The 72,089-nt window shown below is 40.7% G+C and overlaps 2 pseudogenes; one reads left to right on the plus strand and one right to left on the minus strand.

Annotated features, from left to right (window-relative positions):
• Window positions 1-19,980: 19,980 nt before the first annotated feature.
• On the plus strand, window positions 19,981-53,230 carry LOC129410145 (zinc finger BED domain-containing protein 4-like; annotated as a pseudogene).
• On the minus strand, window positions 42,623-42,740 carry LOC129410181 (5S ribosomal RNA; annotated as a pseudogene).
• Window positions 53,231-72,089: the final 18,859 nt, after the last annotated feature.

Genomic DNA, 72,089 nt, shown 5'->3' on the forward strand with positions numbered 1-72,089 from the left:
TACAGCGCCCCCCAGCTGCTGGGATGAGCTGGAGCCTGTTGACCATCTGACCACAGACGCTGCTCCAGTCAAACCTCTGAAGCGGTCTTTTTTCCGGAGGGTCGGTCGAGTCCTCCGCAGAGTCAGAGATGCTTTGTGTTGCTGTGTGTGACCACAAGAAGAGCACTGAGTCTTCCTCCATTCTGATGATGAATACATGTAATATCATCACACCATTCACTCGTTCTTTGACAGATGTCACCGACTTAATAAATAAGTCAGTCTGTCTCCATGAAGTAGAATCACAAGTGGGAAAAATGCTACTAGTACTCGAGTAAAGGATAGAATGGTAAATATGTATTTTTAAAAGAGAGAGGGAGGGAGATGAGAGGATGAGGGGAGAGAGAGGAAAGAGGCAGGGGTATGTGCACTATTTTAATCCAGAGTGAATCACATTATTATGGAGGGAATGAGAGAAAGAGAGAAGGACAGAGAGAGAGGGGCTGCGAGAGTGAGAGAGATGGAGAGATAGATAGAGTGAGGGAAAGAGAGCAGGATGCATAGAGAGAGGGAGAGAAAGAGGAGGGGTTGTTCCCGGAGACTCAATTTTCCCATTTTGTGTGTAATGTGCTCAGTTTATTACAGATAGAGTGAAAACCCATCATGTTTTACTGATGTCTCGATTAAGTTAAAGGCGCAGTACGTCACTTTTTGCAGTAATATAACAGTGTAAAGAGACAAGACAGGATTAAAAAGAGGTTTCTATTTGTTCCACTGTTTCTTACACATTTATTGATTATTGTTTTATACTTTTGATGGTGATTATGTGAGATTATTGTGTCCTTTGATTTTAGAAAAGTATACTGTACTGAATATCAAGAGGAAATGAAATGTACTTTGTACTCTCTCTGCCTCTCTCCCTCTGTCTCTCTCTCCTCTACCTCTCTCTGTCTGTTTCTCTCCCTCTGTCTCTCTCTTTCCTCTCCCTCTGAACTCCCCTCTCTCTGTCTTACCTCTCTCTGTCTCTCTCTCCTCTCTCTGTCTCTCCTTTCTCTCCCTCTGTCTCTCATCTCTCTCTCTGTGTGTCTCTCTGTCTCTCATCTCTCTGTCTCTCTCCCTCTCTCTCTGTCTCTCTGCTCTCTCTCTCTCTCTCCCCCCTCTCCTCTCCCTGTCTCTCCTCTCCTCTGTCTCTCTCCCTGTCTCTCTCCTGTCTCTCCTCTCCCTCTGTCTCTCTCCCTCTGTCTCTCTCCTGTCTCTCTCCTCTCTCTCTGTCTCTCTCCCTGTCTCTCCTCTTCTCTGTCTGCCTCTCTCTTCTCTGTCTCTCTCTGCTCTCTCTCTCTCTCTCTCTGTCTCTCTCTGTCTCTCTCTCTCTGTCTCTCTCCCTCTCTCTCTGTCTCTCTCTCTCTCTCTCTCTGTCTCTCCTCTCTCTCTGTCTCTCCCTGTCTCTCCTCTTTCTGTCTGCCTCTCTTTCTCTGTCTGCTTCTCTCTCTCTGTCTCTCCTCTCTCTCTGTCTCTCCTCTCTCTCTGTCTCTCCCTGTCTCTCCTCTTTCTGTCTGCCTCTCTTTCTCTGTCTGCTTCTCTCTCTCTGTCTCTCCTCTCTGTCGCTCTCAGTCTGTCTCTCTCTTTTTGTCTCTGAAATGTTCTGGAATAAAAGGATGTGCTGATATCCAAATATCTCGATACAATATTTTCTTGATGTGCATCTCACAGTTCGATATTTATTGTGATATTTAAAAAAACAGTAAATATGCTACTACTTCTGTCAGAATCCAAATAATTCTGATTCTCTCTTTGTCTCTCCTTTCTCTCTCTCTTCCCCTCTCTCTCCCTCTTTCTCTCTCCTCTGTCTCTCTCTTCTCTCTGTCTCTCTCCTGTCTGCCTCTCTCTGTCTGTCTGACTGTCTGCCTCTCTCTCTCTCTCTCTCCTGTCTACCTCTCTCTGTCGCTCCTCTCTCTCTGTCTCTCTCCTCTCTATCTGTCTTTCTTTCTGTGTCTCTCTCTCTTTGCCTCTCTGTCTTCCTCTCTTTCTGTCTCTCTCTCTGTGTCTTCTCTCTTTCTTCCTCTTCTCTCTCTCTGTCTACCTCTCTCCCTCTCTCTCTTCTCTCTCACCCCCCTCTCTCTGTCTTTCGTTATCTGTCTCTCCTCTCTCTGTCTTTCTTTCAGTGTCTCTCGCTCTCCATGTCTTCTCACTTTCTGCCTCTCCTCTCTCTCTGTCTCTCTCCTCTCTCTGTCTTTCTTTCTCTGTCCATTTGCCTCTCTCTCTGTCTCTCCTCTCTCTTTGTCTCTATCTGGCTGCCTCTCCTCTCTGTCTCTTTTTCTCTGTTTCTCTCTCGCTGTGTGTCTCTCTTCCTACCTCTCCTCTCTCTCTGTCTATCTCTGTCTCTCTGTCTACCTCTCTCCTTCTCTCTCTCTCTCTCTGTCTATCTCTGTCTCTCTGTCTATCTCTCTCCTCTCTCTCTCTCTCTGTCTATCTCTGTCTCTCTGTCTACCTCTCTCCTTCTCTCTCTCTCTCTCTCTGTCTATCTCTGTCTCTCTGTGTTTGCCTCTCTCCCTCTGTCACTCTCTCTCTTCTCTCTCTCTGAGCCTGTTTGTCTCTCTCGCTCTCCCTTCTTTCTCTCTTGGACACATCTCTTCCTTTCTTTCATTTCCACTCCTTCATCCCCTTTCTCTCTCTTCCCCTTCTCTGCTCTCTCTCTTTTACCATCCTTCTCCACCCATCCCTCCCTCATTTTTTGCACGTCTCCTTTCTTTTATTTAACATTTTTCTGTGATAATCTTTACTTCACATTTACTCAATTACTCAAGTCTTTCAGAAACACTAATAGGCCAAAAATACTCAGATTAAAACCATAGAATCATGTATAAAACATTTCCTTTACCACACTGCTGCACTTACCATAACCACATTTCCATTTGACCATAACTCTTTGCATTTTATTCACTGGGAAATTCATATTTAATTAAATCCATTGGAAATATTGACCCAGGACCCCTGTTTTACATTTATAATAGGACCTGTGCTCAGCCTATTTAAATCCCTGTAATCCCGTAGGCTTAAACAGAGCCCCTCTTCCTCTTAACACACCGATAGCATCACTGTAATTACTCGTCTTTTACACCGACTCAAAGCCTTAAGCCGCCGTCCGCACCAAAGCACGTTTTCTAAGAGGAATTTTGCAAAGCGTTTCTGGTGGAAAACAGTGAAGCGTAATTGAAAAGCGCCCGAAAATGACTCCTGATCCGCGGCCTGAAACAGCGGTTCATCCCCCGCTCGGGTTTAATGAAATCTGGTGAGGTGGAGTGAGAATTCGCCGTGGTGCCGAACAGTCACTAAGAATTTGGTTGAACATCTGTAGCGATGGGAAATGAATTGGATTACGGTGACGCTGTACCTGATTTTTTTTCTACTGTTTTGAAATTGTGAAAAACACATCTAGGTCTTATATTACGCAATGAGATTATGAGCTTCAACGTTTTTCAGGCCACGGATCCTCAAACTGATGGAGAGCTGGAGCAGGGACCTTCTACTATATATATGACATACAATTGTGTTTTCTATTAAATTGGGCCTAGTGTCGTGTATAAACAGCTACTCTGTTATTGCACATTCAATACCACGGGAGTATTTCATCAAAGTCGCTTAACAAGTCCAGACTTATCCTGAAATCCTGAGCTGAAACCATCTCCACGTCCATCACAGAAAATTGGCTCAAAGTGGAGAAGGGAGAGGAGCCACAGCGCACGGACAAGAGTTTGATTTGGAACACAGAATTTTTCTGGTTATTCTGTTCTGAGGAGCGGGAGGAAAGACACGACTCACCCTCCTCTCCTGGTTGCTCCATGGACAGAGAGGAGGAGGCTGTGTGGAGCCTGGTTAATGTGGGCTGGGGAATGAAGTTGCCTGACCCATTCTCGATGCGCAGTAGTACATGAGGAGCTTAAGTTCCGTTGTATGTAAAAGTGAAGCTGTAACAGAACTCTTCACGTGTCCATACTGACTTGTAAAAGCCTGATCCTGTCAGATCTCAGAAGCTCAGCAGGGCCGGGTCTGGTCAGTACTTGGATGGGAGACACTGGAAAAATCAGGTGCTACAGTGGGATGTCAGTCATAAAAACTGTTGTTGTGTCCTTAGGCAAGACACTTCACCCACATTGCCTAGTATGAAAGTGATGTGTGTGTGAGTGATGGTGGTGGTTGGAGCCCCGCTTCCATCAGTCTGCCCCAGGACAACTGTGGCTACAATTTATTCATTTATTTATTTATTTATTTATTTCATAAAGCATAAAAAGACATCGACAGTGTCACAACATCAAACACACAAGAAATGAATGAAAAGGAGCAGAAAGAAGAAAAAATCTTATGTTATCTGTCCCCCTTTCCTTTTTCAAGACAAAACATCAACACCAATGTCACTACACATTCATATCAGTTCAGGCACAATTACTGATCAATTGCAAACAGTAAATCTTCACTATTATACACAACAACTTAGTTTTCTTTTTCATACAGACACACTGCATTTGATTTTATATGTTTTTTAAATGTCATCATTGTACTTGATTCTTTTATTTCTTTGTCAAGACTCTTCCATAAGTGAACTCCTTTCACAGTGACACTTCGCTCCATAACCTTGGTTCTGAATCTGGGTTTTTTAAACATGTAGTTCCTTTTAAATTGCAGTGGTTTGTTCTCATCTCAAACCGACTTTGAATATTTACAGGTAACACTCTGCACTTTGCTTTATACACGACTTTGAGGAGACTTAAGTCAACAATATCCTGCATTTTCAACACTTTCTGTTGAACAAATATTGGGTTGGAGGCTCTCTACAATGACTGTGATAATTCTTAAGGCCATTTTTTGTCAAATAAATAAAGGTTGTAGGTAAGTTTTACATGTTGAACCCCAAATTTCCACACAGTACATCAGATATGGTACAATTATAGAGTTATACAAAGTTAATAATTCTGTACTATTTAGTAGTTTACCACTACTGCGTCTGGAGTGAATGAATAATGCTCTGTAAATCTAGCCAGGCTGGTGCCACCTAGTGCCTCCCCTCAATGTCATTTCTCTCCAGAAATGTAGACAGTTCACAAAAACCCCGGAAGTGCACGTTCAGGCACCAGCCGATCAGTGAAAAGTGATATATTCAGTTTTGTCAACGATTCCCGAGATCGAAGATTTAAAGCCAGAATAAAGAGAATGTTTGGTGAATTTTATCAAGGGGAAAGATGTTATTGTCCTTCTCCCTATGGAATTTGGGAAAAGCTTAATATACCAGTTAACCCCGTTAGCGGCTCATTACATATAACAGCGACTGGTTAAATGATAAAAAGTACACGCCTACTGTTGAGTGAATGAATTCTAACACTGCACGGTCAGACAGTTTGTACATGTGTGAAGTGAAACAAAGTAAAACTGGCTGATGAGGCTAGTGTAAAGCATCTTTGAGTGTCCAAAAAAGCACTATATAAAACTGATGCATTACATGTAGCCTAGAAGAAACGATACACGATATTATAACTTATAAATTATTGTTATTAAAAAAATATGGATTAATTTGTATGATGATGATATGAACTTGAAAAACTTATATATATAAAAAAAAAAAGTATAATGTGTTGTCAATGCGGCAAATGTTTTAATTTGGTAAACCCAATGTGTTTTATTGTGAAGGAACTGGACAGGATGCAAATGTTTTTTAATCACCATTTTGACTATTCTAAAACTACTGTGTATTTGTACTAATGCTCTGTTCAATAAAAAATGTGAACACTGATGTTCCAATGAAGAAATCCACCTTTGTCATCTATTTGGAAAGTTTTCACTACATAATACCACCTTGTGATGTCATGAAGTGTCAGTTTTCAAGTTAGCATTTACCTTTTACTTTTGTTCAGTAGAGATTAGATGTCAAGTCAAAAAGCCCAGCCCCTGCACCAAGTCTTCACCTCCACTCCTGAGCCCTGTCTCCTCTCACCTCTGCTCCCTCCCCTTTTTTATGAGTTGATGAGGTTATTTTGAGTCTGGCCAGTAGATGGCAGCAAGAAAAACAATCAGGTAACCAGGTGTGTCTCTGGAATCATTTCATTAGGCCCAAGTGCAAACAAATCAAACCAAACAAAGGAACGTGAAGGAAACACAGAGACACTGGTGAGGAAATGTACCTTTAAAATTTGTTTTAAGTTTAGTTAAACTAAATAGTAAATAAATTCAATTTAAGTTTGAGAATGCCAAAATAGAGCTTAGTTGAATAACTAAATAGTTAGATTATTTATAAAATAGTAAATGTGATTTAAAGTAAATGATGTAAATTCTAAGTTAAAGTAGCTGTGTTATTTAGCAATTTAAAAAAGCAATGTATTTATTGTATCAAAATTTGTCTTTAAATAATAAAATTGACTGCATAAAAATGACTACATTTCATGTAGTCATTTACAACTGTATAAAAAGTTATATTTAGGATTAAAAATGTATTGGTAAAATGATTGGTTAAAATTGTAGCTATTTAAGTTCATGTATAAAATGTATACTAAATATTATAAATAAATACAATAAATATATACATATATAAATATTATAATACATATTGTATATAAATAATAAATATTATAATTGAAGTGTATAATTAAAATAAAAATAGATTATATAACTGGTGAAATTGTAAAATGTAAATTTAATTTCATTACACATTTGTTTACTTTAAAGGTTTTCAACCTACTACGACTCCTACTACGACTCCTACTACGACTCCTACTACGACTCCTACTACTACTACGACTCCTACTACGACTCCTGCTACGACTCCTACTACGACTCCTACTACGACTCCTACTACGACTCCTACTACGACTCCTACTACAACTCCTGCTACTACTACGACTACTACTACTACTGTGTCTCAAATGCCATCACCGCACAAGTGATTTTAATTCCTGGGGTCTAGTCAGTAATAGAAATGATCAGTTAAACTATTAAATAAAAATGATCTATTACCTTTCTTCAGAGTTTTGATTATGAAAATTTAAAAGATCATAATCTATATATTTTGATACTAAACTTGGTGATACAGTATCGTTATCGTGAGCAGATGTATCGATATATCACCAAGAGGATTTTTTTTTTTTTTTCAGCCATGTTTTTGTGATCATTTTGTTGCTTATTTCGTGGTACAGTCTAAGAAATCAAACACCAAACTACATTTCAAACTATATCACAAATTTGTTTTGGATGTAATTAAAAATATTCTTTTTCAAGTTTAATTAAGTGTGTTTCATTGTACGGTATTTTCCGGGCTATTAGACGCGCTCTTAAGCCTGCAACCACATCAAAAAACGGCCGCGCGCCACAATTCAGAACACCCCATACACGAATCCACTCTGGTGTCCCGGCACGACTTCAGTAAACTACAAAGCCGCACAACCCGCAGAACACACAAACACACACGGAGCAGACAGCGACCGCACAGCGAAAAACACCCACAGACACACTCATCACTCCACGCCGACGAGGAAAAAGCGAGTGCAATGTGCCACTTCTAGACACAACTGAACAACTGAGTCACTGCGAACACGCCGACAATCCGTTGGTCCCAGACAGCACCCTCCCTACACGCCACAACTGAACAAAGCCCAGAGTCACCGTGAACGAACAAACAAACAAAACCACTCACACATCACACTGTTGTGTTTCCTTTAAAGTCCAGTGCGGTTTATTTGAGAAAAAAGTTTGAAAATAGACTATTCAATGAGTGCGCCTTGTAATCCAGAGTGCCTAATAGTGCAGAAAATACGGTATGTAAATAATAGATTAACGTTCTAAAGTAATGTGTTCGGGCAAATAACCAGGCTTAGGTGGTGTATAAACACTTCTATGATGTAACTGATGTGCTGCTATACAGTTATTGATGTACTGCTATATTTTATTATTGTGCTATTATAATTCACTATACAATGGTCCAGAAAACAGGGACTAGATTACAGGTAAGGGATGCAGAGATAGGTTCAGTATATGTACAAGATATTCTATTTCTATCTATATGTCTGATCAGTTAACTAAATAGGGCAAGGACTTATTGATAGGGATATGCTGACTCACGACTCATCACCCTGATCAGAGCAGCAAGACGCTCCCGTAAGGAGAGTGAGATGAATCCGGGGGATCCTTGTCACAATCCAATAAGATCGTGCAACGTGTCAAAAGACCTGGCTGACTGTGCACCAACAAAGAGGCGCTAAGTTTAAACTATTTCCACTATAGTTTGTGTATAAAAGTCATTGTATAGGTGTAAAATGTTGAGTCTCTGCATGGGAATGTCAGCACAGACTCCTTGTACACCTATGACTTTCTAATGTTGGAAATTTTCAAGTGTAATTTTTTTTTTTTTTTTATCTAAGCAGAAACTAACAAACACGAGAGGAAAAGGTGGTTTTCCTCAACAAATGTAACACTGTAATATATATGTAACTAACAGTGTTAATAAATGAACATACGTGAGTTAAATGACTGTTAAATAAAGAAAACCTGCACACATACAACCTGCACATGTACCATCTGCACTCGTAAGACCTGCACAGGTATGATCTCTCAAAAGTTTTTACATGAACCATCTCCAATTTGATACACACACAGAACAGACTCACCAACAGCAGCACATCCTCTGTCTGAACACTCATATTCCACTGACTCATGTCCTTTAGTCTGAACCACATCAGCACACAAGGAGCGAGCAGTTTTTTTAGCGCTTATATTTATGCAAACGAGCCATGTGGTTTCAAGTTTTGTTTCTGTAAAATGTAAACAAATGTGGGAAAGCTGAATTCTATTATCAAAGGGGCTGATGTAGCTCGTTGTGCCCCGACTTAAAAGACGGCAACAAAGGAAGAGGAGACGACAACGATGACAGTTTTTAGCCCTTGTGTGGGTGTTTATTGTAAAACCAAGACAGTAGTGATAGTAGTGATAGTAGTGATAGTAGTGATAGTAGTAGCGTGGCAGCACATCAGGCTCTGGTGATTGGAGTGGAGTAGGAGAGACCAAGGCAGACACAGGCTTCATACTCCCACGGCGTCACGTGGGTGGAGCAGCAGACAGGCTCACCTGGAGGGAGAGAGCAGCAGGGAGGGCACAGGGCGCAGAGCCTGGGTTGTGACAGGCTCTATATAGTGCTTATGGTTTATATGTTGTAAAGTTGAGTTTATTTATGCAGATTTGTATTAAGAATCTGCTGTAGTGTAGAACTTGTACAATAGTGTTTGAAAACATTTGGTTTGTGGATTGTGGGTATTCTGCTTCCACTAACGTTTAAGAACTAGCTCTGCAGATCGCAGTTTCTCCAGTGAACTCTCAGGAACCTTCTTCCTGTTTTGGGCATTTACTGAAGAGCTGATTGTAAAACTGTACCATACAAAAAATAAATAAAAAATGCATATTACAATTATGTTTTCACATTTAAACAAACAAAGATTAAGTTAGAGCAACATAAAACAATGTACAGCAGCTTAATAATCTAATTCAACAATAACAATAACATTAGTTGGACTTCAAGAAAACATCTATAAAACAAGCAATTAGCATCTTGCTAACATCAATGGAAATTTCCATAGACATGCTAACGCTATTAGCGTCTTATATTTTAGCAGGAATTTCAAACTATAAAACAACTTAAAGTGCCCCACTGAGTGAGTTAACGTGTTACAACATTACAGCTACTTAAACACAGATATTGTCATGGAGCCAAAAGACAAGCAAACACTGACAAGAACAGCTGAAAAAAACACTGACAAGAACAGCTGAAAAGTCTAGAACTATATGGCGGCTAAGGTAGCTCAGAGTGGACAAAATAGATAAACTCAAAACAGAAATATTCTTTATCCACTGGGGCAGAACAGTGGGATACCTCATGACTCCTTACAGCTGGTGAGGAAGCTCTGCCAAAGGAGCTCATGGTTGTTTGTATTTTTTCCTGGTTAATTAAATATATCATTTTTGCTCTTGCACATTTGTAAAATTATGTCAAGAAACTGGGATACTACATTTGATCATGTACACAGGGATGTAAGTATCTCAGTTTCTCAGCGCGCATGTATACGTAATATCCCAAATACTGCCATAACCTGGTTACTGATGTGCATGTAAACGCACTCATTGTTAGACTTTTTAAAATCATCACTCAGGTTGTTCCACTTACTAACTCCTCTAACAGAAATACAATCACTTATCTTCATTTTGTTTTGAGATTTTTGAGACTACGGTGGTACTCAGGTCAACAAGATAAAAAAAACTTGCAACATTTATCTTAACAAAAAAAGGATTTGTTGGTGCGTAGTAATTTGAATGATTAATAATCCTGATAACCTTCTTTTGGAGTAGAAACATTTTATTAATATTTGATTTACAAGTATTCATAAGTACCCCGCATATAGTAGCCCCATTTCTATGTGGCTTCCATAGGTTTTGTGCACCGTAAAAAGCCAGGCATCCTTCAAACCCTATGACCCCGACCGCTCCATCCCCCATAACCTCATAACCTCACACCCTACACCACACAATTGAGTACAGTTCAATAGGAGCTGTCCAGGATGTACACAGATTGAATGACCTCAAAGTGTGAAAGAACATCACTCACAGACACGCTCCACGCTGCTCTAAACTACATTACCCACAATCCCGTGCTCCGTCACTGTCATCCCCCTCCGCTGCTCACGATGGTGCCTGTCCAGAGCGGATGGATGGGCCGAGTAGTAGATGGTTTTGTACTTTAAAATGATTACTTCCCGTGTTCCTGTGTGTCAGATGCCCTCCCATCGCCCCGGCTGACAGCAACATTTAACAGAAGGGTTTTTCCACACACTTAAGCTGGGTGTATACTGTGGGATCTTTGACCCTTTTTGAGCAGATTTTTCATTTGTGCGACTGTTTTGGGGATCGGGCCCAGTTTTGGCTTCATCATGTGTCGTGCTTCGTGTAGTAAACATGGGGTGAAGAAAACCAATTAATACCTCATGACCAGCTCCCGATCGGCATTCGTAGGTTGCAAGAATATCAAACCTATTTGAAATCCAGCCGCCTTTCGTTTCGTTCGTTCCTTTTCGTTGCCAGACTAGCAAAGTAGAAATGTAGTTAATCCATTGCTGTTGTTGGTTTGTGCGTGATAGAAAGAGACAGAGGAGTGAGAGCAATTTTGTGTAATATATTGGCTCCAATAATTCAGATATCACTACACTACCAAGCTAGAATTAACCTGCACTGTGTGGATATGAGTGAATGAAACCAATAAGCAGTACTTGCTAGTAGCAAATAAACAACATAAAGAATATGTTAATTGTATTTTTCAATGAATGAGATGAAAACCCACATGACATCACAGCACACGCAGTACAGGAAACTTTTGAAACCCAAACACAAAAACCTCTGATCTCCAAACAGAAGGTCCATGTCACACACAGGCAAACCGAGTCCAAACTCAGAGTAAGTTCATAACCAGAATGTTGGAATAATTAAATAAATATATAAATTATACATTTTATATATATGAAAATGAAATGCCACAGATAATAATCGTACTCATTTTTTAGAGCAGCCCTGAATTCTAGTCTAGACCTCGTGATAATTGAGTGTGAAATCAAAATCTGACCTAAACAACACTGATAACAACTTTTGTATCATCACTTTGTCCCTGTCTGCTTCCTGTGCTGTTTTTCTTACAGCTTGCTAGAGTCAGAGGACACAGGCCCAGTGAAAGAGGGAGATGAGGATCAGTCCACTCTGGAAACTGAATCAGATGTCTTTACTTCTTCAGACACAGCCAGTCCGGTTTCACTGAGGCAGGAAGAAGAAAAGGCCTCTAACAGTTCACCAGTCATACCGTCCACAGATCAGCCTGTCAAAAGACCCAGAGTGCAGAAAGTGAAGCCAAAATCAGCAAAACACAGCACTGAGATGGCCAAACTGTCCTTGCTTCAGCAGGTCCAGAACACACTTTCAGGATCTAATGCAGATTCCGAGGAGGTATTTGGCCAACAAGTAGCCTCAGAGTTGAGAAACATTAAGGACAGAGCTCTACAGCTGAGGCTCAGAAGAAACATATTGAACATTATTTATGACACACAGGAGGCAGAGCAGCCGACCTTTCTCATTTTGCAGGTCCACATCCTACACCAGGTCCACATCCTAGGCCTTACACAACTACACCCTTGGATCCCATGCATCCTTATCAGGCCCAGCCACCCTCCCAAGACTACCAGGCCCCATCAACCCAGCCAATGTCCTTTCTGAAAATGATCAACTCTGAGTAGCTGAGTATCTTAAAACCAAAATGTCCAACATCAGTATTTGGTTGGCTATTTTTCAGTTAACTTGTTCCTGCTGTTTTGTGTAATTTTGTGTGACACAATGTGTATGTTCAAGTGACTTTGCCACTTACCTCAATGCTGCAAGGTGGAACAGAACTGTTAGAACATTCTGTCAATAGAAATATGTTTTTTTTTTTTTTCACAAAACAACTGGTTGTGATGTCCCACAGAGGTAGATTTATTTTTGTTAGTAATTTCAAATGGAGTTATTTGTGTCATTTATTACCCACTTTAGTTTTTATTAGGGTTGGGCAAAAATAATAAATCTTAATCATGATTAATCGCATGAGTTCTTGTGATTAATCGCGATTAATCGGATGTTATATGGAAAACCCAATAATGAATTCAAAAGTAGTGTATAGTGCACTTTTATTGGAAGTGTAAATGAAAGTACATTTACTGTGCAAACAGCATTTCTTCAAACAGGAGGGCACTAGTTTGTAAACTTTGGAAAATCTCACTCAAAAAAAGAACCACTTTCAGTGCAATTTGTCAATTTAACTTAATGAACTGAATTCAAAAGTAAAGTGCATGTGATCAGTATTTAAAAAAAAAAAAAAAGTACAACAACAGGAGGAGTAAAATAAATATTTAGTGTAAATTTCAAATGAAATGTACTGCCACTGTCAGGACATTAATGTTATTCTGTTTTGATATAAAAATGAGAATCAATGAGAAGTCAAAAACAGTAACAGTAAGACAGAAACACTGTCAGTGCAGTCAATTTATAGAACTTTTTTTTTTTCTTTTTTAATCCTCTGTATGAAGCTAAACCATACTAGATTATTCACATTTTCAGATGACAAAGAAGCTCTCTTCTTCTGTACAATATGACCAGCAAGAGAAAACAACCTTTCACAGGGTACGGATGCTGAAGGTGTACCTGAGTATGTCTGTGCATAGGGGGCTGGTGTGTGTGTGCGTGCGTGTGCGCGTGTGTGTGTGTGTGTGTGTGTGTGTGTGCGCATGTTTAGACCACCACTTTAATGGACAGGAATCTGAATTTATGGTGGGCTCTGCTCTGTATTGACGCACACTGCTCTCACTTGAGTCGTCTTCCTGTTCATAATCTGACTCAGATGAATCAGTCAATAGGGTTAACTTTTTCTCTGGTGGCCATGATGTATTTTCTTTCACAGGTTCTTCTGCAACAGCCATCTGTTCCTTAAGTAAGTTGGTGACCAAGGCCCACACCTCACTCCTCTCAGCTCTGGGTACACACTCGAGGTCCTTCAATCTAGGGTCCAGTGCAGTTGCAATCTTCAGATATGGAATGCTGGCATTTTCCTTGCATGTCTCCAGGTCTTTTCTGAATGTAGACTTGAACTGCATCACATATACAGGGTCCTCATCTGAGTTCTCCATCACATTCATCCAGGCAGAGCCACAGAGCATGAGACATACTTTTCTCCTCCCAAAAGTTCTGTCACATACCTGCAACACAAAATAAACTCAAAACTAAGCATTTATTTATACACACAACTTGTACACAAATATCCTCTAATTCATGTGCATTTACATATTTCTTTACACACACCAACTCACACACACACACACACACACACGCACACACACAATGTAAGACATACCTGCCAGGCTCAAGTAGCATTTCCAACCTATGCAGTTTGTCCATTTCGGCTGTAGTTAGCATGGCAGTCTGTGTGTGTATACAGTCCCTGACAAAAGTCTTGTCGCTTATCCATTTTGTAGAAACAAAAGCTTATAACCTGACTTTAAATTAATCGATTGGTTTTAAAAATGTCTCATATGAAGCTAAAACCCTCCCAAATTATGCTCAATAAACTAAAATAAATTTGCGTCACTGAAGAAAGATTGATCATTTAATGAACACAGAAAGGTCAGATTTTGGCAAGACAAAAGTCTTGTGGCCTTGTCATATGATGCACCCAATCCTAGATTACAGCCTCACCTGTGATCAGTTACTGATCAATCAATTAGTGGGTGTGTATAAAAAGAACCCCAGCACACCAGACCTTCACATCAACTGCAACTTGACCTCTGACAACATGCCTAAGATCCACCCTGAGACCAAAGTGTTAATTATCAAGAGGCTGAAGACCAGATCCACTGCTGAGGTGGTGACACCTTCAATGTGTCTCAGCGTCAAGTACAAAGAATAAGAAAAAGATCTGAAATGACTGGAGATGTTTTTGACAAGCCCAGGTCCAGCAGACCCCGCAAGACAACTGCTCGGGAGGACCGTTTGTTGATTCAAAAATCCAAGGCCCCTTTTCCACTGCAGCAGACTCCACCAGGCCTGGTCACCTCAAGTCCCTGTGTCAACCTGAACAGTTTGTAGAATTCTGTCTCGAAATGGCCTCCATGGTCGAATCAGTGCACAGAAACCAGCACTAAACAAAAGGCAATTAAAAAACTGTGTGGCATTTGCCAAGGCCCACAGCCTGCTAAAAGGATGGACACTGGAAAAGTGGCAGAAGGTGGATTTCTCAGATGAATCCTCGGTTGAATTACATCACAGCCGCCACAAATATTGCAGGAGACCTACTGGAGCCGCATGGATCCAAGATTCACCCAGAAAACAGTTAAGTTTGGTGGCGGAAAAATCATGGTCTGGGGTTCCATCCAGTCTGGGGGTGTGCGAGACATTTGCAGGGTGGAAGGTAAATATCAATAGTCTAAAATATCAAGAAGTATTAGCTCCTCTTACATTCCCAACCATAAAAGGGGTCAAACTTTGCAGCAGGATGGTGCTCCATCGCATACTTCTATCTCTACATCAAAGTTTCTCAAGGTGAAGAAGATCAAGGTGCTCCAGGACTGGCCAGCCCAGTCACCAGACATGAACATCATTGAGCATGTCTGGGGTAGAATGAAAGAGGAAGCATGGAAGGCAAAACCAAAGAATCTTGATGAACTCTGGGAGGCATGTAAGACGCTTTCTTTGCTATTCCTGATGACTTCATCAACAAATTGTATGAATCATTGTTGAACCGCATGGATGCGTCCTTCAAGCTCATGGAAGTCATACAAGATATTAAATATGGATCTCACAGCACCACTACTTAATTCACTGACGTTATGCAACATATTTTTGTATTTGAAGTAAATTATTTGTTAAATTTTCTGTAAGCGACAAAACTTTTGTCTTGCCAAAATCTGACCTTTCTGTGTTCATTAAATGATCAATCTTTCTTCAGTGAAGAACATTTATTTTAGTATATTGAGCATAATTTGGGAGGGTTTTAGCTTTCATATGAGACATTTCTAAAACCAATCGATTAATTTAAAGTCAGGTTATAAGCTTTTGTTTCTACAAAATGGATAAGTGACAAGACTTTTGTCAGGGACTGTAGAGAGGACATCTCTCAGTGGCTGTTTGTTTCTGCAGATGCTTTGTATCATGGCCAGAGTGAAATTCCATCTGGTTGGAACATCTTGCACAAGGGATTCCTTCTTTTGTCCACGTTCAATTTGTTTCTAATTCTGCAGCATTTGCAGGACTGTGTTTAAAGTGCCCTACAACGTTTCTGCACTTGGCCAGGACATTGTCAAATGGACTGTTCTGCAGTGACACTGTGATGGAACGCTGGAGACTGTGCGTGAATCATGGGATATGTTCAAAGGGCAGATGTCTCGCAGCAGTGATCATGTTTCTTGCACTATCTGTGGTAAAAGAAGCAACTTTATTTGACACATTCCACTGCTGTGAAACTTGAATAAAGTGTTCGGCGCACGTTTCGGCACAATGTCTCTCCGATGTTTTCATTATTGTTAAAGCATGTGACTGCAGCTCCCACTGTTCATTAATATAATGCACTGTAACGCTGAGGTAATTGTGGTTACCCAGTGATGTCCAGTAGTCCCCCAGTTGCTTTTGCAGTCTTCTCCTTCTCATACAACTCGTGGTGCCTCTTGAGGGAAGCTCTTACCCACCGTCATTTGTCGCGATTCTGAGAACGTTTCTCAGACCAGCAACTTCCACAACACTAATGGGCCTGCAGGCTGTAGCTATCCACTTTGATATTGCATCTGTTATCTATTTTTCTACCACTCAGTGCATCTAACGTGGTCTGCTGAAACCTCGCTCCACTTGTTTGATTAAACGATTTGGGGGCCTCAACAGAGTGTAATGCATTTAAGTGATATTTTAGACTCGTAAAACTCCGGTGATACGACAATTCAGCATTGCGGTGGTTACAAATTACTATTGCTCTGTGGACTGCGCCGTCTGGAAGGACTTTAAAATTAAAATGACCACGTAAAAGTTGCGTACCCTTCTCCTTCTCCATGTTTTTAACCTGCCTTCTTCTGTTTTCCGGTGAGCGGCGCAGCAGTAAGCAACATCCTAGACTCGCTCGCAACTGACTTTTCAAAATAAAAGCCAGTGACGTTTAGAGTAAAAACAGAAATAATAAAAACTGCGTTAACAGCGTTAAAATAATTGTGGAATTGAATAATTAATTCATTAGTTAAAGCAAAATTAACACGTTAATGTGCCCAGCCCTAGTTTTTATACAAAAATAAAAATGTTACTGTTACAGTGTATCCAAAAATAAAGAAAAAAAAAGAACCTTTCTTTACATTTTGTCAAATTTCATTTCAAAATTCTCACACAAAAAAACAACTTAACAGTAGGGGGGTGAGGTGAGGGAGGTGTCAACAGGGGTGTGACCCCCCCCCCACACACACACACTAACACACCCCAAAAGGACAAATGATGTATGAATCAATCCATAGCCTCGTTGTTGGAAGTCAAAGAGTCCACACACAGTCCTCTGTGATCTCAAACAACAGGGCTACAGAGGGCCATGACCATGTGTTCTCTCCAAGACACACTCCCTGCAGGTGACACAAAGTACTGGCAAAGGACGTCCCGTTGTTTCTTTGCTTCTTCGATGGGTTCCAGGCTTGGCCCATGGAAACAGACTGAAGCCCTTCCCTGTGTCCCAGCGCTGGCATACAAGAACTTGTAGTTGGCATCAACTACAGCCATAAGAATGATGGAAAACCAAGATTTATAGTTATGAAACATGCTTCCACTCTTGGCCGGGGGTTGAATGAAGATGTGTTTCCTCCTAAGCAGTGTGGAAAGTGCCACTTGTCCGCGAAGTCTTTGGCAGTGGCCTTCCACTCAGAGTTAGTCGATGGTGTCTTTGGAACACATGCAAAAGTGATACACAAAATGAATCTCTGGTGAATTGATGGTTTTCATTGCTTAACCACCCACTCAAACTGTCACAGTTCACTTTACTTTTTGATTACACATTTCACAAAGACTGAATGAATACATCCAGAAATCAGAGAAATGTTTCTATTGAAAATGTATTGTTTAATTAACTGATGGGACATTTTAATAATGTGTGAGATAACAGCTACCACCGTGGCTTTGATCTGTTTGACCTGTTGCCCTCAGGGAGGTGTTACAGGGGCATCAGAACAAAGAGAAACAGGCCATGAAGTGAAATTTACCTTCAAGTAATCTTCCCGCAGTACAGAGGTTAGGGCTGTGCATATTTCCATCACAATCCTGCTCACTGTGGTGCTTCCAGTTCTGTAATGGAAACTTAAAGAGTTGAAGATTTCATCTGTCAAAGTGAAGAAAGTGTTAAAGATGTTCATTTTGTCTTAGATACTTTAACTTCTTAGGTTCTTTTTAAAGACAATACAGTAAAGTGTATTTACCTTACTGACATGTTTCGGCTGCTAGCTGCACCTCATCTTCAGAACTGTCCTAAGACAGGTTTTGTTAGACAAGCGTTTTCTGTGTGCATATGGTGACGCAAAAGTGTGTGGAATCAGGTGACGCTAGGTGGTGATGTATGTGACGTAAACATGTATGTGACCTGAGCGGATTTGACCAGAGTTCTGAGTCTTGGGCAGTGTAGACGGAAACACTACGGTGGACCATATTCAACTTTTCCACTCTGGAGGGTGGTTTCAGATTTTTGTGTTTTTAAGCCCCAAAAATGACATCACCATCTAAACGAAAGGCACTTCCGACAAAATGTTTTGTTGTTTTACCCGCAAGTGTTCTCGTGTAAACTCGTGTGTGTGGCCTCATGTGTGTCGTGTCTGTGTGACTCTGAGCTGCTCTGTCAGATTGTAACCACCAAACATCAGCAACACTACAGCAACATCCTATAAAACAGACAGATCAGGGACAGACAGAGTAACGGACACAGAGACGCAAGATACTCAGGAAATAGCGCAATAATAATTAAATATAATTATAACTCACCTTTCGTAAAGTGGTAAAGTGCAGCATCTCATCCACATTATCTATAGAATTTGTCCTCGGCAAATAATGACTCCAGTCCACAAAGCAGCTCTGTGAATCCAGTTTGAGGCATTCTTTAAAAGTCAAAAGGCGAGAGTATTTCCTCACGTGTGTTTGTTTAAATCCACACAGCGCACGGATCGAGGTGAAGCTGCAGATTAGCGACAGTGACTCTACCTCTTGTGGACTTTATCACCAACTTTCTATGCATTAAAAATCATTTATCTGAAGTTTTGAACCACATTTCAGAAATAATAATAACACAGTTTCAGATATATATAAAAAATAACTCATATAAAATAGCTACAACTTAAATGTCAAACCGGAGCAACTGGCAATAGAGAAAACAAACTGTATAGGCTCATGATATCTGCACTACTGTCCTATAGTGACCTGGACCAGGACTGAACCAGGACTGGACCAGGACTGGACCTGGACTGGTGCGCCCGTGTAGAACGTCAGGTGACTGCAGGTGAAAGAACCGGCACAGAGCTCCGCGCCCCACGGGGTTAAGAACAGCCGTCGCGCAATTGCACTTGGCGGACACCCTGTTCCACGGGCTCGGGGTTCTTGCATTCTCTCAAGGCCAATTTTAATCCTGGTTTAGTCCTAGTTTAGTCCTGTTTAAGTCCTGTGTTAGTCCTGGTTTAGTCCTATTTTAGTCCTGGTTCAGTTATGGTTTAGTCCTGGTTTAGTCCTATTTTAGTCCTGGTTCAGTTATGGTTTAGTCCTGTTTTAGTTATGGTTTAGTCCTGGTTTAGACCTGGTTTTAGGCCTGATTTAGACCTAGTTTAGTCCTGTTTTATTCATGGTTTAGACCTGGTTTAGTCCTGGTTTATTCCTCTTTTAGTCCTGGTTTAGACCTGGTTCACTTTTGGTTTAGTCCTGTTTTAGTCCTAGATTAGTCCTGTTTTAGTCCTGTTTTTAATCTCAGAGCGAGACTTGGTGGTCGCAGTTATGACCCGCTGCAGTCTTTGAGATCGGAGACTTTAAGTCTCATAAGATTCTCCTCGTGTCTGTGGCGTACACTTTTAGTTGCACGTTTAAAAATTATTTAAGTGTGCGGCAAGTTTTAGTCAGTTCTTTGTGGTCAGGTTGTGTTCAAATACACTCCAACAAAGCTTCAGCCAGAGCAGCGCCGACAGTTCACTTCACACCAAGAGTTATGCAGCATTGAACCTGTAGAAAGTTGTGACGCCATCTTAAACCCAGCAGCAACAGGAACAACAGTTAGAGAGAGTCTTCGTGGTTGGTTTTGGTTTGAAAGTGAAAATAAAGACGTGTTTGAAAAGAGAATATTTGGTTTGTGTGTCCCTGCCACTCGCGGGCGTTTGGAGAGGCGCTCGTGCACATCTCCACACTGCATTTGAATGAAGAGCTGTGATAATGGGCCCGGCGTCTCCTCTCAGCTCCACTCTCACACACGCGCGCTCGTCATTAAGCAGCACGCCGCGGCCGTTTAAAAGCCCAGTGCGGGACTTTACCCCCGACAAAAGCACCATCCATCCAGGTACTCACCCGACAAGGGCTAAACTGTCACCGGAAAAGAGGAGAGAGAGGATGGAGAGTGAAGAGAAGAGCGGGGGGGAGGAGAGAGAGAGAGAGGATGGAGAGAGGAGAGGAGAGAGGAGGAGAGAAAACAGAGGACAGAGGATGGAGAGAGTGGAGTGGAGAGAGAAGAGGAGAGAGAGAGGAGAGGAGAAGAGGGGATGCAGAAGAGAGGAGAAGAAGAGACAGGTAGAGAGATGAGAAGGGAGGATGCAGAGGAGAGGAGAGAGAAGGCGTGGAGAGAAAGAAGAGGAGAGAACGAGAGGAGAGACGAAGAGGGGATGCAGAAGAGAGGAGGAGAGGAGAGAGGTAGAGAGATGAGAAGGGAGGATGCAGAGGAGAGGAAGAGAGAGAGGATGGAGAGGAGAGAGAGGATGGAAAGTGAAGAGAAGAGTAGAGGAGAGCAGAAGAGAAAGGAAGAGAGGAGGAGAGAGAGATGAGACAGGATGGAGAGTGAAGAGAAGAGCAGAGGAGAGAGAGGATGCAGACTAGAGGAGAGGAGAAGACAGGATGCAGAGGAGAGGAGAAGAGAAAGGAGGAGAGAGAGGATGGAGAGTGAAGAGAGGAGCAGAGGAGAGGAGAGATCGAGGATACAGAGGAGAGGTGAAGAGAGGGAAGGAGAGGAGAAGAGAGAGGAAGAGAGGATGCAGAGGAGAGGAGAGAGGATGGACAGGCAGAGGAGGAGAGAGAAGAAGAGAGCAAGGAAGAGGAGAGGAGAGCGAGGATGGAGAGAGAGGAGAAGAGCAGGAGGGAGGAGGGGACAAGTGAGGATGCAGAGGAGAGGAGAAAAGAGAAGAGGTGGAGAGAGAGGAGGAGAGATGATGCAGAGGAGAGGAGCTTAGGTCGAGGAGGAAAGGGAGAGAGAAGAACAAGGAGAATAGGAGAGGGGGAGAGGAGGATGAGGAGAGGAGGAGAGAGAGAGAAGAAGAGGAGAACCAGGGCGCCACGGCAGTTTAAAAGCCCAGAGTGGGAATTTACCCTGAACAAAAGCACCATCCACCCAGATACTCCACTGACAAGAGATAAACTGTTACAGGAAAGGAGGAGAGAGGAGGAGAGGAGAGAGAGGACAAGAGGAGAGAGGGGATAGAAAGAGAGGAAAAGCGCAGGAGGGAGGAGAGGAGAGCGGATGAAGAGAAGAGAGAGGAGAGGAGAGAGAGGATGGACAGAGAGATTAGGAGAGGAGAGAGAGGAGAAGAGCAAGAGGGAGGAGAGGAGAAGAGGATGCAGAGGAGAGAGGAGGCGAGATGGAGAGAGGAGAAGAGCAGCGGGGAGGAGGAGAGGAGAGAGAGATGATGTAGAGGACAAGAGAGAGGAGGCGAAGGGCAGGAGGGCGAAGAGGAGAAAAGGGGATGGAGAGGTAGAGAGAGGAGAAGAGAGAGCAGGAGAGGATGCAGAGGAGAGGAGAAGAGAGTAGGAAAAGAGAGAGGGAGATTTTTCAGTCTCAGTTTGGACGCTCTTGTTCCTGACACTGATGTTCCTCATCCTCATAGCAGCATGGAAGAATTTTGCGAAACATCTTGGGTTCACCAGCTATAATCAACACTAGTTCAATCAGCACAGCGCTACAAGTTCATTCTACTCCAAGTCTTAATGCAGAGATAAACTATTTGTTTTGACCAGACAGAAATGCTGCTAATGGTACAACCATGTCACCAACAAACCTGCAGACTCCCGGGTTTCAGGACAGGTGTTGGAATTCAAGAAGAAAATGTAAAAAAAAGGTAAGACAGTCATGCAACAGGATTGTAAGTCAGCCTTTTAACGCAAGGGAGCTCATTCTAACGCCAGGGTTATCTGTTCTAGTCTGACGAGCAGAGTTAGCCATGCTGAAGACGTTACACTTCACATTGTTAGCTATCAAACCACACACCATATTAACAGTTAGTATCCATATGTTTGCTGCTAAGCACACTTTAATGTTTGTTTTTGTCATGCTGTCTGTATGTTTACATTCTGTTCTATATGTTTTTTGTTTGTTTTTTTTTGTTAAGAACAATGATGCCAATGAATAAGACTATTCTGCTTCCACTAGTGTTTCGGGACTCGCTTTACAGATATCAAACAGCATCTCCAATAAACACGCAGGAAGCTTCTTGCTGTTTTGGACATTTATTGAAGAGTTTATTGTAAAACTGTAACATAAAAAAATTAATGCATTTTACAATTATGTATTCACATTTAAACAAACAAAGAATAAGTAGAACTACATAAAACAATGTCTAGCTGTTTAATAATTCAGTATATATGCATAACAATAACAATAGTATTTGTTGGACTTCATCAAAACGTCTGTAAAACAAACAATTAGCATCATGCTAACAGTAATGTAAATTTACATAGGCATGCTAACGCTATTAGCATCTTCAATTTTACCAGGAATCTGAAACTATAAAACAACCCAAAGTGCCCCATAGAGTGAGTTAACAGGTCATAACATTACAGTACTCACAGACAGATATTTTTCATGGGCCAAAAGACAGTTTACAGGAACTAAACACACAAGAATAGCTGAAAAGTCTAGAACAATAGAGCGGCTACGGTAGCTCAGAGTGGACAAAATAGACAAACTCAAAACAGAAAAATTCTCCACTGGGGGCAGAACAAAGACCTTCAACAAGGATGTTATTTTGCTGCCATCTGCTGATGACAGCTGCGTTGTGAGACAAGGCACGGAAATAAAACTTCACCAGAAGGGATTCATATAAAAATATTTATTCCTGATGATGTGAGGTAAGTATTGTAATGGATAAGAGTCCACGGTCTTGTGTTGAAAGAAGTTAAAATAAACGATCATGGCCATGTTTCCCAAAAGCATCGTAGGCGTCTAAGTAGTACGTAACTTCACACATAGCAACACTTTGGAGTTTACAGACCATTTCCCGAAAGCTTTGTTGATTAAGGGACCGTCATTGTGTCATGAATTTTCATATAGCCTAGGCCAGAAAACATTTTAGATGTGTCTAACAATTCTTGAACACGTCTTTATTTAAATCTCCAATATGTATGGCTATAGCATCAGACCCACTCTTGTGTCCACGGACCACTGCGTTGCAAGAAACCACTTTACAACAATTACTCTGGACCACATGTAGATTAACAAGTGATCTCATGTAAGCAATGAAGGTTTCGGGAAATGGTCCATAAACTTGTAAGATGTTGCCATGTGTGAAGTTACGTGAGCATCTTCGATGCTTTCGGGAAACGCTGCCCAGTACATTTACATACACTTAGAGAAATTCGACTTGTTTTAGTCCAGTACCTCAGCCGAACTGGAGTTTTTGTACTCGGACTATTCGTGCCAACATAAACGCTCCTAATACTCTGATTGGATGACTGTGACAAGTTTTATGCTGATAATTGAAGTTCCCCTGGTAAATATGTGTGGCCTAACATCAGTAGGAAAGTGCCCATACAGCATCTGATAGTAAAGTTGCCTGACAATATTGCTCAAAAAGTTGTTTAGTGTATGATTACCTTAAGTCGAGATTAGTGTGCAAGTAAATGTAGTGACAGTCATTCGTTGTTCTCCTTCATGTTAATTACATGTTGTATCACAAAACCTTCTTTATCTACTCCAGCTTACACATCCTCATGGCCTGTGGGAATAGGCTGGTTGCCCCATCACTGTCTGATGCCCAGAAGATGGATGCAAACCTCATTCAGAAAGTTTTCAAAAAGGCAACTTTATATCTGAGGCCATCTGTATCAGGTGAAGTAAGTGTGCTGTCCTAGACTCATTTTTGGTTCTGTTTTTTTATAATCCTCTTGTTTGTCTTTATGATTTCAAACTAAATTAATTATTGTTTGTCGTAGTAGTAGTGAGAGCTCAGAGGCAGAAGAGGACACTGCGATGGATACTAGTGTCACTAAGACCCCGTCCTGCACTGTTACTGCGGACCATTCTGCTAGCAGCCATCATGAAGCACCATCTGAACAACCATCGACAAGTGGCCAGGCTAGACTCCGCCCAGAAAGTGACTGTGGGACACATAAATATAACTGAAGATTCTGAGGAAGAGGATGATTTGTTTAGTGCTATTGTAGCCAGCATTGAAGACCAGACGTGGTTACACCCTTATCATCAGAAGGCCCCCTAGTCAGGATTTCACTGGTTTGTATACATTCTGTGCTAATGTAGAAAAAATTTAACTGTTTAAGCTACTGCTAGAATGGCCATACTTTGTAAGTGATCTACTGTACTTGCTTTTCTTCTCTTAACTGTACATCTAAAGGTCAAGTTAGTTCTTATGTACATTAACATACAGTCCATGGTGTTTAATAGTAAGGTTATGCTTTTATTTTGGTGACTTCCTGTGTGAGCGGAAGTGAAGGTAAAAATGTTAGCTTGGTATACAGAAAACACGCAAAGTAAACACAGCAACATTAGCAGTGAAAAATAAAAACAACGGTAAAAGCTTATATAAAAAAAACTAAAAATATCAACAGTCAACAGGGGAACAAGGTTTGTTTTATTTGTGAATGTACATATGAGCTTTTTCTTATTACCTCCGCCAAGGAGGTTATGTTTTTGCCGGCGTTTGTCTGTTTGTCTGTTTGTTTGTTTGTTTGTTTGTCTGTTAGCAACATAACTCAAAACGTTATGGACCGATTTTGATGAAATTTTCAGGATTTGTTGGAAATGTGAAAAGGAAGAACTGATTTCATTTTGGGGGTGATCCGGAAGAAATCCTGGATTCTGGATCACTTTGAAATTTTAGTCAACATTGTGGTAAATGGGGCCAAAAATTTTGTTTCTCAATATCTCGGTTAATTATTGACCAAACCCCATGAAATTTGACTCAGGGATGGACAATGGGATCCTCTTTCATATTCCAAAGGCTGATCTGGATCTGATTCAGAAGATTGATTTTATCGCAATTTATATAAAAAATGGGGATAGTCCTTGGCGGAGGTCTGCGCTCTCTGGGTGCTTTTCTAGTTTGTATTGAATTAATGTTAAAATGGATAATGGTTAAACAATGTAATGAGCTGGTGATGCAGCGATCTTATGGTAATGTATGTTATTTTGTTGTTGTCTAGCTCTTATGTTGGTTCTCTGACACGGCATGGAAAAGATTAAAAGTCATTTAACCATCAGTTCTGGCCTCAATTTGACTGGATGCTACAGTACGTGAGGACAAATACTTCTATGCTGGTACAGCTATTGCTGTCAGTTTGGTACATGGAGGCCCACCACCTTGTTTCCTATCAAATACACTCTTCACGTGCATTGCAGAGGGACCAGACATGTGCAAACCTAAGCTTGATGACATTACAGATGGTGATCTGTGTGAAAAGCTGAGACAAGTCTGTGGTTCTATCAGTTACTGCACACACTATACTATTCTCACACTCTACTTTCCCAAGTGGTTCACCGTGTCCAGGGACCTTTTGAAAGGTAATTTTGTTGCATATGGTAATAACACAGGGTGGGAAAGTGAAGGCCAATTATATTTCTTCACCTTTTCAGCCCCTGCTGGTTGCAAGTACTTTGCTGAGAGTAAAAGAAAGTACAAGAAATGGGGCAAAGGAACTTCTTTAGTATTAAAGTTGGGTTTTTTTTGGTTTGTTTTGTTTGTTGTTTTTTTCTGCAAAATCTTGTGTTGAGGTTCAGAGATCGGCTGAAAACTATTGGTGTCCTCCAGAAGATTCAGCCATATCCAGAAGCTTTTCCTTCGTTTGTTCCCTGCTCTGTTACACTCTCATTCATCTCACAGCTGACTCTCTGGACGAACTGTTTGAAATTCACTGTTCAGAGACCAGAAGCAACAACAGATCTGATGAGAACAGGATTGTGGAGTTCTGGGGGGATTTTCTCCAGGATGCGGAAGGTGAGTGAAATTTAGTTATCAATGGTTTTGAAGGCACCGTCCCCTAAAGCATCAATTGTGTGACGTATCTCTTCCATAGTAGTGTCATTCACATGAAAATCATTATCAAGGAACTTCTATGACACTCTTGAATTGAAGTTCAGGAGGTGTTTCACGGTAGGCAGTACCTTGGGATTTGAGAGATGCAAAGACACAGTTGACCCCTGTGATGTCCTGGCTTACTTGTCTGATAACACCTGTGAACCACAGCTGGAGCAATGTCCTGTACCTTTCAGTCGACAAAGCGTGATTATTCCATTGATTACGGAACTCCTCGCTGCCCGTTGTATTTGTGGTACATAAATGTAGTGTAGTGAAAACATATCTAACTTTGACAATGAGTCAATTTAGTTTTGTTTCTCTATAAAAGTGAAAAGTTCTACATAAAAATAAGAGACAACACAATTCAGTTCAGCCCAAAGTCGTTTTATTCTTTGGTTATACACGCTGCGGCCAGCAGTGACACTGCTCCAATGTAACCCTCTTCTGTTCAGGACGAAACGTGCAACCTCGAAGTTTTCAGTTCCACGGTCACACCAGACTCTTGATGGAAGCTCAAAGTTCCGCACTTCCTCTTCAAATAGCGTCAGCACACTAGAACCCCTATTGTTTATTAAGCACTGTAGGTACATAATAGTGCAGCTATACCCGTCCACACATCCGTGAAACACCATTCTCCAATGAATTAACTTGTGGTTTGAATCTATGTGCCTGCAAATAAAGACAGCAAGAAAAACAAAGTCGTCAGTTTAACTCATGGGGGAAATACCTTAGGTAGCCTACAATGGGCACATTAATACACTTAATAATGGCATTATCAAAGTAAAAACACCATAACTCATTTGGATCACGAACATCGTAGGTCCTGCGGTGAATGGCCTGTTGATGACGCACACATTGTCCAGTTGGGTCAATTGCTTGTAGAGCTTTTCGACCTCTCCTGCACTGGATATGAATTCCCATGTGGCGCAGACTGGTCCATACATAGGTCTCACCAGCATTCGGCATATTTTCCAATATCTGTCTTATGTCTGACAGTAGGTTCTCCCAAGACAGTTGAGTGTGTTGAAGTGGTGGTACACCCAGGCGGTGTTAATGGCGGTACAAAGTCCGTTGCCTGATGGCAAATAGTGAGGCTATTCCTTGCCCATTAAGCCCAAGTCCCAAACATAATTCTATCTGTTCTGCTGTCAGATCGTAGCGTGGGCGACCAGTTCTGCTTCTGGTGGTTAGTGGGGAGATGGCAGCTCTTTCTCTAGGAAGTTGTTCGTCAAACTGTTGCAGAACAGCAAATATCCACTGATGTAATTGTTTGAGAAAAAATTGTGCACTGTCTTGCCTCCAAGGCGCCACATTGTCCTACAATGTTTGTGATGTGAAGTATAGTTCTAGCATGGGCTTCAAGTTGACCTGCATTCCTTCTAGACAGTGTAAAATGCGCAGTTTGAAATAACTGCTGATTGGTGACATGTGATGAAAATGAATGAATTAGCAGTTTGTGCATGTTATTAAACACAAAATTGAACTGAATAAAAATAATCGTTATCCCTTTATTGTTGTTGTTGTTGTTTGTTTGTTTGTTTGTTTGTTTTTTATTTTGGTTTTGGAGACAAATAATGAAGAAAATTGTTGATTTTTCTTTTAATTATTTTGGTTTTACTTTGAAAAACGAATGAACGAATGATACATGGATTGAGGGGGAGAGGAGATCAGGTGAGGATGACAGGTGGAGAGGAGAAGAGAAGAAGAAAGAGGAGTACGAGAAAAAGAGAGAGGGAAGTGGGGGAGACGAGGGGAGGAGAAGATAAGGAGAGGTAGGAGAGGAGAGCGGGAAGCAAGGGAGGAAAAGAGGAAGAGAAAAGAAGTGTAGGAGGCATAAATAATAAAACCTGGTTGTGTCCCTGATTAGAAATGTGTCAGTGCAATTATTTTATGTTTATTTTTAATTAAGAACCAAGCGAGTGATTTAACAAACAAATATCACTGCATAATGCGCCCGTCAAAGAGAACGTGAGGTTGGCAGTTCAAATGTGCTGCGGTTTGTCCTTGAGCAAGACACTTTGTACACAGCGTCTACTCCATTTGACAGACAGGACACCGAGTTTACTGTTTATATTTGTATTACACTGTTTTCTCATCTATGTTATAATGTTGTTTCCTCATCACAAACAACAAATCTGGAGTTGTTTTTTGTTTCATTCACACATTTAACACACACACCTTGCAGATTTAGGTTTAGTTCTTGTCTCAAACAGGAAATACCTTGTGATGTCATGTGGTAATACAGGAAGCGTACGAAGCTGTGTTTTTAAACTCCATACACCACAGGTGTCAAACATGCGGCCTGGGGGCCAGATCCGGCCCTCCAAGACCTTTAATGTGGCCCTTGGGTGATTTTCTACTAAAATATTGTAATCATATTTTCTATTAAAATATTGTTAATTTTCTGTGGTGTTTATCACAGCAGTGTCTCCAGTGTCTCTGTACGTGGCCCCTCCCACCAGAGTTTTGACTGTTGACCGTGACACCCTCATCAGCAAAATGTCCAAAATGAGAAAAGTGGAGCCGAGTGCAGGATTTTACAACAAAAACTGAGTTATTCCTATTTGCAAACAAGTTCATGTTAAAATATTGTGTTGAAATTGCATTTTTCTTAAAGTTTCAGGTTGTTCATAATATTATAATATTTTGTAAAAGAAAGAGTTCATCAATTAAAAAAAAATTCTGTAATAGATTTGCGTTTCTCTGCACAAATATTTGAACTTATTGTTATTTTTGGGGTTTATATGACATGAGTTTTCTGATCCAGCCCCTTTGGGATCAAAGTAGGTTGGATACGGCCCCCGGACCAAAATGAGTTTGACACCCCTGCCGTACACCTTCACTAGAATCATTTGGATCATTTCAGACATGGAATTGCAAATCCTTACTGACCAAAATGTAAAAGTGAAATCTCACGATGTGTGTGAAATCCCTCAGTCATCCAGGTAGAATCTGATGAACCAGAGTAGGTTGACATTAGCCTGATTCATCAGCCGATTTCACTTTGTGGAAACTGTCTGACCTCGCAGCATTAGGATTTGTTCGCTCAAAGGTAGGCGGGTACTATTTTTATTTAATCGATCGCTGCTATTTGGTCATGACGTATGTAATGCTCAAAATCCCGTAGGAAGAAGGACAATAACGTCTTTACCCTTGATAAAATTCACCAAACATTCTCTTTGTTCCGGCTTTAAATCCTCGATCTCAGGAATCGTTGCCAGCACAGCATATATGGCTCTTCACTGATTGGCTGGTGCCTTCCATGATTTTTGCACACCGTCTAGTGTATTCTGATTCCTGACCAAGTCGCTGGAGAGAAATAAAATTGAGTGGAGGCACTAGGTGCCGCCAGCCTGGCTTAAGCTGCCTCTTCAATTCTGGTCAAAATGCTGGTGGACACTAGTCAGGCTCGTGCCACCTAGTGCCTCCGCTCAGTTTTATTTCTCTCCAGCAACTTGGTCAGGAATCAGAATACACTAGACGATTTGCAAGAACCCCAGAAGTTGTAGACCGCTCACCAGCCAATCAGCAAAGAGCTGTGAAGCCACGACGTCAAACTCAAGCACCTGTCTGGGTCTATTTTGTGGCACATCACAACCAAATAGCAGCGATTGATTAAATAAAAAAGTACCCACCTACTGTCAAGTGAATAAATCCTAATGCTGCGAGGTCAGACGATTTCCACAAAGTGAAACCAGCTGATGAATCAGACTAGATGGACACTGCCACTGTCCCTAAAAGTGAGACGTTAACTTGAAAACTACTGCTTCATGACATCACAAGGTGGACCAGAGCTTTGGAGATGTTGAAAAACTAATAATCAAACCTGAGAATGAAACAAAACACGACTCCAGGTCTGTTTTTGAGGAGGTAACAACATTATAACATGACTTAAAGCTCAGAAGAGTCAGTTTTACTTACACAGAGATGTTCTTGTTTTGTCTATTATGTTCCACAGTATGGCATTAGAATGATCTGGTATTCACTTATCGTTTATTGCTAAAAAATGAACTGATAAACTTCTATTTCCTAAGCTGGGTCACCTTTTCACAGATCTGACCTGGTATAACTTGCACTGGTCATTTAATGCTGTACTGTGGAACACATTTGGCCCGATGCAGTATTCGCACAAATACGTGAGACGCAGTACTGCTCCTGTGTAATTATCTCCTCCTCTGTTCACACCTGTCTTTTGTCTTCTATTTGTGTCTCTGAAAAACTCTCATTAACTTTTTCACATCCCACCACCAGACAGCTCCCTCTGCACACGCTCATCTAAACCTGAATTATGAACCACACCGGCCTTTTTTTATACTTTCCAACACTTTAGTCTGGGTATTGCAGTATTATTACCACGTTGAGGTCCTATATTATGCAAAACTGAGAGATACAGGGGAGGTTGTGTAGCTTGATTCATCAGCTGGTTTCACTTTGTGGAAACCGTCTGACCTCGCAGCGTTAGGATTTGTTCACTCAACGGTAAGCGGGTGCTTTTTTATTTAACCAATTGCTGCTATTTGGTAGTCACATATGTAATGCGCCGCTAACGGGGCTAACTGGTATATTAAGCTTTTCCCAAATCCCCTAAGAAAAAGGGCAATAACGTCTTTTCCCTTGATAAAATTCACTTCTGGAGAGAAATGAAATTCAGCGGAGGCACTAGGTGTTTCCAGCCTGGCTAGAGGTTGTGAGCTTTAAAGGGACAGTTTGGAATTTTGGACATTTCCTAGTGTTGGAGACGTGTGGAGACATTTTATTTTATTTTTTTAATGTTCCATCCAGTCCTTGTATTAACAGCGGTTGTTGGTGCTTGGTTAGGCTAGTGCATGTCAATGGTCATAGTTATCCTGCCACTAAAAACAGTCTTACCCACTCCACAAAACACCCGAAGCAAATCTATTATTACACCAGACTGTCCATGTAAATGTCTGTGTTGATAGAATAATGTTTGAAATAAAACTAACCTTGCATTGCATGAATTGTCACACGCTGAGGGACTATTTTCTCAAATATCAGTCCGCCACTGCCAAGCTTTCTATCATGAAGTGCAACTCACTGCTGCTGCTCAGACACAAATCCTTCAAATTCAAACTGTGTTGTCTTACCCTGTGTGTGCTTCTAATGCTGCGATGTCGATTTCCTCACATTCTGGCGGCCGGACTCTGACAGGGATCAGCGCACGGATTCACTGACAGCTCCGGGCTGTGAAATCCGTGTATCATTCGTTCATTCGTTTTTCAATATAAAACCCAAAATAAGAAAATGAAAAAACAACAGTTTTCTTCGTTATTTGTCTCCAAAACCAAAATGAAAAAACGGATAACGATTCGTTTTTTCAGTTTCGATTTTGTGTTAAATGAAGAATGGGAAAAACGGATAACGGCCGTTTCCCGTTTACGTGACTTCCGTGACTGCGATGCCGAACTTTTGCACCGCATACGGACTGAATCAGGACGGATCCAGGTCCGAGACCAGACCGAGACCAGAGTGGGACTGAGACCGGGACAGAGCTGCTCCGGTCCTCCGCGCTCAAGAACCGCGGCTGGTTCCGAGGTGGTGCAAAGCCTCTGACTGACGCTTTCACACCAATGAAAATGAATCGAACTAAGAGCTTTTGGTTCAAATTGACCAGGTCCAGGACCAGACTGGGACCAAAGCGGGCCCGAGACCGAGACAAGACCAGGACCAGACCGGGACCAGACCGGAGGCTCAGAGCCCACGGCAGGGCCGGAGCTCGAAGCTGAGGCTCGGACCCCGTGGAGGCTCGGAGTCACAGCTCAGAGTCCGCCCTGGTCCCGCTCTGGTTCTCGGTCTGGTCTCGGACCTGGATCCATCCTGATTCAGTCCGTACGCGGTGCAAAAGTTCGGCATCGCAGTCACAGAAGTCACGTAAAACGGGAAACGGCCGTTATCCGTTTTTTTCCATTCTTCATTTAAACACAAAATCGAAAACTGAAAAAACGAATCGTTATCCGTTTTTTCATTTTGGTTTTGGAGACAAATAACGAAGAAACCTGTTGTTTTTTCGTTTCTTATTTTTGGTTTTTATATTGAAAAACGAATGAACGAATGATACACGGATTCTGTGACAGTGGAGCACATGCATGTATCATATCTGTTCACATAGCGATAACATCAAAAACATTTATGACAATAAACGTATTCCATAATCCACGAGAAATCCACCTGTATGGGACCAAATGCACTGGACCTGAGAGACACTGGTCTTAAACAAACGCAGAGAAAACTATTAAAGGTTGATGTGCATGAGAGGGGCGCACGTGTGCGTGGAGTGTTCATAGACACACAATAGCCTCTGTTCGTAACACAAACCCAGTCAGTTCTGTCATGGCCCACACAAAATTCTATTTTCCTTGCGCCTCTGCTGGTGTGTACTTGCATCGTGGGGCTCTGGAGCTGTTTTATTGTCACATATACAACTTTTTCCCCACACTCCTCTGTGCTGCCTGATAATGAGGCAGAGATTGGAGACTTTACCCACACGGGCAGTGATTTTAAATGCCACAGCGGTCACAGATTGGTTCAGATGGCGTCATCATATATGTACTTGTACTATCCCACTCCAGCCTCCAGCAGCAAAGTACAACCCCACCTGGACACGCCCACTCCTCAGCACCAGCACTAGTGCCATGACTGGGGGTAAAATCAGGCCCATTAGTTTTTTTGTTTTGTTTTGTTTTTCTCTCGGATTCTAGTAAAGAGTTTCACATCTGTAATTATTCAAATTGTGGTTTCTGTCTCATGTTTTTCTGGCACGAAAAATTCTCCAAATTCTCCAAATAATTATATTACATAATTTCATCATAAAATAATGCAAAATATTGATTCTGCACATATTGGATTCTACAGTCAGGAGATGAGTTCACTGCTGCTGTTCTGTGGAGATGTGGAGGTGTGGAGGTGTGGAGTGGGAGAAGAGCATGTGTTCAGTGATGGACTGGTGTGATCCCAGTGAGATGAGATATGGAGAGAGGGTGTGTGTGTGTGTGTGTGTGTGTGTGTGTGTGTGTGTGTGTGTGTGTGTGTGTGTGTGTGTGTGTGTGTGTGTGTGTGTGTGTGTGTGTGTGTGTGTGTGTGTGTGTGTGTGTGTGTGTGTGTGTGTGTGGTGGAGAGAGGGAGGAGGAAAAGGGGAGGAGGAGGAGGTGGGAGAGGAGGAAAGGAGGAGGATAGAGATAGAGAGAGAGAGGAGGAGGGAGAGGATGAGATGCAGACGGCACTAATTGTTTCCCTGCTCCCACTGGGATCATTCATCACCTCAGAACAATCAGCTCCACTCACACAGAGACAGAGAGACATAGAGACATAGAGAGATACAGAGACAGACACAGAGAGACACAGGCACAGAGAGACAGAGACACAGAGAGACAGAGAGATAGACACAGAGAGACAGAGACAAACAAAGACAGAGAGACGGACACAGAGAGACAGAGGCATAGAGAGACAGGGACACAGAGAGACAGGGACAAAGAGACAGAGGCAGACACAGAGAGACAGAGAGATAGACACAGAGAGACAGAGAGACAGAGACAAACAAAGACAGAGAGACGGACACAGAGAGACAGAGGCATAGAGAGAGACAGAGATACAGAGACAGACACAGAGAAGCAGACACAGAGAGATAGAGACAAACAGAGACAGAGAGATGGACACAGAGAGACAGAGACACAGAAAGACAGAGAGACAGACACAAAGAGACAGAGACAAACAGAGACACAGAGAGACAGAGGCATAAAGAGAGACAGACACAGAGACACAGACAGTGAGAGACACAGAGAGACAGAGACACAGAGACACAGAGATACAGAGAGACAGAGACACACAGACACACAGAGAGGACAGAGACACAGACACACAGAGAGACAGAGACACACAGAGAGACAGAGACACACAGACACACAGAGAGACAGAGACACACAGAGAGACAGAGACACACAGACACACGGAGAGACAGAGACACACAGAGAGACAGACACACAGAGAGAGACAGAGACACACAGAGAGACAGAGACACACAGAGAGACAGAGACACACAGACACATACAGACACACAGAGAGACAGAGACACAGACACACAGAGACAGAGACACACAGACACACAGAGAGACAGAGACAGACACACAGAGACACACAGACACACAGAGAGACAGAGACACACAGACACATACAGACACACAGAGAGACAGAGACACACAGACACATACAGACACAGAGAGACAGAGACACACAGAGAGACAGAGACACACAGACACATACAAACATTACTCCAGTGAGGAGGTTCTAGTGTAATATATCATCCTCTTAGAATTAAAAGGTTCGATCTGATGTTTTTTTGTCCAAATTGACAGATCTTCTTGTTCCTGGATGCCTGCTGTACACTTGATCCAAATTTTATGGAGTTTGGTGTTTTTTTGAGAATTTTATGAGCAAAAACAGGTGCAATTTCGAAGACTGAACACAGAATACATTTAAATTGACCACTCACTGTCAACTGTCTTGGAATGCTGCACTTTTAGTCTAAAAAATTACATTCCAGCCCAGATTTCATATATCTTTGTATGTATTATGAGTCATTAAGAATAAAAAACATAAAATCAAAGGAAAGTTGAAGTTTTATTTAGGTCATATTTACTGTTTCTGTATGCGAGTTGCTTTATTATAAAATCTGTTTTTATGTGTTGTTGGGACAACAACACACACACAAAAAAACACATTTATATATTTTTTTATTTCGGTAATTCCACTCATTGCCGGAAACCCACACAAAACGCGCGCAGTAAGAGCGATGTAAACGTCATGTTAACGTTGGCGGCGTCAGTCACAATGGACGAGGCCTACAACGTAAATGTCACTGGTGAAAACAACCTGCATAGGCTCATGATGTCTGCACTACTGTCCTATAGTGACCTGCCACATGAGGGGACACACACACAAACACACACAAACACAAACACACACAAACAAACACAAACACACACCTTCATCATTGTCATTAACCTTGCTCCCGTGCGCCGCGTACGTTTTCTCGCGTACGCTGCGTAAACCGCGCTTCCTTTTGTGCGCCTCTAAACCAGAACTAACACCAAGACTAAAACCGGGACTAACCCAGTCCAGGACTAAACCAGGACTAAAACAGAACTAAAACCAGAACTAAAACCAGGTCTAAACCAGGTCTAAACCAGGACTAAACCAGAACTAACACCAGGACTAAAACCAGGACTAACCCATTCTAGGACTAAACTAGGACTAAAGTAGGACTAAGCAGGTCTAAACCAGGACTAAAACCAGTGATCTCATATATAAAACATTTCTCTATCAATAATATTTTTAATATGGTTAAGGAAAGACTGGACTTTTTATTGTCTTTAAGTAGACAAAAGTTATTATGTTCAGATTTCCTCGTCTTTGCTACTTTACAGCAAACAGTTTCTTATTCATGGAGACTTGGGCTCAACAGCCAAATTGGAGAGATTTGTTAAACAATAAATGACTTTATAAAGTCACTTTTTTTGTTCTATATTCAGTCTTTTGATCTGCCACAATAATGTAATAATGAATTTAAATGAAAATACCTCAAATTGAAGGATTTTCTCAGCAATTTTTAGGTGAGATTAAAAAGAGATTAATTAGATTAATTAATTACAGATCATAATTAATTAATCTCTCCATTTTTTTAATCGCATGACAGCACTACTTTTAATACATAATTTTAGCCCTGTAATTGCCAATACCTACAGAACTAAAGGTAAAAGGTGACATCACAAGGTGGAACAGAGCATTTAGAGCTTTGGAGATGTAGACATGAATAATAAAGTGTGAATCAAACATGTGTGACTGAAACAAAAAACAACTTCAGGTCTGTTTTTGAGGAGGTAACATTATAACATGGCTCAAAGTTCAAAAGTGTAAATTTTGCATAATATAGGACCTTTAATTTCTTGTATTTTAATTCTAATCTACCAGTCTATAAAAAGCTACAGCGGACCACATGTATCGTGTAACTTTTGGAGGAAAACACCAGGATTGTTTTGATCTTTGGCCACACATGTGTTTCAATGTGACTCAGAAGCAAACACACAAAGGACCCTATATCGCACTATATCATAAAGCATTATTGATTAATCTGCTTCACATTATGCGCGTGTTTTTAGCCCTCCGGCCTCTCCCTGTGATCCCGCGTCACCACAGCTAAAACTCAAACTCCCATGAGGCCTTGTGCCAGGCTCGTCCTGTTTTACATAATGCGCTTCATCTGCTGCCAGAGGCTATTGTGTGTCTATGGACTCCTCTGGTTTAGTTCATTTAGCTCACATTTGTGTTGTGTGTGTACAGTGTGTGATACAATGTAGGAGGGATTGTGTTGCAACAAAAACAACTATGATAATCCTTTTAGAAAACTAGTAAGTAAACAAATATGCATTCTTGTGATGTCATGTAGTGTAGTTTTCAAGTTAACTTAAGCTACTTTTTACCTTTAGTTCCAGGACTGAAATCATCCAAATGATCCTAGTGAAGGTGTATGGAGTTTAAAACACAGTGGAGCACTTCCTGTATTACCACATGACATCACAAGGTTGAACAGAGTGTTTTCTGTTTGAAAGAAGAATCCTAAATCTGCAGTTTGTGTGATAAACGTGTGTGAATGAAACAAACAAAACACAAGTCCAGGTCTGTTTGTGATGAGGAAACAACATTATAACATAGATCAGAAAACAGTGTAATACGGGCCCTTTAAAGAGGGAGTATTATTTATTTGTTCTAAATTCCCAGTATAACTGCTTCTTCAGTAACAGTTTATTTATTTCAGGCATTCCTAGGCAGCTCAGGGGTCCTTTGGAGTAACACGGTGAGCCCAGTTTATGGTTGTGCATCAAATCGTTTGTTCACGGTGCCGCGAGCCTTGAACCCCTCTGCAGAGCATTTGTATCGACCGACCTGCACCTCCGAAATTTTCTAACTACGCGTCGAACTGTCACAGACAGCAAGGGAAAGCGACGCAGACGATAAGGTGTGATTGGTCTACATACATTTCCGGTACACTTTCCCGCTTCATTTTGTGTACACAAACGTCATTTTTAAATCCTAGCCTTCTAGCGTTGTGGCGATGAATTACTTTGCGGCGCATAAACCTCAACGCAGATCCATAAATGAAAAAAGCACAGCAACAAGGCTACGCCGGCAGTGTGCCTGAGTCGAAGCAGAACTATAAATCTGCATTCATGTAGTAACACTATTACTATTACTATAATCGCTTTAGATTCAGATTAATAACTTTAAAGTGTCTAATAGAGCCCTACCGATATATTGGCCGGCTGATATTATCAGCCGATATCAGGGTCTGCCAATCAGAGCCGATATTTTTCACTTTTTTCCCTCCGCTATTACAGCCCTGTAACGAGCCCTGTTAATGAAGCACTTGTGTTACTTGTCCAGCAGATGGTGCACTATTTGTTATCATGTAGAGCGTGCTTTCTAGGAGTCATCATTATTCAATGCGCGCACCCCAAAACTGAAACACAGGAGAGGAGCAGAAGAGCAGAGCCCCGTAAAGGGCGTGGAGCATTTGTTATTTGTTAATGGTAAGTGTGGTCTATGGAATAAATAAACAATCACAACAACGTTTTCATTCTTTAATTACATATTATTGAGTGCCTTGTTTTCACGCTAGCTGTTTTGTAAGTTAGCGAGCTAAAGTTACGATAACCTAGCATAATTAGGCTACCTTGCCAAAACGTTCTTTTACCGGGGTGATACATTACAATACATGTGATTGTGCATAACAATTATACTGATGTGTTCACTGATGTCATGTTTTAGTATCCTTCAAATATGTCAAAATCACGAGTTAAATGGCTAATTGCTTGAACAGCCGCACAGATAAACAGCGTCATTTAACATAAAGAACAATGGTTTCCGAGTCTGCTTAGGATAAAATGTCCAATTCAAGATCGCGTAAAAGCAGCTATAAAAGACCTGTCAGCACAGCGAATGTGTGACGCTGCGTTACCGTTTTTTAAAAAAAAACGTGCATAGGTGCAGTATTTCTTTGCGAGGCAGGGATACAAGTGAGAAGTAGCATATTAGATAATAATGACACAAATGCGAAATATTGCTTTATGATAATGCTATATGATAAACTACTTTGGACAGGGTAGAAGAATAATCATTATATATAATATTTATTATTTGTGTGTGTGTTACAGGCAAAGGAAAGCTGTAGTATTGTGTGGGACTATTACACCAAGGATGCCTCGGCTTGTATGATTTGTAACATTTGTTCCTTTTCAGTGGGACAAGGGTCAAGCAAGTTGAAATCAAAGAACACTACCAACCTGCGGTATCATTTAAAGAATAAACACAAGGAAATGTATCTGAATGCCCAAGCTCAACAACCACAGAGAACACAAAAACAGCTCACACTCCAACAAGTAATGGAGAGAAATACCAAGTGGACTTCAAATGATGCAAGAGCTAAAGCTATCGATAAGTTTGTAATGGAAATGATAGCAACAGACTTACTATCTTATGCTATTGTGGAGGGGGAAGGGTTTAAACGGCTCATCACAAAGCTGGAGCAAAAGTATACGTTAAAATCTGGCAAATATTTTCGTACACAGATGATGGAAGAGCTATACCAAAAGTTGTGAACCGAGTAAAAGAGCTTCTCTCCCCAGCAAATGTTGGAGCCCTAGTCTTCACCACAGACTGTTGGTCAGGAGCAAATGAGTCACTCATGAGCTTAACAGCACATTTCATTGATAAGGACTGGAACTTGTTTTAAACGTAAGGGCGATGTTTGGGTCACACACTGGGGAGTATATTGGAGAGACTTTCCAGAATTTGTTGAAGGAGTGGGACACTGGGCAACAAAGAGTGCATTTGGTATTAAGAGACAGTGGAGCAAACATGATAAAAGGCATGAAAGTTGCAGAGATGCCTGGCCTGAGTTGTAGTGCCCATACCCTTCAGCTTGTCATCAATGATGGCCTCACTGCACAGCGAGCTGTAGGTGACATGATTGCAAAATGTAAAAGAATAGTCACACATTTTAACCACTCAGTTAAAGCACAGCAACATCTTGCAGTGATACATAAAGAACTTGGTGTTCCTGTCCATTCAATCCTTCAATCAGTACCTACCAGATAGAACTCTGCCTTGCACGTGATGTTAAGGATGCTGGAGCAGAAGAGGGCCATCACCGCCTATTCCAGTGACCATGGACATTTTGTTTGCCCAACACCTAATGAGTGGGACTTGGCAGGAAAGTTGGTGGAGACCCTCATGCCACTGGAGGAAATTACACTTGAAATGAGTAAGGCAGACTCATCTGCCTCCTGTATAATACCTTCAGTGGGTGTGTTGAAGAGTTTTTTTTTACAATCAGAGGGTCCAAATACAGTTGGAATTCAAACAGTCAGGAAAACAATACTCGAAAGTCTAGACAAAAGGTTTCAGAAAATCACTGAAACTAAAGAAGTTGTTCTTGCCTGCCTCTTGGATCCCCGGTATAAGCAGCACCCGTTGACACAGGATGCACTTTTTAGTGCAAAAGGGTGGCTCCAAGAGGAGACACAGGCTGATGCAAGTAAGAGCCAGGGGGAGACAGAAGAAGAAAGAACTGCAGAAGAAGAGGGAGACCCAAAAAGACAAAGGGTGGATCCTGCCTCCAGTGTTATTGACAGTCTTTTTGACACCATGCTTACTTCAACCAGCCAGGAAGACCAGTCCCCTGAGAGTATCACAGAGGAACTGGAAAGGTACCTGAGGGAGACTGTGATTGACAGGAAAATGGGTAGTCCTTTGGAATGGTGGAAACAAAACAGCAGGCGCTTTAAGATCTTGTCAACATTAGCCCACAAATACCTCTGCTGTCCACCCTCGTCAGTTCCCAGGAAAGACTATTCAGCACCATCGTTTTTTTGTTTTCAAAGATTATGATGGTTATTGAACAACATATTTTTATTTAGTATATTTAGCACATATATATTTTATTATTATTTAATTATTATGTTCTGGTTAAAGTTGTTATATGCAATATGCAAAAAGTAAAACACTGCACCTGATTGTTACTAATAAAACGTTTTGGAAAATGGTGAAAGTTTACATGATTATTAAGCTTGCATAACTCATACAAAGCAAAGAATTTTAATGTTTTTTCTTTTTTATATCGGTGATACAAGAAAGGATATTAAAGTTCCTCAAATCCCTTTCTGTGTCCGTCTTGGCTCTCTGATCAGAGTAGTGTCCCAGCATTCATCGTATACAGTCTACAATCCTAAGATATCTACAATATTATTTATTTATTTTTATTTATGTATTTATTTTGGGCTAGCAGATTTTTATTTTATTTTTTTTACATCAGTGCAACTGTACCAACAAAAACAAGAACAACAACATCAACAATAAAAACGGACCAAAAAGAAGTGGGAAGAAGAAACACTAGTATGGGGTATTAACTACTAATACATAACGTTTTTAGATGATATTGCCATATTTTTTGCTGAATATAATAAGTTTCCCACACTCCCCCTTCAGAACACTATCACAACACAGTCAGCGTGCAGGGTAACAGTACTTTTACAAGTGAATAAAAGCTTTAAGTGTTGTTGGATATTAACCATTGTCTGTCTCTTCAGGTGCTCTCATTTTGTGTTCAGACACAGGGCGCTTTGGCACCGTCCACTTTATGACATTTTACCACACAGAGCAGGATTTTAATTTACGTTTTTATTGTTGAAAAATGGTGACGTGACAAGATTAAACCTTACACTTACTGTATGAACCAAAGTCTGTTTTTTTGTTATTTTGTTTTGTTTGTTTTGCTTTATTTATAATCTCAGGAAAAGAAGTGGGTGGAGAATAATGAATGAATTATACATGGAATTATAAAACAACTTTGAGTGTCTGTAAAGAGCTAATGCATTTGTACACAAATAATAATAATATATTTATGATGTAATATCATTAAACACTCTTTAAAAGTCCTATACTGCATGAAAATTACTCTAAATTGAATTTTAAGTCATGTTATAATGTTGTTACCTCTTCAAAACATACCTGTTTTGTTTCATTCACACGTTTGAGTAACTCTTATGAAGAACTCGGCCTGAATAAGCAGGGTTTGTGCATTAAACATGTGTGAATGAAGCAAAACTCAACTCCAGGTATGTCGGATGAAGAAAAGAGGTAGAGCACTTCACTGGGTCATAAACAAGTTAAAAAACAGCAGTACATGTGCTCTACAAGGGTTAAAACATAATCTTTAAACAGAAAGTTACCCTTACTGAAAAATGTAAAATTGGGCAAAGTACAAACCCAAGGCACTCCGACACACTTTTTTTAGTTTTATTTATTTAAAAGGGACAATGCATATTCATGAACATGTAAATATACCAGAATTAGCCTGAAGGTGACTTTTCATCTGTAGTCCCTGGCAGGTCAGAGAGACAGAGACATAAAACATAAGAACATAAAACGTGTCACAATAGACAAACACACAAGCATGACACATACAACACTGACATTTACATAGGAGCAGAACATTAGTGGTTATAGATCTGGTTTCTCTTAAGCCGTCGTTTCAGATTAGTTTTAAATGAACTGAATGTGGTGGAGTCTCTTATAGCAGCTGGATGTTGTTCCAGATTCCTGTTCCTTGGCTGATCACACCTGTTGACTGAAAGTTGTGCGTCTATAAGGGTTTGCACAGTCGCCGCTGGTAGAGACTCTTGTTCCCCGACCACTAGAGCTGGACTTGGGCTTAATGAAAAGTTAAGCTATTATATCAGTCAATCAATAAATCAATCAAACTTTATTTATAAATCGCTTTTCATACAAAAATTTAACAAAAGTGCTTTACAGTGATTAAAAACAATTCCACATTTCCTTCCACCCACCCACCTACCCTAACCACATTGCCTGACTCCACACAGCCAAACAACCCAGACACACACACAACAGACACACACACACACACACACACACACACACACACTCACACACTAACATGCTAAAATACATAAAACTACCTATAGTAAAATGTGAGGCTGAATACAGGTGAACCAGTTGAGAAAGCACTATCAGAGGAGACGTCTACACCAGGAGCAGAGAGACGTCCACCAACACCAGGAACCACCACAGGGCCCAGGGGAGAGTTGAAGACAGAACCCGGCAGCCACAGCCGACCCCCGCTCCTGATGTAGAGGCTCCTACAGAGGAAACACTGGAAATCCTAAAAATATGCCTAAAATAAATAAATGTGTACAATAGAAACAAGTAAAAGTATAAGATTTCATTCAAAAGCTAAGCTAAAAAGGTGGGTCTTGAGCCTGTTCTTAAAAACATGAACGTTCTCTGCAGCCCTGAGCCCTGAGCTTATATGAATGGATGTCCACACATTTCAACCAGAAACATGGTCTTCATAATAATAATGCATCAGTTTTATATAGACACTCAAAGACACTTTACAGAGCATTATTCATTCACTTCATACCTGGTGGTGGTAAACTACTACTGTAGCCACAGCTGCCCTGGGGCAGACTGACAGAAGCCTGTGGCTCCTGATTTTCCCAGCAGTCTCCCATCCAAGTACTAACCAGGCCCAGCCCTGCTGAGCTTCTGAGATCTGACGGGATCAGGCTTTGACAAGCTGGTATGGCCACATCAGGACACACAGTCAATCATCAATCACATGACAACATCACATGACAACATCACATGACCACTGGAAAAAGACAATGAACAAAACAAAAACAAAAAAGGTTGGCCAACCATGAAGAATATAGGAGATGAGCAGACCCACCAAACAACAACGAGGACATGTTGGAGGTAAGTAGGTGTGTCCATCACATATGCAATAAATATACAATTAAATATCACAGGTCAAAAATATCATTTACATTAAAGAATTGTCAAAAGAGTTCAGTTTCAGAGGAACATTGAATAATCCAAATCATCATGAAGGCCCGGGTGTTGTGTGGCCTTTAAGGTTTTACAATCCAGAAGGTTTTTTTTAGACAGTTGACACAGTCGCCCCCTCTGATGTTTGAACTCTAGGTCTGTTTGTGATGAGGAAACAACATCATAGCATAGATCAGAAAAAAACAAAATATATAAAGCCTTTTAAGTGATTTTACATAACATGCCCACTGTTTTTCTCACCTCCCAGCCCCTCAACAATATAAGCTTGTATTAACCCTTCTAATAGAATCTTCTAAAAGCCTTTGTGATAGTAAAAACTGATTTGCACTCTGACCTCGTCCTCACCTGAGTCTGTTTTAAAAGCAGACTCCAGCTGTAATAGTTTGTCCCTGGAGATAAACAGGTTTGTATCAGGTTCAGACAGCGGCAGGTTAAGAAAAGACAATCAAAGCGTCTCCCGGGAGGCTCGGGTCCTCGGGTCTAATGCGATTTAAAGAGTGTTTCGCAGCATAAATAAATAAATAAAACATGCTCCTCTGACAGAACGCTGTAATGAATTTAAGGTGAGAGAAAATGAAATTAAAGCGTTTGGAGGAGTGCACAGGGGAGCGTGAGGAAGATGAAACCTATGCACAAAGAGACTGGTGTGTAAATCGGATAATATTAAGGCACGTTGAACTGAATTATGCATTAGTCGGGTTTTGAACAACTTTTGGACACCTTAGCAAGAGTTTTCAGTGCTTTATAAATGAAAGACGACTATTGAGCTTGTGTCTGCTGTAGTTATAATCGATGACACCCGTGGATCATTATGTCGTGTCCAATGGGAGCTGACGTCACCGTTAAACAGTCAATCAATCAAACTTTATTTTCAAATGTCATCACAGCAAAGCGCCACATGCTGTCGACCCCTGGAGATCATCATAACGCGGCTCACAAGTCAATTTTGTGTAATATAGGAGCTTTAAACCTGAGCTCTGACCATCTGTGGAGGTGAAAAGGGAAAATGAACTAGAACAGAACTTATTTTGAAACTGTGCCTTGAACCATTTGGGGATGCAAATTTTGAGTCATTTAGACTGCGTTCAGACTGCAGCCTGAAGTGACCCAAATCTGATTTTTTGGCTTCTATGTGACCTGTATCTGATCTTTTAATGACAGTCTGAACGGCACAGATCCGATTTTTTCAAATGCTGACCCAGGACACTTGGATATGTGCTCCTGAAACTGATACATATCTGATCTTTTGACATGCGACTTCAGTCTGAACGGCCAAAGCGCATCCATCCGACCTACACGTCATCAACAAGCCACAAACGTCACTATATTAGCAAGCCACAGCTAGCCACAACTTCCGTAAACACAGAGCACGCTCGCTGCGGTTGATGCATGGGGTTGACGTCATCGTGTCTCCAGTGCACATGCGGGACACTTTCGGGCCGTTTACCGTTCACACTGGAGTCACAGACAAGTCGCATTTAATTGGAAATGTGAACGACCTCACAAAAACATTGGATTTAACAAAAAAATCGGAATTGAGCGTTAAGCCCTGCAGTCTGAATGTAGCCTTAGATGAGAAAGAAGACCAAAAATGTTATTATTTGACTAGTTATGTCACTGGGATTATACAAGAAGAACAGAATAAATGTAATGTGTATAAAAGTGTTTACTCTGGAACATCTTCTGACATATTTGGTGTAGAAAGCCCATTGCATTGGTGTAAAAAGTCTAGCATAGAAGATTCCACGCAGGCTTGCCATGGGTACAGGAATCACAATCCATTATAGTGCGTTCAGAAGTCGATGTGGACGCGTGTCTAGGGCGTCCTGCGTTTTTGCAGCGTGTCTTCAGGCGTCAGCGCTGCGTGAATCTGGCATCAACATGGTGCGTCTTGAGGGTTCAGGCGTCGCTGCACTGGACACACATCCAGGGCATTGGCATCAGAACTTGAAAGTGCTGAACTTTTGGCGTAGGACACAACCAATCAGGGACGACTATCCAGTGACGTAGTGACATTATTATCCAGAAAAAGGAGAAGAAAGAGAAAGACCCAGGAACGGGGGCAGGAGCCACAACCACATTGTCATTAGGTGTTTATAAATATAAACACACCACAGCTGCCGAGCCCATCGCCAGGACTGGACCAGAACTGGACCAGGTCTAAACCAGGACTAAACCAGTGTCTTTAGCGCAGTATAAATATATACACACCGCAGCTGCCAAGTTGATCACCTCTGCTGATGGGTTTATGTAATAAATGCACTAAAGCCACACTGAAAAAATGGTCTGAGACGGGTTGCTCAAATTGCAAAAACTAATTTGACAACAATAACATGACTTTTTTATGTTTCTCTGTCCAGCATGTTTAAATCTTACAAAGGTCACTTGATTGTGGCTGATGTTAGACCTGCATGTTTTAATCAGGTTGAGGAAGCATGACTTTATTATAATCTCTGGTGAGGCTCCTCCCTCTGGAATTCTCCTCCCCAAAACTTCTGGAGGGAAAATTCAAATGTAACAGGACACAGGACAGTTCCAGGAGCAGAGACACACAGTGTGGAGCAGGAGGATTATGAGAGCTGAACTGGAGGTGAGACTTTTTAAAGATTTATTTGCTTCTCTGGACTAGAATGACGTCATTGTTGTGGTGTTTTATTTGAAATTAGAGTTAATGTCAGGACTGTTTCCATGAAACAATTGTTTTGACTGTCCATCTACAAGAGTGTGACAGTTGTACTCAGATTTGAATGTGTTTGTTCCAGAGTCGTCTACAAACACAGAGTGACGTCCAGAGCTCTGCTGGAGCTGAGGGGAAGTTCATGAATGTTACAGCTGATGTTTCAGAAAAAAGGAAGATGTTTGAGAACAAAACACAGAGCACAGATGAACAAAGTAAGTAAACCAACTAAAATGATTTTAAAATAATTTTTCAAATTGAACTTCCTATTGAAATTGTTATCGTACTTGTACAAGGTGATGTGGCACTAGGAGACTTTATACCAGATGCTCTTCCTGTTACTGCGTTTAGAGGAAGAAAAGCAGCATGTGGTGAGTTTTGTTTCTGCAGATACACTTCTAATGTTCTTGTGATTCTGTTCTGGTCCATTATTGTAGTAATAATTGCTATAAGTGTATTTAAACATGTAGAACAGAGTAGATCATCAGAATGTGATCATCATGTGTTATTCTGTGTCCACAGGCAGAGACCAGAGCTTCTTCACTGGAATAAAATCTTCACACTGTCCAGCTCCAAACTGTGTCTCTGTACTGTGTGTCTCTGTGTGTTTGATTCTGTTTAAGACAAGACAGAACTGTGGAAAACTAAAGACTGTTTTTGTATTCTTTTACAGAATTAGATCAATTAAATTAAATTATACATGAAATGTATAACATTTATGATAAGGTAACATAAGATAAATCTGCATATTCAGCAGGATTTGATCAAATTTCATCAACATGAAAAAGTAACGTTCATGTTCTGAGAAAAATATGTGTAGAGGATCAAAATAAGTTTCAAAGCCTAAACATTATTTATTGCATGCAACCGCTTTCCAGAACTTTTTTATGCAAATCCAGCAACCTTTTTTTAGTGCACACTCGGACGCCCTAGACCCACACTTTGGACTTGTGTCAACTATTTTTCTCCTGTTCATCCACGCTGTCATCAGGGGTGTCTCAACTCAAACGCGTAGGTGTCCAACTAGAGGCGTCCAGCGCGTTTTTTGACGCCCCGGTCTGAACGCACCATTACTCCTTAACCTCTGACCTTTGACCTGCACAAGCTGAACTTCTTAGTTGGTGAAAATTAGGGGTGTGCAAAAATATTAAAATAACAATGTATTGTATCGTTTAATGTGACAATACAATATCGATATTGTGGGCTGCTGTATCGATATATCACCAAGAGTATTTTTTGGTATATTTTACTAAATAATTTTGTTACAGCGGGACAGTTTTGTTGCTTGTTTAGAGGAATTTTGATTTTTGATGAGTTTTGATGATTAAAATGTTTGTGTTTCATATGAACTTTGACACAAGAAGTGGTTTAACAAAGACTTTTAGTGTCACAGCCATGATTTATCCTTTATTTTTTTATTGAACCGTATCGCATTGATTTGAAATATCGAATCGAAAATGCACTGTATCGAGATCTGTATTGTATCGTAGCCTGTGTATCGAGGTATGTATCGTATCGGCAGCTTCTTAATGATACCCAGCCCTAGTGAAAATCCCAAAATGTTAGGTTAAAAATATAACATAAAATTGTTAAAGTTTTCACAGTGGGCGTGTGCCGATGGGGGTTGAAAGGATATGTGGCGTCTTGAAAATAAGCGAATCACTCTGAATACAACTTTGAGAGAGTCGATGAGAAGGGAAACAACTATAAAAGCTCTGAAAAGAAAGTGTATTTCGCAGACTATTTTTTCTTTAAAATATGTTTCACACACAATTCACACAGCATCTTCCTCAATGAAGTCTAAAGAAGGATCAAATTAGGACTAGAGGACCATACAATGGTCAAAATCATGACTAAGTCTGTAAAAATGTTACTATTTTGTCTAAGGCAGGACTAAAACGCTGCTACTAAACTTGACAAAAAAAATCTACTCTTGCTGTGTCCTTAAGCAAGACACTTCACCAAGCCTGTATGCGAGATGTGTGTGCTCATACACGGGGCAGCGGTGGAAACAGAACATTTTCTCATCACCAGATATGGAGAGAATGATTCACACAGTTCAAACACAAGTGGAATTTTTTATTATTAAGTCTAAACTAAACTGAGTAAACTTTGTCTTAACCAGACTTGTCTAAACTAACACTACACAGGGACAAATAAGGACAGAATCACAGACTGTAAACCACAGGTGTCAAACATACGGCCCGGGGGCCAGATCCGGCCCTCCAAGACCTTTAATCTGGCCCTTGGCTGATTTTCTACTAAAATATTTTAATTCTATTTTTTATTAAAATATTGTTAATTTTCTGTGGTGTTTATCACAGCAGCATCTCCAGCGTCTCTGTACGTGGCCCCTCCCACCAGAGCAGCACAAATGAAGACTTGTCTCTTTCCAAACGCTCTTAAAGGACGATCGTTTTGACTGTTGACCGTGACACCCTCATCAGAAAAATGTCCAACATGAGAAAAGTGGAGCCGAGTGCAGGATTTTACAAGAAAAATGTACTTATTCCTATTTGTACAAGTTAATGTTAAACAAGTTCATGTTAAAACATTGTGTTGAAATTGTATTTTTCTTAAAGTTTCAGGTTGTTCATCAATTAAAAAAGATTTCTGTAATGGATTTGTGTTTCTCTGCACAAATATTTGAACTTATTGTTATTTTTGGGGTTTATATGACATGAGTTCTGATCCGGCCCCTTTGGGATCAAAGTCAGTTGGATACGGCCCCCGGACCAAAATGAGTTTGACGCCCCTGCTGTAAACCAACACCCTGTCTAAACCAGAACAATACAACAAGTTCAGAGCAAATTGGACTAAAGCAGAACTAGGTCTAAACCAGGATTAAACCAGGTCTAAAGAAAGAAGCAGCCTGGTTTTGGATTAACAAAAATCAAGTCTAAACTAGAACTAAACCAGGACTGGACCAGGACCAGCCTAAGATGAAACAAAGCACACTCCGCTGTAGATGCTGTATATTCCGAGACACTATAACTAGACTTTATTCCAGTCATATCTGTTTTCCGTTTAAGACCTTTGCTGGTAACTTGGATGAAGCCAGACTGATAAGGTTAGCTCGGTGATATCATCTACAATGGCTCCTGTCGATATGGGTCTGGAAGAGGACGACTCTCAGTTTTATCCAATCACAGCAGCCAATCGTCATTATAATTTTGAACAATGCAGCTCTTACCAGAATCAATGTGTAGGAACCATAGACTATATGTATAAATGGACATATAAGAAGTAGAGATGCAACGATTAACGATTCCATTTTGATACGTTTTAAGACGCAAAAATAATCTCATGTAATTTTTTTGTGCTAACGAGTTTAACATAATAACACTATGATATAATGAAACAATACACACTTTACACTCAGTACATTACAGTCCAACTACTTACAGTTTTAGTTTATATATGAAGTGTTTTAGTTCATTTGGTTCAATGATTTACAGCTCAGCGTTTTTATTCAGTGAAAATAAGAACAGAACTTTCTCAGACTGTTATATTTTATAATATAGCCAGTTTATTCTTCATATAGACTGGAGGAGAGTTAGACTATCAGAGTTTTCCTTATTTGATGATGATTTGATGATTTCTTTTCCTCCTGAGTTGTAAAGGAATAAAGGGCAGGCATAATAAACTCAAGCTTCAGCCTACACTTTTTTGGTCTGTGTATGTTAAATATGACTATCTGTGAAACAATGTCAGAATATAACTGTGACCAAAATAATAATCAATCAATCAGTTGTCTCCAGTGTTGGGAAGGTGACTTTTAAAATGTATTCCCCTACAGATTACAGATTACACACCCCAACATGTAGTTTGTAACGGAATCCATTAAATTACTTAAAGTGAGTAAGGTAATCTGAATACTTTGGATTATTTGGTTTGCTGTAGAGCAGCAAAGACGAGGATTTCGTAACATAAGATGTTTTGTTTGCTAAAAGAAAATAAAAACCCCAGATTTTACTTAACCAAATTAAAAATAGTATCGATAGAAGAGGAAGAGACACGTCCACGCAACATGATTTAGTCCTGTTAAATCCTGTTTGAGACATAGTTTAGACCTGGTTTTAGTCCTGGTTTTCTGGTTTAGTCCTGGTTTTAGTCCTGGTTTTAGTCCTGGTTTAGTCCTGGTTTTAGTCCTGGTTTTAGTCCTGATTTAGTCCTGGTTTTAGTCCTGATTTAGTCCTGGTTTTAGTCCTGGTTTTAGTCCTGGTTTTAGTCCTGGTTTTTTGTCCTGGTTTAGTCCTGGTTTTAGTCTGGTTTTAGTCCTGGTTTAGTCCTGGTTTTAGTCCTGGTTTAGTCCTGGTTTTAGTCCTGGTTTTAGTCCTGTTTAGTCCTGGTTTTAGTCCTGGTTTAGTCCTGGTTTTAGTCCTGGTTTTAGTCCTTTTAAGTCCTGTTTTAGTCCTTTTTAGTCCTGGTTTTAGTTCTGGTTTTAGTTCTGGTTTTAGTCCTAGTTTTAGTCCTGGTTTTAGTCCTGGTTTAGTCCTAATTTTAGTCCTGGTTTTAGTCCTAGTTTTAGTCCTGGTTTTAGTCCTGGTTTAGACCTGGTTTTGGACCTGGTTTAGACCTGGTTTTGGACCTGGTTTAGTGTCCGGCAATTGTGGAATTACCAAAAAAAAGAAAAAAAAAAAAAAAAAGTGAAAACAGGAAAATACCACTGTGTAATCCATTTATTTCAACCAAGTAACTGTAATCCAATTACCACTCACAGAAACAGTAACTGTAACTGAATACAGTTACTCATAATTTGTACTCTGATTACGTAACTCCGGTACATGTAATCTGTTACTCCCCAACACTGGTTGTCTCACTGCACATGTCTGTATTGGTGCTATTCTGCCTCATCTCCAGCAGAGACAGTACGTAGCTCCTCCCACTCTGCACCCTACAGTCTGTGACACACTGTGCTCTCCCGTCCATCATTTTCTGACTGAAACGTATGACATAGAGCCTATAGAGATCGTGTATATCATGAGCATTCCAGGTGTGTATACCAGCGCATTTGATTAAAGCTGATGTAAAGCCAAAAGCGATTCTAAAGTATTTAAAAGTTCATATCTTTGTCATTCCTGGGTCTATCAAAGTAAAATACAAAGTGAGTGAAAAATAAAATCCACTTCTGTTAGAATATTGCAGCTGTAAGTCCCTATGAAGCTGTTTTCTTGTTAAGCCAATGATGTTCATTTTGTCTTCTTATATACTTTAACTTCTTGGGTTCTTTTTAAAGACAATGCAGTAAAGTGTATTTACCTTGTTGACATGTTTCGGTGGCTCACTACAAGTCATCTTCAGAAGTGTCACCGGTGTTGGTGGTGACATGTCGTATATCAGCTGTTGTTACTTCCTGTAGGCGTGGTCAGCCTGATGGACCTGGCAGGTCTCTCAGACTGACCACGCCTCCCGCAGCGAGCAGCCGAAACATGTCAACAAGGTAAATACACTTTACTGCATTGTCTTTAAAAAGAACCCAAGAAGTTAATGTTTTCTTGTTGTATCTGAGAAGAACGCAGTTTTACTTTCGGACCAAAATAAATGACAACACAGAGTTCACGGAGGGACGCTTGCATATCAACATGTGCATATCAACACGTGTATCAAACAAACACGTGTATCGAATCGTGAGACTAAATTCTAATAAGAAGTTAGACTGGGTGCACTTCCGGCTCCATCGACTCCAACACCAGTTCATGTTGTATTGAAAAAACTCTCTCTGTAACTGCTGCTGTCAGACTCTTCATTTTGGTCGTAAAATGTTTACATTAACATCATGCTCTACATCCTGGTAATTTTCATTTTGCTATTTTGTCTGTAAATCAATTCCTATTCTTAAAGTAGAACTTGGCTCCAAATTCGTTCTTATAACTGCAAGCCTCAATGAGCTTCATTTGACTGCAGACGAAAGCTATGGCTGACAGCACACTCTCTTAGTGCACTTTTTTTACATTCTATGGTAGTAACAGTAGCGACATTTTTGAGATGTTATTGTTTTGTCTGGAATGTTTCACCTTGTTCTTCATGGAGACCAAACCAGCCAAGTTACAGGTCAGATCAGTGGAGAGGCAACCTCGCTCACAGTCAGGACGCCCCCTGTAAAACTGAACAAATATAAAGTGGAACAGTTTAATGTCACACTGTGGAACATTCCAGGCAGAGCAATGACATAGAAACAAGCAGGTGATGGACCCTCCACAAGAAATGTTACTCAGTGCACCTTTAAAATAAAAATAACTGATATTATTCTGGTTTGAAAACTCAAACCTCGTGATAATCCAGGTTCAGTGTGCAGTTCCACATCTGGACTTTTCCTCTCTCATTATCACATTTATTGAGTCAGATTTTGGACAGACTACACCCACACGTCCAAGAGGTCACCGCAGCCTGGACCCTCAAACTCAGAGCAGCTGAGATAAACTTCATACAATCTCTACTTTGAACAACTGAACAGAGTATGTGCAGAGTGAAGGGGTCATCAATGTCCCGCCACCGCCCACATGGTCACTGTATGGGACTATTACTGGGTTTGCTAACTGCTGAAAAGTCAGATGTTACGGTTCAAGAATTAGTTTTGTATTTAAAAGGTCCATCTCATGCAAAATACGTTTAAAAAATGCGTTTAAAAATGCCGAATCAGTCTAAACACCACTTGGGCGACATATACAAGGCCCACACATCACTCTTAGAAGGTAGAAAGCTCTGAAAAGGTGATTTTGCATGAGATGGGCCCCTTAACATTTGGTGGACTACAGATTTCTTTCTGTTGCAAAATCTGAAGTATTTGCATGGGTTCATATGAATTAAAACACATATGTCACAGAGCAGGTCCAGATCACCAGTGAAATTCCACTCTCAAGAACAGAGACAACAGTACTTTTAAAAGTTTATTAGAAATAAAAATCCTAAAAGCTAAAAACAGTTTCCTAAAACTAATCAAGGGATTTTTAACTATAAAAAAAGTTCCACCCAGAGGGGCAATTATTGATTTGGTATAAAAACGTTCTATTAAAACCAGTCAGTGCACGATTTTAGGGATAAAAAATTGCTAAAAACAAGCCCAAAACGTAGGGTATGGTCCCTTCAGGTCGCCCGAAGATCCTCGCGCTAAAGAGCTAGTGTCCAAAAAATTTAAAAAAACTATGTAATTGTCTTCCCAGCAGGAGTCTCCTTCCGTGGGCTGGGGGAGGCCAGTAGGTTGGAAGGCCCGGCTGGCCTACAATTCAGCCCCGTCCGTCTCGGCGGCTCCACTCCAGATACGTTGGTCCAGCACGGCTGTAGTTGGTTCCGCTCCAGCCTCTGCAACAGCAGTGGGGGGAGAACAAGTCACACAACACACGAGCACACGGCAAAGCTGAATAATCCCCCACAGTGGCAAGAAGGCTACAGACGTCCCTTTCTACTTAGCTCGAGTGGCCGTGTATCCACTGTCCAGCTGTCTCGGGCGGTGGAGGGGTTCTCTCTGGGCTCTCTGGGCACTTCCAGGCTCCGGCGCAACATCGACCCTGGGCGTAAAGGGGGAGAGTGCACTCACTGTCCGCAGCACAATAAATAGTCATTAAAAACAGCGACACGTCCCTTTAACTTAGCTCGACTGGACGGTGAATATAGTCTAGGGTGGTTAGGCTGGCTCCTCGCACCCGCTCGCCGCCGATCCCCCCAGTCACACGTGCTCCACCCGGCGCAGGTAACACTGTGGATGAGGAGAAAGAACTAACATCCTGCACACACACACACAGCAAACTCACACGGAGGGCAATGCGAACGTCCCTTCACTTAACTGTCAGCGCACGTTGTCTGTCTCACTCAGCGCCTCTTCCTGTTTCCGTGCCCCCTCAAGAGTCAGATCCGGGCATTTTTATATCCCAGGTTCATGTGGCAGTGTCCAATAAAAACAGTCAGGGGTTTGACTAGGGGCGTGACCAATTAGTCCCACATCCTCCGCTGCACACAATAAATGTTTCATCCCCATTATAGTTCATGCAGTGAATCACAGCAAACACAGCAAGTAACAAAAAAACACAAGATACACTTATGTGCAGTGGGCTTATCCAAAAGTCCTCACACCCTTTGACACATACTGCCTTGAATGTTTTAGAGATTCCTGTATAAAAACAAATATATGTGTGTGTGTGTGCACGCGTGTGTGTGTATATTTATGCAATGCATAATGACAGGTAAGCACTCCAAAAGTGTTAAAGGTGTTTAAAAAAAAAAAAAGTGTGAACCACGTGATTATGTAAAACAATTGGGGCAGGACTCTATACATTTTTAAACTTCATCCTCCTCCTTTTGAGCACCAGGTCCCAAATCTGTTCATGTACATATCCCTGTTTTTGTTATTGTTTTTGAATGTTTGCTGTACCTGACTCAAACAAATAAAGAAATAAATAAAATGAATGAATTTGTAGCAGATGTCATTAACATTTGGTGGTGGGGTGAAGCTAACTGGAGGCACTGCTCTGTCTGAAGTTGTGTTACTCAAGTTAGTCTTTAATCGGAGTTTTGTTTTCGCACTATCTCATCGTACTGTCCCCCTTCAATAATATCACAGTCACAAGATGTAGGTCGTTTAGAGATATAGATATAAGTAAGGAGCCAACAGTTTTTCAGGTTCAGTTTTCAGTCACATGATTGGTCACAAGTTTGGTCACATGTTCACATGTTCTGTCTCCATGGTAACAACTCAACATTCCAACATATCGTATTCCATGTTCTATCACCGTGGCGACAGCTGTTATGTCATAAAGGTGGCCAGAGTATATATGCCTGGACTTGAACTGAAAAACTTCATTCTAGACTGAATCTCACAGCGAGAGACATGTACCAAAACGGCAGAAAAAAACAACTATCCAACCATGAGGGCAACGGCTCAGGCTACCGCAGGGGGTGCCTCTCCTCTACCCGAGGAGAGCCCACTTGTGAAGGACCTGAGACGGCGACTTCAGGAGGTCCAACGAGCCCATCAAGACCAACTCCAAGTCAATGCTAAACAGACAAGGAGACTGAGAGAGTTAGAGGAGGTGTTACAGCAGAAAGTAAACCTCGAGAAGAAGTTTGAGGAGCTCCAGAAAGAGCTGAGCCAAGCTCGAGAGGAAAAGGAGGCAATGATAGAGTTTGGGGAATATCTGCTCGAAGAAAAAGACAAGGAAAGAGATCAAATGTTAAAGAAGGGTAGACAGATGGTAAACCAGTATGTGGAGGGCCTCTACCAGGACAACGAAAATCTTAAGAGGTTCTCCCAAGAACAGCAGAGTCTCGCCAGCAAAAACCAAGAAAAGGTGAAGCAGCTGGAACAACAACTGAAACTGCAGAAGGCAAACAGACACTACTATAACTCTGACCTCTTTGAGGAGCTAAAGTCTGCCCAACAACACCGTCAAGAACTTGAAGGTGACCAGTATGAAGAACACACAGGAACTTGAAGAGTGTATAGAGCAGAACAGGGCGCTGAAGAATACTCTTCAGGAGCTCCAGAGAACCCACCAGGAACAACTCCACATCAGTCGAAAACAGACATGGAGACTGAGGGAGTTACAGCAGGTGGTTCAGGAGAACGAAGCCCTCCAAAAGAAGCAGGCTCTCCAGAGGACTATCGAGGAGCTGAACACGGCTCTGAAACACAGTGAGCAGGAGAAAACCTCTGCTCTCCTCAGATGTGAAGAGCTGCAGCTGTCCCTGCCCAAGTCAGATGATCAGCTGCAGCAGATCAAAGTCAAAGCGGAGGAGCTCCAAGTCCAAGTGTACTATAAAAACAAGAAGAAGAAGAAGAGGAGGAGCTGTTTAGGTGGTGACAGTCATCAGTCTCCAGTCTGAATCCTGTGTCTGTGTATCACCACACACAGGTCCTGTAAATACATTGTAAATAAAGAAGTAATTTAGCCAATTTCAAATAAGTCTGAATGTTTTTGTTTTTTAATACAGATTGTTTAGAATCCAGAGCAACACATGGCAAATAAGCTCTGCCCATATTTTTGGGAGACTTTTTATTATTTTTCCCTCAACTTTTCAAATTGAAATTGACTACAAACTCACCTACACACTGTATTTGACCACTTCATACTTTTCATCTAGCGAGCTTTTCATATAGCTAACTCTAAGTGTTCAGTTAGTCTGTCCCAGGGCAACTGTGGCTACAGACGCCTTCCGCCACCTAAGTGCAGGAAGCTGTATTTGTTTCCATGTGTCACTCTGCATCGTGGATCTGCTTCAAAAGGTCCATGTGAGTTTAGAACAAGGATGGGCAAACGTTTTGACTCGTGGGTCACAAAGGTTCTAAAATTTGACAGAAGGGCCGGACCAGGAGCTGATTTTTTGTTAATCCACTTCATAAAAGAAAAAAATAATAACATAGGATATGTAGAAAACATATCCCATGTTATTGAAATATCCCATAATTGGAAATCATTACAACAAAATATGTGTCTTTCAAGTGCCACAGTATTTACTGTTTACTGAAATGACTTTTAAAACACTGAAAATGATGATTATTATTACTTATAATTCAAGTTGGGAGGGCCGGATTAAAAAGATTAAAGGGCTGCATATGGCCCCCGGGCCATAGTTTGCCCACCCCTGGGTTAGAAAGTATGGCTTGTCCTCATAGCAAAAATATGACAATAACTGACAATGATTAATATAAAAGTTCTCCCCGTTAGCAGCGCATTACATACGTCACCACCAAATAGCAGCGACTGGTTCATTTTAAAAAGTGCCCTCCTACCGTCGAGCGAACGAATCCTAATGCTGCTCACACAGTTTCCATGAAGTGATGAATCAGGCTGGGTTTTCCCCGAATCCCAAACGCAATAGAATGCGGCATATGAGTCAGATCTGTGGAGATGCAAGCCTGTGTGAAGACCACAGACTGTACAGACTTTTAAAGGGTCCATCTCATGCAAAATAACTCTCTTCACATTGTATCTTCTGCACATAAACAAGCACTATTTGGGTTTTGGAACATCCATTACACAATAGTTATGAAATCTGATTTCTTGGAGACAGTCACAGACCAGGAACAAGGAAAGACCGACTATTGCTCATCCCCCCGCCCGTCCTGAGAAAGCACAGGCTCCGCCCTCCAAATGTGACGTAGGCTCTGAGTGAGCCGCTCTTCCTCTTTATTCATCGTGGAGGTGGGGTGGAGGCGAGGTGAAGGGGGAGCAGAGGCGGGCAGGTGCGAAGCGCTTTCTGCTACGTCAAACGCGTCATAGGTGTATCTGCCGCGTCATCATTGTAGCAGCTTTAGTTCGTTGTCACGTGGGAGGGTGGCAGAAATATGCTGCAATTTGTTAAAAAAAAACGCAGAATAAATCTAAAAACCACTTGGGCGACATATACAAGGTCCACACTTCACTCTTAGAAGGTAGAAAGTTCTGAAAAGTTGATTTTGCATGAGATGAGCCCTGTAAATTTGGATTTGCTGGACACTGTTGACATGAATATTGGATTTCAAGGCTCATTAGGGTCAAAGTGAACATGTTATTAAAAGGTGCATTCAAAGTTCAAAGTTACGTTTCTGGTGGAGATGTTATTGCTTTGTCTGGAATGTTTCACAGTATTAAATCTTTCTGTTGTCATGGAAAGCAAGCCAGATCAAGTTACAGGTCAGATCTGTGGAGAGACAATCCCCGCTCACAATCCGAATGCATGTTTTTGTAGATATTTTTGAGCTATAAAACCACCTTGTAATTGAATGAATATAAGATAGAGCTGTTTAATGTCATACTGTGGAACATTCCAGGCAGAGCAAATGGTAAATGTTTGTTTTGACATGAGCAAAAAAGGCTGAAAATTGTTTTAAACTGAGTGCATTTGCTCAAAATATAAAAATAAATAAATCATTGCTATAATCTGGGGAAAAAAAAAACTCATAAACTGAATTTGAAAACTATTTCTAGAGTTGTGTTTTGTTTCATTCACACGTTTAACTCACAAAGCCTGGATATATAGGCTCAGTCCTTCTCTTAAAATGGTCAATGTTAACTTAAAAAATACCACTTCGTGACATCACAAAGTGGAACAGAGCAATCAACTCCAGGTATGTTTTGATGAAACATGACTAACATGGCTTGTAACTCACAGTAGATAATTTTGTGTAATATAGGGCCTTTAAATTTGTGAAGCAGGTGACTCCAGCAGGCCTAGATACAGGTCAGATCTGTGAAAAGGCGACGCCAGCTAATTCATTTGAGTCTGTGGCTACGTTTATATGATGACGGTCTGAACAGAAGGTGCAAAAGTGGTGTCGCGTCTTCACTTTTTATTCCGCATTTAGATGAGTGTTTTCAGGAGGAAATCTGTGTACATACGGTGACGCAAAAGTGTGTGGAATTGGATTGGGTATGATGCCAGGTTTCTGTGTACTGTATGCAGTGTTGGGGAGTAACAGATTACATGTACCGGAGTTATGTAATCAGAGTACAAATTATGAGTAATTGTATTCGGTTACAGTTATTGTTTCAGTGAGTGGTAATTGGATTACAGTTACTTTGTTGGAATAAATGGATTACACAGCGGTATTTTCCTGTTTTCACATTTTGGGCTATTCCCTTTTTCTTCTTCTTTTTTTTTTTTTTTTTTTTTCTTTTCTCGGTAATCCACTCATTGCCAGAAAATAAACCAGGACTAAACCAGGTCTAAACCAGGACTATAACACGACTAAAACAGGACTAAGCCAGGTCTAAACCAGAACTAAACCAGGTCTAAAACAGGACAAAAACAGGACTACACCAGGACTAAATCAGGTCTAAACCAAGTCTAAAACAGGAATAAAACAGGTCTAAACCAGGACTAAAACAGAACTAAACCAGGTCTAAAACAGAACTAAACCAGGTCTAAACCAGGTCTAAAACAGGACTAAAACAGGACTAAACCAGGTCTAAACCAGAACTACAACAGGACTAAAACAGGAATAAAACAGGACTAAAACAGGTCTAAATCAGATCTAAAACAGGACTAAAGCAGGACTAAATCAGGTCTAAACCAGGTCTAAAACAGGACTAAAACAGGATTAAACCAGGTCTAAAACAGGTCTAAAACAGGACTACACCAGGACAAAATCAGGTCTAAACCAAGTCTAAAACAGGACTAAAACAGTCTAAACCAGGACTAAAACAGGACTAAACCAGGACTAAAACAGAACTAAACCAGGTCTAAAACAGGACTAAAACAGGACTAAACCAGGTCTAAACCAGGTCTAAAACAGGTCTAAAACAGGACTAAAACAGTATTTAACAGGACTAAATCATGCTGTGCGGACGTGTCTCCTCCTCTATCAATAATATTTTTAATTTGGTTGAGTAAAGTCTAGGCTTTTTATTCATACATATACATCTTATGTTATGATTTCCTAATCTTTTCTTCTCTACAGCAAATCAAGTAATCCAAAGTATTCAGATTACGTTACTCACTTTAAGTAATTTAATGGATTACATTACAAACTACATTTTGGGGTATGTAATCTGTAATCTGTAGGGGAATACATTTTAAAAGTCACCTTCCCAACACTGCCTGTATGTATGTGATGTAAACATGTACGCGACGTGAGCAGATCTGACCAGAGTTTTGCATCTTGGGCAGTGTAGAAGGAAAAGCTACGGCGAAGTATATTCAACTTTTCCAATCTGGAGGGTGGTTTCAGATGTTTGCGTTTCTGAGCCTCAAAAAACGCCGTCACTGTCTAAACAAAAGACACTACCGATAAAATATTTAGTTGTTTTTACCCACAAGTGTTCTCGTGTAAACAGGCTCTGTGTGTGTGTGTGTTTCTTTGCAATTAAAACGTTTGCAGAGATCAAAATGCAAGATAAGTTGAAAGTCAAGCACCTTCTCTTCAGGAATGTTACACAATCTGAATTTAAACACACTGAAATTTGAATGTGTTGAGGCAGTAAAAAGATAATTATGACTCCAATCTATAATCTGATTTCCATTTAGACGTCCTTTCTGTCGAAGCCTGGATCATGTGTAGATCTCGCCCTTGGACTCAGACCTGATCCGGACTCGTACACGTCTGTTTTTTGTGTAGACTCAGCTGAAACATTCTTCCTCTAAACTTCACTCACTTCCTGGTTCTTGTGAAGACGAGTCAAATCGGAGCCCGTGACCTTGGCTTGTTTTTCAAAATGGCTGACACAGAGTTTAACCACACAAACTGTCAACTCTGCATATTCTCATGGAGATTGGAAGACGGGATTTGGTAAAATAACATGACATACAAAGATTCTTCTAGTGTCAGATCGTGAATGTGATTCAGGACGAAACTAACTTTTTGCTCTAGGTTTTCACAATGCAAAGGTGAAAGAGCCAATTAAAATGTAATAATAAAGCTTTCAATTTATGTTTTCAAAAGTGCAGTTTCATCTACTGTATCTTGTTCAGCTAAAGATTATATACAACAGACAGAGTGACACTTCTGTAAGGATGTGAAACGACTGAAAACAGCATTAGTTAATATATTAAGCCTATTACAGGTTAAAAGGACGACGTCAGGGGATGGATACAGACACAGGTCCTCTGTACGAGTTAAAGCCCAATAATGGTGGATAAATGAACTTTGTTATCTTCTGTTTTGTTCATAACTATTATAATTAAATAAAATATATAAAAAGGTTTCCACTCGAGGTGTAGGACAATTGAAAACAGATAAACGGGAGAGGAAAAATGGGGGGAGGTCGTGCTGGGGGTGACCGGAGGTGGAGTTTATGGGTCATTTTTCTCTAGATTTCTCCATATTATATTACACTTGTCCCTCGCTATATCGCGGTTCACCTTTTGTGGTCTTGCTGCTTCACAGATTTTTAGTGCAATTTTGTATGCTTTTTTTTTTTTTTTTTACAGCATATGAACGTTTATTGCGTATTACGGGCGGGTAGTAATTACACAGGGGTGGGTCAGGACTAAACCAGGTCTAAACCAGGACTAGTCTTGGACTTAAGAGAGAGAACCCCGAGCATAGCACGATCAGGCAATTGCCACGTATATAATAATATAATCTCAGGTTAACGGGCGGGTGCGGTGCTGTGCAGGTGGGGGTCTCCAAAAACTGACCAGTGCAGGACTCTGCGCTGTAGGCTTTATTTACGGAATAAATTAATCTTTGATTCATTACATAAAGAAAGAGAAAAATAACAAAAGGACAACAGCAGCAATACGTTTTAAGAAGGATGCAAAAAGGGTTGTAACTGTCCTGTGTGAGAAAAGTGTATAAAGTGTGTGCTGAGGGGTTTTACAGACTTAAAACAGATATAATAACTGTAAAATATAAGGTTGACTACTTCACAGATTTCACCTATCACAGGTTATTTTTAGAACATAACCCCGGCGATACACGAGGGACCACTGTACTACTTTTTTGTATTTTTTTTTCTCCTTTATGTGCATAAAAAAGTTATAAAAACATTTTAAAATTCGACTTACATGAAATAGGTGAACAAAACGTAAGATTATTAAAGTCATAGAGTAAAGCCAAGACACGACATAGAGTCAATGAGAACAAGATGAGACTTTGAAATGATTTACAACACTGGGATCAGTTCACAATTTTGATTATATGACATTAAATTAGTTTATATATATTTTCTGTATTTTATGTGTTGATAAAGTTATAAAGACGTCATCAATGAATGTAATTTTCATTATATGTATTGAATAACCTAAATGCATTAACATGCTTTAGTCCTAAATGCAAGAACCATAAAGGTGCACCAGGACCAGCTGTTTTATTTATTTATTTATTTATTACCTGGTCCCCGAAGGTTTGACCAGGTTTTGTATTCACCCTGTGTGTCTGTATGTCTGTGTCTGTCCACCCTCAATAATTCTGTCATTTATGGACTGATTGTCACCAAATTTGGTACGTGGGTCAAGCCCCCGTGCCAAATGCAGCAAAAAAAAGTTTGGTGACGATCCGAGGTCATTTGAGGTCACATGGGTCAACTGAAAGGTCACGACATTATAAAGGATCAGCAATTTCTGAACCCAAAATCTTCACCCTATCATCACACAAGTTGGCACACACATAACCGGGGCACACTGGATGTTACAGGTTGAAACTGGTCAAGGTCACTTGAAGGTCAAGGTAACCAGGGTCAAACATGTGTTTTTGGTCATAACTCCACGAAGGATGGAGCTCGAGCAACAGGAGTGTCTCAAAATGTCAGAAAAATTATGATCTATTTATAATTCTATGCATTTGTATTGTCAAATATTAATAGTTTTCCAGATAATCACTAATTAGGCAAAGCAAGTTTACTTGTACAGCACAGTTCGTACACAAAGTAATTCAAAATGCTTTACAGAATAAGAAATACATTAAAATCACAATAAAAACTAATCAAAACATAAATAATCATAAAGATTAAAATTAAAAAAGAGAGACATAAATTAGAGAACTGTTATAAATTATAACAGTTCCTTTCTCTTTCAGTGTATGTCATTAAAATTCTAATTGGAATGAAATTAATTCCCATTTCTTGTTTTTCTGGTGATACACACACACTGATCTACAGTCACACAACTAACACACACACAACTCATGAAAAATGACATTTTGGTTCCACACTAGTAAACACAGACATTCTCATATGTGACCAACATCACACACATGTTCATGGGTTTGTACAGATACACACATTATATTGTGGATATAATGATCATGTGATATGGGCTGGACTCCTCATAAACTGCTTCTGTGCTGATGACCTGACTCCACTGATGCCTCATGGGGACCAGGTCGATATCTCTGATTGCGCTTATTTATTTATTTTAACTTCTTGAGTTCTTTTTAAAGACAATACAGTAAAGTGTATTTACTCTGTTGACATGTTTTGGCTGCTCGCTGCATGTCATCTTCAGAAGTGTCACCGGTGTTGGTGGTGACGTGTCGTAGATCAGCTGGTGTTACTTCCTGTGGGTGTGGTCAGCCTGACGGACCTGGCAGGTTGCTCAGACTGACCACACCTCCTGTCGCCCGGTGTCTCTGGAGGAGGGTGTCCCAGGTGTGTGAAAGGAGGAACATGCCTCTCACAAACATGGGACACCCTCCTTCAGAGAACACAGTGGTCAGTCTGAGCGACCTGCCAGGTCCATCAGGCTGACCACACCTACAGGAAGTAACACCAGCTGATATACGACATGTCACCACCAACACCGGGGACAGTTCTGAAGATGGCTCACAGCTAACAGCTGAAACATGTCAACAAGGTAAATACACTTTACTGCATTGTCTTTAAAAAGAACCGAAGAAGTTAAAGTATATAAGAAGACAAAATGAACATCTTTGAATTATTTATTTATGTATTTATTTATTTATTCATTTAGCCAGGTCTCATGTAGTAAATTTTGGTCATTAAAATTTACTAAGAGTAAAGAGTAAATTTTAGTCATTAAAGACATTAAATTTACTCCCCCTTGGCTAATAAACTTGCCTTGCTTGCCTGCTCTCCCGCGGCGACTCCTACATACTACTGAGTGATGTCCCTGTGCAGGGCCGGCAGCAGAGTCTGGAAAACGTCATTTAAACACACACCAGTACCATGGCACCAGTAAAGTTCTCACAGTTTAATGGGTGAAAACAGACACTACTTATTACTCAAGTAGTGTTACACTGTACAATATGTTACTCAAGTAAGAGTTCAAATATCGGCTCAGTTGGTAGAGTGTTTGTCTTCTGATCAGTGAGCAGTAGAATCCCGCTTTCAACAAAAACATCATTGGTCGAGCTGATCCACTGGCCCAGAGGTTGGCGGTGTGATTCCAGCTCCCACAGATGAATGCTGCCATTGTGTCCTTGGACAAGACACTAAACTCACCTCATCCATACCACACTGGTGTATAAGTGTGTGTGAATGTGTGTGTTGATGTAAAGCGCTTTCAGCCTTGAAGGTGGATATATATAAAAATGTGATTAGAAATAAAGTATGGCACCTGAAAACTACTCTGTAAAATTGTAGAGAAAGTTTTCATTGGTCACTCTGTTTTTACGAACCTGACCTTTAGGCTCCCACCTAGAAGCCCAAAAGGAAGAGTTTTAGTTTAGTAGTTAGTTTTAGTATTTAACTTCTGGGTGGAGCATCTCAAAATATCTCAATTGTAAAAACAGGGTCCTGATGATCACCACTGAAACTTTCTCCTACACAATCACTCCCGGATGAACTGAGCATTGCACACAGTGTTGGGAAGGTGACTTTTAAAATATATTCCCCTACAGATTACTGATTACATACCCCAAAATGTAGTTTGTAACGTAATCCATTAAATTACTTAAAGTGAGTAACATAATCTGAATACTTTGGATTACTTGATATTATCATGCTTTTTAAAACTACATGAATGTAGCGACCACATCCTGAAAATTCTTGTTTGTTCTCTTCAAATTGGCTGTTGAGCCCAAGTCTCCATGAACAGGTAATTGTTTACTGTAGAGAAGCAAAGACTAGGATCTGAACATAAGATGTTTTGTCTGCTAAAAGACAATAAAAGCCCAGTCTTTCCTTAACCATATTAAAAAGATTATTGATAGAGAAATGCTTTGTATATGAGATCACTGCTGCCTTCAATTATGTCCACCCTACTGTCATATTTTTTAGACCTGGCTCAGTCCTAGATTAGTCCTGGTTTAGTCCTAGTTTAGTCCTGGTTTAATCTTGGACTGGGTTAGTCCTGGTTTAGTCCTAGTTTAGTCCTGGTTTAGTCCTGGACTGGGTTAGTCCTGGTTTAGTCCTGGTGTTAGTTCTGGTTTAGAGGCTCACATGAGGAAGTGCGGTCTACGCAGCGTACGCGAGAAAACCCAGTCCACACACGGCGCACGGAAGGATGTCGCTGTCTGTACGTTCTCAGATTGATGACAATGATGAAGGTGAGAGTTTGTGTTTGTGTGCAAATCCTCTCATGTCTCAGGTCACTATAGGACAGTAGTGTAGATATCATGAGTCTATGCAGGTTGTTTTCACCAGTGCCAGTAGTTCTGGTTTGACATTTAACTTGTAGGCGATTTTATATTTGTTATTTTTTTTATATCTCACGTCGGGAGACGTGGGTGGACGGTGTACCCCCACGTACCACGCCCACTATACACCTGTCCCTCTTTTCTTTAAATACAAAGTGATGTCTGAATTTCCAAGACACAGATGCGTTTTCGCCCGTGCGCTGCTGCCTCTGTTCTACTGTCTCCTCAACCTCGTCCATTGTGTGACTGACGCCACCAACATTAACAAGACGTTTACATCGCTCTTACTGCGCGCGTTCTGTTTGGGTTTCCGGCAATGAGTGGATTTACAGCCCAAAATGTGAAAACAGGAAAATCCCACCATGTAATCCATTTATTTCAACAACGTAACTATAATCCAATTGCCACTCGTTGAAAGAGTAACTGTAACCGAATACAGTTACTCATAATTTGTATTCTGTGATGTACAATTTTATTAAGTATGACTCATCTGCTCCTTTGCAAAACAATTATATTTGAAGGACACGGCAAGGCTGCCCACTTGCCCCGGTCTTATTTATATATCGTACGTTATATGTGCCACCAATCATTATCCTCAGACGTGTGCGTGGTCTCCTGTGCATGTGGGGTATATTGTGCTGACACAGGGCTCTCACGCACTGTCCAGGTCTATTATGTAAATCAGTGTGTTTTTAATATGTGTTTCTTCTCCTCTGGCTCTGTCCACTCAGCCTACTGCTCCACCGCTGCGTTTTATCATGTCATTCAGGCTCCATCATAAATCCAGCTGAATATATTGTCTTTGGGAGATTGTCTTTGAGCGACGGTGCATGTAAACGTGAAGGCAAGGACACAACAGAGGGCAGCGCCGGGTTTTAGAGCCATATACACGAGGCTGCAGCTAACCGTTATATTAGTAATGACGGGGTGGAACGTAATAAAGTAAAAGTACTGTATTAAGTGTATATTTTTAGCTATCTGTTCTTTACTTACAGGTACACGATGTAAGTTTACTGGTGGAGGGTCCGTCAAATGCTTTTCTCCCGCTTGTCCTAGTATGGTATTAAACATTTTTATCTTCATGGAGACCAAAGAAGACCAAGTTACAGGTTAGATCTGTGGAGAGGCAATCCTACTCATAGTCAGAATGCCTATTTTAAGGTTTCTAGGAACTATAAAAACACATGTATTTGAATAATATAAGGTAAAGGTGTCTAATGTCATACTGTGGAACACTCCAGGCAGACCAATGACATACCGTATTTTTCAGACTATAAATTGCACTTTTTTTCATGGTTTGAGTGTTTCCTGCGACTTATGCTCCGGTGCGACTTATTTATTAAAATTTGAAGACTGACAGTCGTGAGAAGGCGCTCTAGTCTCATGTGTCAGTATCAAATACTACTTTTACTGCTGTACCACTGTCAATTTGCACTCTACTGCGCATGACTCCTGTAGAAATAGCCACTGTCTCACTACCAATAGTGAAAGAAAAGTTTGGAGTGAGCGAGAAACTTGTGAGGGAGTGGCGGAAAGTGAGAATGGAGAACACAGCTTCACAGGAACCAGGAGGATGCACCATGTAACTTTCCTGAAGTCACTGGATGAATTGGCAAAGCCTGAACTTCAGTGACACCGAAACCATCCTGTCAGGATTCAGAAAGGCCGGAATAATTCTAACTGGAACTGATGCCGAGTCTGACGACAGCGACACAGAAGAGGTTTACATCATGGATCTATGGTTTATCTCTGGAGGTCGCACAGAAGTGACACCGATGATGAAGAATTCTATGAATTTAGTGATTTGGAGTGAGATCGTGAGCTTTGTAAACTAATGTTATGTTGTTTATGCTATAATGATCTGAATAACTGTCAATATATTACGTTAACATATTAAAGCCTGTTCAGTCTGTTATTCTCTGTTCTATTGTTATTACTAGAACTTGACTTTCAAGATAAAATGTCGGTTCCTGGTCTCCGATTTCCCCAAGAAGTGCGACTTATAGTCCGGTGCGACTTATTTTATTTTTTTCTTCTTCATTGCGTATTTTTTGGCCGGTGCGACTTATACTTATATGAAAATATGGTATTCATAAAAACAAGCAGGTGACGGACCCCCAACCCAAAAAGTTACACAGTGCACCTTTAAGTAGATTTCTACTTCTTCTTTTTCTTGGTATTTTTGACCTGTAAAACCACCTATAGTTGAATAAATATAAAGTAGAACTTTTTAATGCCATGCTGTGGAACATTCCAGGCAGAGTAATGGTATATCCATAGAAACAAGCAGGTGATGGACCCTCCACCAGAACATGATTTCAGCAAAAATAAAGATGAAATAATCATCTCTGTGCATTAGATGAGTTTTGGACCAGTGTGCTACATCCTTTTATTTGATAATTACTTACCTTTATAAGGCTTCTCTTGTTGTTTTGTTGTAATATTGTGTGCTGCGTCAGACTAAACCTCTCCAGGTAACGGTTGGTTTTTGTTCTCTCTTGTTGTGCGTCTTGTTTCAGGGGCACAGTCTCTGGACTCTTTGATAAACCACATTTGTAGATTCAGTCTGACTCAGGGGAGAGTTTGTGTGGAAATAATTATCTCCTTCAGCTGGTGCCAGGACAGAACAGCAGACAAACAAACAGATACAAGCACAAAATCTGGAACGCACAAAGAAAAAAGCTTTTGAAATCCAACTTTTATCATTTCGTGTTGACCAAACAGGAAACAATGGGACTACTCAGCCATGATGCTTTATGTTTCTATACAAACAGATGCCTAAACAGCCGGATGGAGGTGGAGGGAGCGAGTCCTTTTATCACAAACACAGCAGCATCCAATCAAAATGTCTAGAAAAGAATAACAATTTCTCATTTAGAGTGGTTGAGTTGGTGGTTCGAATCCCGATCTTGACGTAAACATTACTGGTTGGGCGCTCAGATTCACTAATCCACACATGCGATTGCAGCTTCCACAGATGAATTCTGTTTTTGTGTCCTTGGGCAAGACATTTATCCCTCCTCACAGCCAGTGTTTGGTGTTTGGTGTTTGGTGTACTGTACAGCCAGATTACATGTACTGGAGTTACGTAATCAGAGTACAATTTATGAGTAACTGTATTCAGTTACAGTTACTGTTTCAGTGAGTGGTAATTGGATTACAGTTACTTTGTTGAAATAAATGGATTACATGGCGGTATATTCCTGTTTTCACATTTTGGGCTATATCCCCCTTCTTTTTTTTTTTTCCTATAATTCCACGCATTGCCAGACACTAAACCAGGTCTAAAACCAGGTCTAAACTAGATCTAAACCAGTTCTAAACCAGGACTAAACCAGAACTAAAACCAGGTCTAAACTAGATCTAAACCAGGTCTAAACCAGGACTAAACCAGGACTAAAACCAGGTCTAAAACTAGATCTAAACCAGGTCTAAACCAGGACTAAACCAGAACTAAAACCAGGTCTAAACTAGATCTAAACCAGGACTAAACCAGGACTAAAAACCAGGTCTAAACTAACCAGGTCTAAAACAGGATTTAACAGGATTTAACAGGACTAAACCATGCCGTGCGGACCTTGTCTCCTCGTCTTCTATCAATAATATTTTTAATACGATTCAGTAAAGTCTGGCTTTTTTATTTTCTTTTAACAGACAAAACATCTTATGTTACGATTTCCTCGTCTTTGCTTCTCTACAACAAATCAAGTAATCCAAAGTATTCAGATTACGTTACTCACTTTAAGTAATTTAATGGATTATGTTACAAACTACATTTTGGTGTATGTAATCTGTAATCTGTAGGGGAATACATTTTAAAAGTCACCTTCCCAACACTGTGTACAGCCACACTGAGTGGTTCCTTGATGTAAAGCAGGGGTCTCCAACCTGCAGCTTGGGAGTTACCAGTATCTCTCCACCCTCGTCCAAGAGGCTCGCCAAGGGGTTTCTGAATTAAAGTAAAATGTGATTAATTAAATGTCTTTTACCATTGCACATGTATCATTTTGATGTCTAACTTTGTGCACTAATAAATGGATAATGTTTTTTGTTTTATAGGCATCTAACTAAGGGCGATAACTGAGACACTCCTGGTTTGTGATGATTGGTAATAATAAAATTGTGAAATGAGTGCGTGTTTAAAGGACCCATCTCATGCAAAATCAACTTTTCAGAGCTTTCTACCTTCTAAGAGTGATGTGTGGGCCTTGTGTATGTCGCCCAAGTGGTTTTTAGATTGATTCTGCGTTTTTTAAACAAATTGCAGCGTATTTCTGCCACCCTCCCACGTGACAACAAACTAAAGCTGCAACAACGATGACGCAGCACATACACTTATGACGCTTTTGATATAGCAGAAAGCGCTTTGCACCCGCCTCCCTCCCCTGCTCCACCACCTCCGCCCCACCTCCACCCCGACTGCAGTGAACACGATATAATACATTTATCGACTAGTGTTTATTAATACTTTACCAATCAGTAATGTTCAGCTGATGTTGACGCGGTGCTTGAGCTTCGTGCACCTCCAAGTCCACAAGTGGACCACAGCACACAGACAGGACAGGACAGGAAGGATATGTGATGAAGGCTTTTTTTGCCGAAACGTTATTTTGTTAATAAAAAAGCTTTTGGACATCGGCCAACCGAATTTGCTATGCATTCTTTCACCCTGGTCTGCATTTGCACCTCTACAAGAATTTTGGTGTGCGTTTTCTAGTGATGGGCAAATTAGACGGAGCTCCGGAGCAGGATAATGGTCAATTCCTGCTGCATTATCGGATGGACAAATAGAAGCACGGAAGAAGGAAAATGTCTTTTTTGTATTCCAAGTGAAAAGAACCGCTAACAGTGAATTAAACGGCTTTCAAACATCCGCAGAGCAAACGTAGAAGATCCTAACAAACTGTGGACTCCAACAAGTTCAACAACACATCGAGACTCTTGGAGGTTTTCATCTTTTCTGCTGTGAATGGCCCAGGAGTTTCCACCAAGTCATTGTGGATATCGCCCAAGTGAATATTTGTCCAGGTAGTTGGTGATTCTGAACAGAAATTTGGTTTGGTCCAGGCTCTGTCGGGGTTGAAAAGGGTGATTTGGCTCCATCGATGCTTATGCCCAATTTCTGGTCAAATGGTCTTGGGTCCTCTGCTGTTAGAGTGGATAAATAACCGGGATCATCCGTCATGAATTAGTGTTTCTTGCCGCCGACCAAAATAATTCCCAGTATGCAACGCGCGCTTTTGTCAACAATGAAACTCGCCTATTCTAGGGATCCAGCGAAATCCAAATCTCACAGTACGATATTATCACAATACGCATGTCACGGTATGATATTTATTGCGATATTTTTAAGAGGCTACCTTTTTTTGCTTTTAAAATACCTTGACAAAATTTTGGTGTGAATTATTACCGTCAAAATTCAAGTAAAAGACATATTTCTTCATGTTTTCTGGCCTGAAATGAATCATGGGATATGTAGTTCCCTGTGTTTATAAGCTGTAGTTATATACTGTAGTTCTAGTATCGTTGAGGAAGTCTGTTTGTATCTTCTACTATGGAAGCTTTTGCACTCATTAGGGATGGGCATGATTAATCGATTAATCGACAATTGATCATTAAGAATTTCATTGATTATGTTAATTTTAATCGACAAACCGAATGTATGTTGCTGTGTGTAGCAGTGTGATCAAACAGGTGTGTACATGTGTCTCTGCATCAGAAGGCAGCGAGACACAAACAGTGGGTCAGTCTGCAACGTACCGAAGCACAAATGTGTATTTAACGATGATTTGTACAAGAAATTCCACACTTTCCGTTGCGTTCGGGACAAGTGTGAGTCCATGTGCACAGTGTGTAAATCAGCACATATGTTTCGTGTCCAGTGGGAAAAAGTTTTGCCAGATGAGAGAAGTGCAATGTGGATGACGAGGCCCCGCCCCCCTCCCCCCGTACGGTGTCCTGGTTTTGACAAACACAAATCTGGTCACACTAACCTGTATTCACCTGAGTCATGTCCTTTAGTTCAACAGAAGTTGATCACATCAGCGACACAAGAGCTGGAGTTTTATCTTCTCTTAGTTTATGTAAATTAGTGATGTGGTTTTAAGTTTTGTTTCTGTGAGATTTGAACAAAACTGAATTAAACACATTATAATGTCAAACAGCTGATGTGGCTCTAGAGTGTTTACGGTTTATATGTCATAAAGTTGAATTTATTTATGCAGATTAGGAGTGCAAATAATAATAATAATGATGATCATTTTAATATAAAAACGTTAATGATTAATCGATAATCGATTGTTAATTCTTCCGACGATTGATTAAGAACATTTCATCGAATGCCCATCCCTAGCACTCATTTCTTTAGATCACTTTTTTTTTTCAAGATTTTTGTCCAAATATTTTCTTGGTTTAAAGTTTTGAGGTTTTAGATTTATTATTTACTTTAGATTTTTACATTTTCAGTATTTCAAGATCACAAGAGTCCATTTTATGTAATATAAGCTTCAATGTTCGCAAAAGATCAGATGAATAAAACATAAAAGAGCAAATAGTCTCTTCAATTGCATTATTAATTATTAGGTTTGCCAAAGTATTATTTCTCTCTCTGTAAAATATTATTTCTCTCTCTCTCTGTCTCTAACAAAATAGAACGTCACATAAAAAATCCAGAAATGCACACGTGTGAATCAGGTGAAGTGAATTCTGTCAGTAAACAAAGTCAAATTCCACATTTGTGCTGATGTAAAGTGTCTGAGCCTTTATGTAAACACTCACTGATGCAACGGAACGCCAACACCCTCCTCTTCCTCCTCCTCCTCTTCCTCCTCCTCCTCCTCCTCTTCCTCCTCCTCCTCCTCTTCCTCTTCCTCCTCCTCTTCTGTACGTCTGTCACCTTTCTCTCCTCTCTCTCTTTTCTTTCTGACTCTCTTTTCTCTCTGTTTCTCCCCTCTTCCTCTTCTCCTCTCTCTCCTCTTCCTCCTCTTCTGTATGTCTGTCACTCTTCTCTCCTGTCCGTCTCTCCTCTCTTCTCTCTCTTTTTTCTCTGTCTTTTTCCTCTTCTTCTCTCCCTCCTCCTCCTTCTCCTCTTCTCTTCTCTCTCTCTTTTCTCTCTTCACTCTGGCACTCCCGTCTTCTCTTCTTCTTCTCTCTCTCTCTCTCTTTCTCTTCTCTTATGTACGCCTGTCACCTTCCTCTCCTCTCGTTCTTTTTCTCTGTCTCTCCCCTCTTCTTCTTCTTCTCTCTCCTCCTCCTCTTCTGTATATCTGTAACCCTTCTCTTCTCTCTCCTCTCTCTCTTTTCTCTCTTCACTCTGATTCTCCCGTCTTCTTCTTCTTCTCTCTCTCTCTCTCTCTCTCTCCATACTCTTCTGTACATCTGTCACCTTTCTCTCCTCTCTCTCTCTCTTCTCTCTGTTTCTCCCCTCTTCTCCTCTCTCTCCTTCTGTATGTCTGTCACTCTTCTC

The sequence above is a fragment of the Boleophthalmus pectinirostris genome, unplaced genomic scaffold (genome assembly GCF_026225935.1).
Source record: "Boleophthalmus pectinirostris isolate CB_2022bp ecotype Guang Dong unplaced genomic scaffold, ASM2622593v1 HiC_scaffold_21, whole genome shotgun sequence".
Taxonomy (NCBI): domain Eukaryota; kingdom Metazoa; phylum Chordata; class Actinopteri; order Gobiiformes; family Gobiidae; genus Boleophthalmus; species Boleophthalmus pectinirostris.